The 61,334-nt window shown below is 43.7% G+C and overlaps 2 pseudogenes across 2 annotated transcripts; both read right to left on the reverse strand.

Moving 5' to 3' along the window:
* Positions 1-2,476: 2,476 nt before the first annotated feature.
* LOC307065572 (dipeptidase 2-like) lies at positions 2,477-6,733 on the reverse strand (annotated as a pseudogene). Its single transcript has 9 exons — positions 6,594-6,733; positions 6,311-6,494; positions 5,868-5,994; positions 5,438-5,567; positions 5,073-5,214; positions 4,702-4,771; positions 4,405-4,581; positions 3,829-4,025; positions 2,477-2,495 (listed from the first exon to the last, which is right to left on the reverse strand). The product of its transcript is annotated as a dipeptidase 2-like (transcript).
* An 18,505-nt stretch (positions 6,734-25,238) lies between these two features.
* Positions 25,239-60,621, reverse strand: LOC307067344 (U3 small nucleolar RNA-associated protein 25 homolog; annotated as a pseudogene). Its single transcript has 12 exons — positions 60,367-60,621; positions 59,210-59,249; positions 58,274-58,505; positions 56,105-56,275; positions 53,643-53,731; positions 51,529-51,939; positions 49,355-49,574; positions 41,804-42,006; positions 40,440-40,622; positions 40,191-40,303; positions 32,615-32,860; positions 25,239-26,421 (listed from the first exon to the last, which is right to left on the reverse strand). The product of its transcript is annotated as a U3 small nucleolar RNA-associated protein 25 homolog (transcript).
* Positions 60,622-61,334: the final 713 nt, after the last annotated feature.

Here is a 61,334-nt window from a genome sequence, read left to right on the forward strand (position 1 = left end):
TTGTTTATTCTCTGCATTGCAACCTAAGTTTCACTCAACGGCTTAGAGCTCTTTGATAGCTTCTCTTTAATTTTGGTGAAAAGGCTTCAAGCACTGTGCTCTTGCCTACTAGTCCACCCTCATCTGCTTTCTCTATCCTTACTTAGCATCTCCTTCTTCCATAAATTTTCAGCAATACTCAGTAGACTTCAGGGTTAGACTTCTCTTAATGCTGAACTTTCTCCAGGTAATGTCATCAATTTGTATCATACTTTACTCATTCAATCCTCGGTTAATGCACTCTCATCATATGTTTCAAAATAAACATTGAATCTCTGGCTTTTCATGACTTCCATTAGAGATTAAATTCCCTTTCTACGTGTTCTTATAAAACTTGGCTGTCCAGTTACCTATGAGAGGTATAGTTCTATTTTATAGTTCATTGCCCCTACTACATTGTAAACTGCATGTGAACAATGTCCTTATTTACCAGTGTTGTAGGTACTCAATGAATATTTATTCTGTTAAAAGATTTATTCTGTTAAAAGTTGAGACTGTTTATGTTCCATAAATAAGAGAAAATGTAGCTCAGAACCAAGTAGTGGCAAGAGGCTTGAATAAAAGTAGACAATATTGAGGGATAGTAGGAATTTAGGTTAGAGAGTACTTGGTTACTGAATTAATTATGAAGGTGAGGGATGATTATACAGAGTCCAGAGTTTTATTATTCCTTTAAATTAATTTTTATTAGAGTATAGTTGCTTTACAATGTTGTGGTAGTTTCTGCTGTACAGCAAAGTGAATCAGTTATACCTATACATATATTCCCTCTTTTTAATATTTCTAACCATTTAGGTCACCAGAGAGCATTGAGTAGCGTTCCCTGTGCTGTACCATAGTTTATCATTATTATGTATTTTATACATACTGGTGTATATATATCAATCCAAATCTCCAAATTGATCCGGCCCTTCCCCCTGCCTTGGTATCCATGTGCTTCTTCTCTACATCTGGGTCTCTATTTCTGCTTTGCGAATAAGTTCATCCGTACCATATTTCTAGGTTCCACATGTAAGTGATATTATACGGTATTTGTGTTTTTTTTGATATTGATCTGCTTGAGTTGCTTATATAGTTTACAAATTTATTTATGTTTATATTTTTTGGAGATGAATCCCTTGTCAGTTGCTTCGTTTGCAAATATTTTCTCCCATTCTGAGGGTTGTCAGAGTCCAGAGTCTTCAGTGTTCCCCCAGTATCCAACTTGGACAAGTGTACAAATAGTGGTGGTATAAATGACGTAGAGAGATGAATAGTGGAAGTAAGTATTGAAGGTAAAATTAATCGTTCAGTAACATCACATAATTAATTTTAAGTGTCCATGTTATATTTGGGCAGAGTTGTTCAGTTGGCAATTAGTTAAGTTTGTAAGAGACTCAGGAGAGAGATATGTAAGTTTTAGGTCAAGATCTGTGATATATATGGTGGCTGGAATCACAAGAGTAGATGAGACCATCTATCAAGGGCAGAAGAGAGCTTCTGAGAAATACACATCTCTTGGCAGAGGGCAAAGTGAGAGTGCCCAATGAAAGAGATAAGGATGTCCAGAGGCAGGAGGAAGAAGTAGCAGGCTAAGATGCTACTGTTGTTAAGGTGAAAGATTTTTCTGAGATGACAAGTTTGATCAACAAAATCAAATATTGCTGAAAGGTGACAGAATGACCAAACAACATTCACTCAATTTAATCACAAATTAAATGTTGGTGAATGCAATTCCAGTGCAGATAAGTAAGAAGAAAAGAGCAAAATTGTGTGAGTCACGAGGTACATAAAGATAAGAAAATACAGACAATGAGAATAAATACAATTTTTGATAAACTGCACTGTGAAATTAGGAAGAGAGAAAAGGTAACTAGAGAATTACTTGGCATCAAGCAAGAGTAATTTTTAATGGGAGGGAGCCAAAATAAAATCGCTAAAGAGGAAAACCTTAACAATCCCAATGAGGTGGGAAAATGAATGGAAGGTACTGAGGAAGTGAGAATAGGTATTTATAAACTATGTCGAAAAGCTATTCTTGGACGTAAAGAGAAAAAGTTAGTTCGGGGTGTTTTTGCTTTATAGTCTGTGTTTTCTCTGTGAAATAAAAGTTTGATGGGAGGTGATGTCACCTTGAGATAGCGCTCATCAAATATCCTATGTGCTTATCTACATTTTTCATCCTCCTTTGTAGTTCAACTGTTTTCCTTTGATTCGTTGTGGCCAGTGGCAAAGAAGCAGAATCAAGTGTATCACTTCTGAGCTGAGGTCATTAGGAGCCAGTGTCCCTCTTGTCTGGTCCTCTGCTATTGTGACATTGGAGGTCAAATAGTCCAGATGACGTGGCTGCAAGATGGATCAGGACCATGTGACCTGTAAGGGCTTTACTCAGTAGAGAAATAACGTACTCGTATTTTCCACTGAGATTCCTGTGTTCAATAGATCTGCCTGTGAGAGCTCAGAGAGCATAGCGAAGGCTGAAATGACAAAGACAGAGGGAGAGATGCTGGTAACAGATGGAAGGCGCCTGGCAGATAATATATTAAATGGTAAACAAAGCTGCTGGAGTAAGAGACAGAGTATATAAGAGATGAGAAGAAGGCCAACTGTCTGTAGTATCTAACGCTAAGGAGTGAGGAGAGAAACAACTGAAAAATAAACATAAAAAGAATGATGAGAAAGAAGCTAGGTGGTATGCCAACAGAAATCATAAAATTGCTATAAAACATAAAGGAAGGTAGTTTTCAAAGAAGCACCATTTAATGGAGTCAGTTGTTTCCCAAAGGCAAAATGCTGTGGGAACTGAAAATAAACCATCTGATTGGATGACTAAACTTTTATGAACAAAAGTGGAACCATTTCAGGAAAGTCATGGGAGAAGACGCTGTGTTACAGTGGGGAGAGTAATCAATACATTGTGAGGAAATGTGCCTTCATTTGCAAGAGATGCCAATTAAGAAGTGAAGACAGCATTTAAAGGGAAGGGATAATGTAAGAAAATTTTTTAAAAATTTAATTAAGGAAACTTGAATAATTCGAAGACAAAGAGGAAGGTATTAGTGAAAGACTGAAAATCAGAGAAAGCTATCTTAAGTTGTTGTTATGGACTGAATTGTGTCCCCCCAAAAATTATATGTTGAGGCCCCTCCTCATTTGACTGTAGAAGATAGGAGATAGGTCCTTTAGGGAGGTAACTGAAGTTAACTGAAGTCATAAGGGTGGGGTAATAATCTGACAGGGACTGATGGTGTCCTTATAAGAAGGGGAATAGATTCCAGAGATCTCTCTCCCTCTGCTCGTAGAGGAAAGGCCGTGTGAGGACACTGCAAGAAGACAGCCATCAGCAAGCCAGGAAGATTGTTCTCACCAGAAACCAATTCTTATGGTATTCAATACCTTAATCTTGGACTTCCACCGTCCAGCACTGTGAGAAAATAAATTTCTGCTGTTTAAGTCATTCAGTCTATAGTATTTCACTATAACAGCCCAACCAGACTAATACAGACCTTCATGTACACTGCAATATACAGAAGCTAAACAATGATTGTGAGCCAGAGAGTACATCTTGAACAGAAGTGTAATGACGCTTGTGGTACTCACAACTTCACGAATTTTGTCAGAAAGATGTGAAAAAAAGTCAGTCAGACAACGGTTCTGTTAGTGGATATTTTCTTTATGTGTTTGACATAAAGCAGTGTCTGACAGCCTCCCTGATACCCATCCGTATCGCAGTTTTGATTCTGTGGCCCCAGTTCCACATGGCACCAAGGTGCTGTGTACTGTCCATTCTTGGGTTTTTGGGTGCTGTACCTATTGCCAATAGGTGAGTCAAACCACTGGGGCTCTTCTGAAGTCCTCCCTAAATTTGGACCCAGCTTCAGCTCCAAATCCGAGTTTTCAGAGAGCCCAGAGTGAGGCTCGCCTGCCACAGTAGACACGTTGGCTAACGGGTTGCACTGCAGCACCCGCTCGGACAAGGGCACCATCACGATGCCACCGTTCTTCTTCTGCAGGGGCGGACCCGTGGACAGTCAGCTTGGCCCCCAGCACAGCCAGCTGCCTGTTCACTCTCTCGGCCCCTGTGAGGAAGGTGTTCAGCCCTGGCTTTGAGGTCAGAGTCGTCTCCTCTCTGGGTTTGTGTGAATGGAGGAGCCGCAGCCGTGGTCTGGGTGGTGTGTTGGCCCTGGGTTTCCGGGTTTGGAGGAGCATCTTACCACCTAGACCCCCACCTAGGGCTGAAGAGTTCAGGGGCTGTGGACCGTGGGTTTTGGGGGCAGAAGATATTTAACCTGGCGTTTGAGGAAATGGAGGGAGAAGAGGCTCAGGTTCAAGGGCTCCTGGTTTGAATCTCTTGCTTTAGGTTTGAGGGCCAGGGCAGTCTCTCACCAGAAGCTGCAGGATATCATCAGGAACATTGCGAGTGTTCTTGCACATACCCCGGGCAGCTGAGTGGGTGAAGATGACCGGTGCCTGTGACAGTTGTAGGGCTCGCCGTGCCACAGCATCCGAGACATGGGCCAAGTCCACCATCATGCCCAGGCGGTTCATTTCTGCCACCACCTTCTGCAGGGACAGGATGGGGAGAGGGCATGAGGGCTGCATTTATCTTGTGTGTATTTATCTGTAGGGAACAGGTGGGGCTGTACATTCACGTGGGGCAGGGTATGGAAGCCAGGTCCTTACCTCGCCAATGCCGGTGAGGCGACTGACATTGCTGTAGAAGGGGTGGATACCCTTTGCTGAGCTCTGTGCCCTGCTGGATGGCCAGGAGGCAGTCTGACTGGTGGCCATGACTTGGCTACAAGAGCGTAGAAAGAGGTTCTGTCGAACCGTCTACACCTGCAACTCCCTGATGCAAGAGGAGGGACCCAAACTGGGCTGTGCCTGGCAGTAGGAGGGCCCTTCTGGGGATTCAGTCTTGTTCTGCAAACCTCCATTCCCCTCCCGACCCCAGGTTCAGGGCTGGATCCCAGGGGTAAACTTGCTTTGGGCCCCAGCGTGATCTTGGGCAGATCCCTGCCTCACTGGGCACTTTCCATCTGCACCGTGCTCACCAGGGCGTGTTGCAGGTGTGGGTGAGTGTCACGTAGCGCACACCCAGCGCATAGAAGTTACGCAAGATGGAGAGGCTCCTGTCCAGTGAGTGGCCGCCCTCCACCCCAATGAGGCTAGCCAACTTCTGGGTATTGTTGAGAGCTGGGGGCAGGTAGGTCAGATGATCATTTTCAGAGGCAGGGGTAGCTAACTGAAGTCCCTAACACCTACCACCACCAGTCTGTTTACCATTTTTTCTTGTTTTTTTGGCCGTGCCGCGCAGCATGAGGGCTCTTAGTTCCCCCACCGGGGATCAAACCCGAGGCCCCTGCAGTGGAAGCGTGGAGTCTTCACCTCTAGACTACTAGGGAAGTCCCCCGTCTACCTTTAACTGAGGTCACAAGCTCCAGCTCAGAATAGGAGGCACACATGAGGCAGATGAGGTGAACTTGCTCCAGGGTGAGGCGCACAGCATCGCGTTCGTGGGTCCGGCATGGGACGTAGGCTCACCAGAACTGAGGGAAGGCAAGGGCTTAGTTTGGGCTTTGGAGCTCCTTGGGCTTCTCATAGCCTCCTCAGCTGGCACAACACTCACTGAGCCCAGAAGTCACATGTAATGCGTTGCTTTTTCTGTGGTTGGATGCCCGTCAGGTTGGCTCACTGTGACCCCTGTTCCCCCAGCATCCATGGCATGGCACTTTCTAGGTCACTATGGTAACTTAGTTCCAATGTGACGAACCTGTGGTCTCTGAGGCCCCCAAACTGCCCCACATTCCCCAGCAGCCATGGTGGCACCTTGTGTGTCCCTTTGGTACCTGGGCACCCACGAGATCATTTTTCAGCCTGTCCACGCTGGTCTGGCCATGGCTGAAATTGCGCAGATTAACATCCTGTAGCCCGTGGTGGTAAAACTGCCTCAGGGCCAGGGGCGTGTCGTTGTGGCTGGAGGGAGGTCAAGGCAAATAGGTGGGCTCCTTAGGCCTTGGGATCAGGCAGGACACATTGCCTGGCCTGGGCCAGCCTGTGGGTCCCCCACCTCCCACTGTCACACAGACTGTACTAGGAGCAGCTGGGGCCTGGGCTGAGGGGTGCCCACCAGGGAGGGGATGACAGAGAAGGGGAAGGGCATCCATAGATGATGGAGAGGACGCCCAGGGGTGGCGTGAGGGAGCCTCCCCACTAGCTCTGCATGCTCCGGACCTCCTGCCCTGCCCGGGGCCAGGCTAGGCACCCAGCGGCCCGCACACACTGCAGCCACCCGTCCACAAGCGGAAAGTCCCGCATCAGGGCCCGTGTGCGCTCCCGCGGACTTGGGGTACTGGAGGTGCCCCTCGTGGTCTTCACAGGTAACCAGCCGCAGCAGCAGACCCAGCAGGAGGAGCAGACACAGCAGAGGCCACTGGCTGAGTGCGCGGAGACCATCGAGGCGGGCAGAGGCGGGTCTGAGAGGGGCGGGCAATGGGGTTCTGCGTGTCGACACAGGGCACCCAGCGGCGCGGCCTCGCGAGGGGGGCGGTTTGAGGGAGGGGATACAGAGTCACAGGACCCTGCGACCCGTGCGCAGAGAGCCGCGATCCGGGAAGCCCAGCAGCCACAGGGCGGCAGTGCCCTCCCACCCCCTGCTCACAGGCAGCTCCTGCGGGCTAAGCTGGCCTCTGCGGAGAGCCCACTGGCCTCCCATCGCGGGTTCCCTCCACCCCTGCCCCTCTTCCCACTCCCACTGCTCCGAGGGGGCGCCCTAGGTTGCTCTCCCCGGCCTGTAACCTTCCTGTCCAAGCTGGGGTGCTTCTCTCAGAGGGCCACCTTCAGCCCGAGGCCTCCCGGGAGCACACCTTGTCCCCATCTGCCTGCAGCCGGCCCCGCCCACCCTGAGGGCTGCGTGCCAGTGTCTCTGTGGCCACAAGTGCTCTGGGCTCCCGGTTTCCCGGGACTGGGCCATGAGGGCTTGTGTGGGGGAAGAGATAGTTTCTGGAAATGCGGGGTGGGCGGGTAACCATGTGAGCTCTGGATTCAGGAAGGGGTCCTCTGCCCCCGACCTTCTCTCTCCACCTACTTGACTCCCCAACCTGCATGACCATTCTCTGGGGACTTCAACCAGCGCCTGGGAACTATCAGGAACCTCCCCCACTTCTGTCAGCCAGCCTCAGGGAAGAGCGCCCTCAGGAGTCTCTACACCTCCCCAGGGCCTGAATAGAAGGACTTTGAGGATGTGAACTGAACGACCTTCTGGGGAGAGTCAGCGACCCTTTTACTCAACAGAGCAGGAACCCAGTCAGCAGGCTATTTGAGTGGAAGGAAATGAAGTGATTTCCATGGCAGCAGAGCCCCCACCGCAGCAACCTTCCTCCCAGAGCTGCTGGCTGACCTTCTGGCCAGGATCCCTCCTACCTCAGCGTGGAAGGCCCGGTCTCGTGGAGAAGTATAGGTTCTGAGGAAAGACCTGGCACCTGGGTTCTGCTGCTACACTTGCCTTATCTCGTGGCCCTTGTGGCTCTAGCTTTCCCAGAAACCTCAAGGGCTTAAGTGCCTGTGCTTACTCAGAGGCCGCACGCCATTCCCCATTTCCAGCCTCAGGCCCTCCCCCTAGCTGCCTCCTCTAGAGACCCCCTCTCCTCAGCACACACACACACACACACACACACACACACACACACACACACTCTCTCTCTCTCTCTCTCTCTCTCTCTCTCTCTCTCTGGGGATGTGCCTTCTCACAGAAGCTCGACCACAGAGATGCTTTAGGGACTGTGCCCAAACTCCTTCATCCCCAGCCTCTCAAGTTTTTGCTCTGATCCCTGGCACCCCCTGGAGCTGTTCCACCTTTGGAACCTTTCCCAGGTGGCAGGAGTGCCTAGCACAGGGGTAGTGACCTAAGTCTGAGCACTGGCGACCCTAGAAATCTGTTACACACAAACATTTTATTGAGCAGTAAGGGACCCCACTGGGGACAGAAAGGGCTGGCAGTAAAGGAGCATGTGAACCTCGGGGCAGGGTGCATGCTGCTTGACTCTCCATCCTGTTCTTGCTTCAGGGAGCAGGTCCACCGTGCTCCAATCGCCGGTTTTTGGGTCTGGAGCAGCCCAGCTCTTCGTGCGAACTTTCTGAAGAGTGCTTTCGTTTGGGAGCACGTCTGGGGACTGGCTTCACTGCTTCCACCTTTGCTGGTGGGGCCAAAGGAACATCCCCGTAGGCCCGGTAGCCACCAACCAGGCAGTATGTCTCCCCATGCCAGCCCAACTGCGTTTCTCCACGCCCTCGGTAGAGGACATGGTAGTGCCCGGGTGTGGGAGGAGAAACGGGAGCCACTGCTGCTGCAAAGAGAATCAGAACCGATCAATCACTTGTGCTGTGCACAGTCTCCTGCCACAATTTCCCCCTCTCATGTCTCTCCCAGTTTCTGGCTGAAGACCTTTCATCTACTTGACATCCAAAACACAGCCTTGGCCCATCACCTCTATGAGTCCCTAGAGAAGGGACACTGGCTGCAAAAGCAATCCCTAGAGCCTACGGCTGCAGCAGATGAGGAAGTCTCTTCACCGTTTTCCAGGGAAAACAGTAGAACCCGAAAGAAATTGCACTCATGATCCTCTCCATCTCTCCCTTCCACAACAGAGAAAACATTTCTTGCAGTCTGTCACTTCTGAGGCTTTAAGGGAAATGTCTTTCAAGTTTTGGAAAGAAATAATCTAATACAAATCTGTTAAGAAACCCTCTCACCTTGGCAACCCCTCTTGGGCCCCAGTTATACTGCCTGTTTCAACCACACTGAATTCTAGCCCTCTGGTACTTTTATGTAGATTAGAACAAGGCTAAATACTGAGGCAGAGCGATCAGGAGACTCAGAACCGGGGTCTGGGTACCAAGTCTAGGCTCACATCAACGCAGCCTCCTGGGACACCATCTCCTCAGCCCTCCAGTCTCATTAGCACTTCATCACCCCCCCCCTTCATTCTTCCGGTCTTCCCATCAATATGGCACCACCCTGTCCCCGAGTACTCAGCAACTCAGTACGGGATGTGTCTGAGAGGACCGATAGAGATGTCTGCATGACAGCACAGAGGTGCCTGGGTTTGAGGGTGTGCTTCTAATTGTGGCCCTCTTCCTCAAACTGCTCCATTTACCGTTTGCCAACAAAAATACACTTGTCTTTTGCTAAGAGGCCATTCAGGAAAGGGTCTGAATGGAAGCATCCTGTAGCCCAAAGGGGAAGGCTACATTATAAAGCTTAGAACCATCCTGCACACTTGTCCAGGGATGACCTTTCACTTGTCCTCAGCAGTGAGCCCTGTGGGTCCCTGAAGGTGTCCCAGGTCACTGGTATTACTTACATGTGGGAGTGTGCTCAGTTGTACATAGTTGGCAGGCCCCACAGAAACATGTGCCAGCCAGGTGAGGTGGATTGTATCCCATACCTCCTGTGGAGGTGGCCGGTCTGGGTGTACCTGCTGCACTGCCCACCCAGGGAACAGAGCACAGGGTTGAGTATATATAGCCTATGAAGTCAGACATTGTCTCTGACAGTCAGAGAAACTTCCCTACCAGTTCTCCACCAGGTACGAATCTGTTTTGTTGTCAGTTACCATGGAATCTGTTACCATGGAATCTGTGAGAAGGCCTGTGAGGGCATCACTAGCCAGTGAGGTCATATATGGAACCTGTGACTTGAGGGGCAGGCTTCAGGAGGAGGGGCAGTTTTTTGGAGGAGAACAGGGTAGAGGCAGAGGTACTCTGCCTGGCCCCTCACACCTGGGCCTCCCCACCAATGCCGTACTCTAGTAGACACCCTAGGTGAGGCGTGCTGGTGGTCTGGCACAGCCCCAGGGGCCACAGGAGGGCAAGAGAGACCCACATTCTGTGATTGGCTTGAGAGGCAAGATGAACGTAAGAGAAAGCTAGGTTGTATGGCACTTACCCTAAGAGGCAGAGATTTGTGTGGACTGGGGGATCAGGGAAGGCTCCTTTGCAGTGGGCCTGAAGGACAAGTGAGATTTGGACCCATGGGGAAGAGAGGGAAGACATTCCAGTTTGGAAGAATAAAAGCAAAGACACACTCTTCTCGACCTTGTCCTGCCCCCAATATAAATTCCTAGCACCCTGAAATTTTTACAACTGAGGACTTAAAAAAACCAAGAGGTTAAGGGGCCTTCGCAGTGGTACACAGGTAGTGGAGAGGTGTTCTGCTCAGTGGTTAGGTTCATGTCGGGGCTCCAGGTTTACAGCTGATAGGAATGTGAGGACAAGCTCCTGCCATTTCAAACATTTCCAAGTGATACTGAGAGAGATGTTAAAGGTGCAAAATGCGGGTGCTGAATGACCTCACAAAGTGGGAATGGTGGGCCCATTTGAACATGAAATGGAAAACAAATTCATGACAAAAGGACATAATACAAAATGACAACATAATCACTACAGTCCCCTCTCCCCTAGAAGTAAAAGTCATTAGAATCCTCTCTCTCTCCACCATGAAAGGATGAGATAAAGACTCAGCAGCAGCCCCCGTGAGAAACATGGTCAACCGTGTGAAGAGGTGTTACTAAGACGATTCGGTCCGCCTCAGAGAAGGAAAGAGACAACTCTGCCCTTAGCCTGATCAGGCCCACGGGAAGCAAGCACATTTGGGGCAGCCTCTGATAGTGTGGCAATGAGAGAGAACCTTCTTTAGGAGGGGACTCCCTGCTGCCGACCCTGAAAAAGCAAAGATGGGACATTGGTTTAATGGGGCTGTTGCAGAGGCGTTGTTCCCAGGAGGTAGAGACTGCTTCGACTACCATTTTAGAGGTTGGGCCACCGTGGTTGAGAAGCACAGCACCTTCTCTTCCTAAACTGCTTGAATCAGCGGGTACACGTTAGGACAGACGAAGTCAGGCCTCATTGGAGCGGACTGCCTTTGGGAGTGGTAGAATGTAAACTGTGAAGGGGAATGCTCTGGAGGAGGTTTGTCATGGCAGCTGGGCCAGCATGAGACCATTCAGATTCTCCACGGCTCCAGAGATTACTTGACTGGGAGCATCCCTGTGATGTGGCGGGGGGACTCCTACCTTAACAGGACCTGGCTGGGCATCTGGGGAAGGCGGAATAAATGGTTTTATTAACTTACGAGAGCGAGAGACTCACAAAAGCACTGAAAAAGACTTGTACCTGGATTCTTGAGCCAACCCTAAGAAAACTTATCCAGATCTGGAGTAGGGCTCGGGAGGCTGCACTTTTAAGCTTCCTGGGCAGTCCCACCACAGTGGTCCATGGATAGAGGGACCAAATTATTGTGTGTTCTCAGTTGCTTTGGGGAGTCAAAGTGGGCAATATTAAAAACTGCAGCAGGCATACGTATAAACGGAATATTCAAGGCAAACAGAGGTGTATAGTTACTCTATCCATGAATGAGGTTTGGGAAAAGCCAGCCTGGTGGTTAAATAACACAACCCTTATGACAGACAGACCAGATTCTGTCCTACTTACATGTGTGATTTTGACCCAGTTCTTTTATCCTTCTGACTGTTTCTTCATATGGAAAAGAGCTATGGCTGTACATTTAGCACAATATTCTCTTTTGGCAAAAGTTGCTCTGGGTCCATTTGTGTTCTCTGCAACTGAATCCTTTCCAGTGTGCAAGCATTTTTAAGTTGTTTGGTGAAGTATTACATTTGACTTTCAACTGTTCATTACTTTGGGCAAAGCTTATGTAGTGCTGCAGAGACTAGAACCTATGCAGAGATAGTGAGAGGATGTTATAAGCTTATTCTGCCGGTTGATACAAAAGTTTAACCTTTTCTCCTCTTCCTCCACCTGCCGCCAAGTCATGAGAAAGAAGGCAGAGCCTGGAAATGCACACCAGGCAATACTTCTGTGTCAGTTTGCCTTTTATTCCTCTGCCAGTACTTCCCAGAGAGATTTCACCAAAAGTGCCTAAGCTTGCCATGGCCATTGTTGTGAAGAAAGTTTCTCTCTATTGCTAGTCACATCCCCTTTCCCTTCTCCTGGGGGCTTAATGGATGTTTGGGGGCAGGAACTAAAATTTAGAAGGTAAAAAACAAAAAAACAAAAAACAAAACAAAAGAAAAAACAAGTGTTCTTTTTTTTTAAACATCTTTATTGGAGTATAATGGCTTTACAATGGTGTGTTAGTTTCTGCTTTATACCAAAGTGAATCAGTTATACATAAGTTCCCATATCTCTTCCCTCTTGCGTCTCCCTCCCTCCTACCCTCCCTATCCCACCCCTCTAGGTGGTCACAAAGCACCGAGCTGATCTCTCTGTGCTATGCGGCTGCTTCCCACTAGCTATCTATTTTACGTTTGGTAGTGTATATATGTCCATGCCACTCTCTCACTTTGTCATGGCGTACCCTTCGCCCTCCCCATATCCTCAAGTCCATTCTCTAGTAGGTCTGTGTCTTTATTCCTGTCTTACCCCTAGGTTCTTCATGACATTTTTTTTCTTAAATTCCATATATATATATATATATATATATATATATATATATATATATATGTGTGTGTGTGTGTGTGTGTGTTAGCATACGGTATTTGTCTTTCTCTTTCTGACTTCCTTTACTCTGTATGACAGACTCTAGGTCCATCCACCTCATTACAAATAGCTCAATTTCGTTTCTTTTTATGGCTGAGTAATATTCCACTGTATATGTGTGCCACATCTTCTTTATCCATTCATCCGACGATGGACACTGAGGTTGTTTCCATCTCCTGGCTATTGTAAATAGAGCTGCAATGAACATTTTGGTACATGACTCCTTTTGAATTATGGTTTTCTCAGGGTATAGGCCCAGTAGTGGGATTGCTGGGTCATATGGTAGTTCTATTTGTAGTTTTTTTAAGGAACCTCCATACTGCTCTCCCTAGTGGCTGTACCAATTTACACTCCCACCAACAGTGTAGGAGGGTTCCGTTTTCTCCACATCCTCTCCAGCATTTATTGTTTGTAGATTTTTTGATGATGGCCATTCTGACCGGTGTGAGGTGATACCTCCTTGTAGTGTTGATTTGCATTTCTCTCATAATTCGTGATGTGGAGCATCTTTTCATGTGTTTGTTGGCCATCTTTGGAGAAGTGTCTATTTAGGTCTTCCGTCCATTGTTTCATTGGGTTGTTTTTTTTGATATTGATCTGCATGAGTTGCTTATATAGTTTACAAATTTATTTATGTTTATATTTTTTGGAGATGAATCCCTTGTCAGTTGCTTCGTTTGCAACTATTTTCTCCCATTCTGAGGGTTGTCAGAGTCCAGAGTCTTCAGTGTTCCCCCAGTATCCAACTTGGACAAGTGTACAAATAGTGGTGGTATAAATGATGTAGAGAGATGAATAGTGGAAGTAAGTATTGAAGGTAAAATTAATCGTTCAGTAACATCACATAATTAATTTTAAGTGTCCGTGTTATATTTGGGCAGAGTTGTTCAGTTGGCAATTAGTTAAGTTTGTAAGAGACTCAGGAGAGAGATATGTAAGTTTTAGGTCAAGATCTGTGATATATATGGTGGCTGGAATCACAAGAGTAGATGAGACCATCTATCAAGGGCAGAAGAGAGCTTCTGAGAAATACACATCTCTTGGCAGAGGGCAAAGTGAGAGTGCCCAATGAAAGAGATAAGGATGTCCAGAGGCAGGAGGAAGAAGTAGCAGGTTAAGATGCTACTGTTGTTAAGGTGAAAGATTTTTCTGAGATGACAAGTTTGATCAACAAAATCAAATATTGCTGAAAGGTGACAGAATGACCAAACAACATTCACTCAATTTAATCACAAATTAAATGTTGGTGAATGCAATTCCAGTGCAGATAAGTAAGAAGAAAAGAGCAAAATTGTGTGAGTCACGAGGTACATAAAGATAAGAAAATACAGACAATGAGAATAAATACAATTTTTGATAAACTGCACTGTGAAATTAGGAGGAGAGAAAAGGTAACTAGAGAATTACTTGGCATCAAGCAAGAGTAATTTTTAATGGGAGGGGGCCAAAATAAAATCGCTAAAGAGGAAAACCTTAACAATCCCAATGAGGTGGGAAAATGAATGGAAGGTACTGAGGAAGTGAGAATAGGTATTTATAAACTATGTCGAAAAGCTATTCTTGGACGTAAAGAGAAAAAGTTAGTTCGGGGTGTTTTTGCTTTATAGTCTGTGTTTTCTCTGTGAAATAAAAGTTTGATGGGAGGTGATGTCACCTCGAGATAGCGCTCATCAAATATCCTATGTGCTTATCTACATTTTTCATCCTCCTTTGTAGTTCAACTGTTTTCCTTTGATTCGTTGTGGCCAGTGGCAAAGAAGCAGAATCAAGTGTATCACTTCTGAGCTGAGGTCATTAGGAGCCAGTGTCCCTCTTGTCTGGTCCTCTGCTATTGTGACATGGGAGGTCAAATAGTCCAGATGACGTGGCTGCAAGATGGATCAGGACCATGTGATCTGTAAGGGCTTTACTCAGTAGAGAAACAACGTACTTGTATTTTCCACTGAGATCCCTGTGTTCAGTAGATCTACCTGTGAGAGCTCAGAGAGCATAGCGAAGGCTGAAATGACAAAGGCAGAGGGAGAGATGCTGGTAACAGATGGAAGGCGCCTGGCAGATAATATATTAAATGGTAAACAAAGCTGCTGGAGTAAGAGAGAGAGTATATAAGAGATGAGAAGAAGGCCAACTGTATGTAGTATCTAACGGTAAGGAGTGAGGAGAGAAACAACTGAAAAATAAACATAAAAAGAATGATCAGAAAGAAGCTAGGTGGTATGCCAACAGAAATCCTAAGATTGCTATAAAACATAAAGGAAGGTAGTTTTCAAAGAAGCACCATTTAATGGAGTCAGTTGTTTCCCAAAGGCAAAATGCTGTGGGAACTGAAAATAAACCATCTGATTGGATGACTAAACTTTTATGAACAAAAGTGGAACCATTTCAGGAAAGTCATGGGAGAAGACGCTGTGTTACAGTGGGGAGAGTAATCAATATATTGTGAGGAAAGGTGCCTTCATTTGCAAGAGATGCCCATTAAGAAGTGAAGACAGCATTTAAAGGGAAGGGATAATTTAAGAAAATTAAAAAAAAAATTTAAGGAAACTTGAATAATTCATAGACAAAGAGGGAGGTATTAGTGAAAGACTGAAAATCAGAGAAAGCTATCTTAAGTTGTTGTTATGGACTGAATTGTGTCCCCCCAAAAATTATATGTTGAGGCCCCTCCTCATTTGACTGTAGAAGATAGGAGATAGGTCCTTTAGGGAGGTAACTGAAGTTAACTGAAGTCATAAGGGTGGGGTAATAATCTGACAGGGACTGATGGTGTCCTTATAAGAAGGGGAATAGATTCCAGAGATCTCTCTCCCTCTGCTCGTAGAGGAAAGGCCGTGTGAGGACACTGCAAGAAGACAGCCATCAGCAAGCCAGGAAGATTGTTCTCACCAGAAACCAATTCTTATGGTATTCAATACCTTAATCTTGGACTTCCACCGTCCAGCACTGTGAGAAAATAAATTTCTGCTGTTTAAGTCATTCAGTCTATAGTATTTCACTATAACAGCCCAACCAGACTAATACAGACCTTCACGTACACTGCAATATACAGAAGCTAAACAATGATTGTGAGCCAGAGAGTACATCTTGAACAGAAGTGTAATGACGCTTGTGGTACTCACAACTTCACGAATTTTGTCAGAAAGATGTGAAAAAAAGTCAGTCAGACAACGGTTCTGATAGTGGATATTTTCTTTATGTGTTTGACATAAAGCAGTGTCTGACAGCCTCCCTGATACCCATCCGTATCGCAGTTTTGATTCTGTGGCCCCAGTTCCACATGGCACCAAGGTGCTGTGTACTGTCCATTCTTGGGTTTTTGGGTGCTGTACCTGTTGCCAATAGGTGGGTCAAACCACTGGGGCTCTTCTGAAGTCCTCCCTAAATTTGGACCCAGCTTCAGCTCCAAATCCGAGTTTTCAGAGAGCCCAGGGTGAGGCTCGCCTGCCACAGTAGACACGTTGGCTAACGGGTTGCACTGCAGCACCCGCTCGGACAAGGGCACCATCACGATGCCACCGTTCTTCTTCTGCAGGGGCGGACCCGTGGACAGTCAGCTTGGCCCCCAGCACAGCCAGCTGCCTGTTCACTCTCTCGGCCCCTGTGAGGAAGGTGTTCAGCCCTGGCTTTGAGGTCAGAGTCGTCTCCTCTCTGGGTTTGTGTGAATGGAGGAGCCGCAGCCGTGGTCTGGGTGGTGTGTTGGCCCTGGGTTTCCGGGTTTGGAGGAGCATCTTACCACCTAGACCCCCACCTAGGGCTGAAGAGTTCAGGGGCTGTGGACCGTGGGTTTTGGGGGCAGAAGATATTTAACCTGGCGTTTGAGGAAATGGAGGGAGAAGAGGCTCAGGTTCAAGGGCTCCTGGTTTGAATCTCTTGCTTTAGGTTTGAGGGCCAGGGCAGTCTCTCACCAGAAGCTGCAGGATATCATCAGGAACATTGCGAGTGTTCTTGCACATACCCCGGGCAGCTGAGTGGGAGAAGATGACAGGTGCCTGTGACACTTGTAGGGCTCGCCGTGCCACAGCATCCGAGACATGGGCCAAGTCCACCATCATGCCCGGGCGGTTCATTTCTGCCACCACCTTCTGCAGGGACAGGATGGGGAGAGGGCATGAGGGCTGCATTTATCTTGTGTGTATTTATCTGTAGGGAACAGGCGGGGCTGTACATTCATGTGGGACAGGGTATGGAAGCCGGGTCCTTAACTCGCCAAGGCCGGAGAGCCGACTGACATTGCTGTAGAAGGGTTGGATACCTTTACTGAGCTCTGTGCCCTGCAGGATAGCCAGGATGCAGTCTGACTCGTGGCCATGACTTGGCTACAAGAGCCTAGAAAGTGGTTCTGTCGAACCGTCTACACCTGCAACCGTCTACACCTACCTCCCGCCCTGGTGGCCCGCAGGCCCGGGGAAGAGGCCCCGTCCCGCGCTCCCACTCCCGCCCCCGGCCATGGCGAAACGGCGGAGGGGGGCCTTTATCCGGAGGGAGCTGTGGAGAGCCACACCGGCGGACAGGTGGCGGCGCCGGGGCAGGGCGCCGGAGGGGGCGGCCAGGTGCAGGTCGAGGGGCTCGCGGGCCGCACGGACGGCACCCGGGCCCGCGGCGGAGTCTGAGTCCGGGCCAGCCACCCCGGGAGCGTCTGGGGTGCGGCCGCCTTTCAGGGCCGCCTTCTGGCCGCATAGAGCGCCCCCTCTGGCGCGCTGTGGTGGGAGGGGCCGGAGGAGGTGGGGCCTGCAGCGGTGCCCGTCGGGGGGGCGGAGCTGGCGGCCACCGCCAAGGGCGACTAAAGGAGAAGGCGGAGCCGCAGCGGGAGGCAAAATGCCTATGGCACCCGGTATTCCCAGGCGGTCTCCCATCCAAGTACTAACCGGGCCCGACCCTGCTTAGCTTCCGAGATCAGACGAGATCGGGCGCGTTCAGGGTGGTATGGCCGTAGACGGGGGCAGGGGATCATTTGAAGGGGGTCTTGAAAGGTAAGAGTTCCACAGTGGCGACAGGGCATTCTGTGCAGAGGAAACAAGATAGCCAAAGATCTCTATCCATTGACCTTGCTCTATTTTCTTCCAGCATTTAGCACCATCTGAAATTATATTTTTATCTAGCTTCTCGTTGTTTATTTTCTGTCTCCCCCATGCACTCTAATTCTCCAAGTGCAGGAAGCAGGTCTATCCTATGTGCCCAAAAGAATTCCTGGCACATGGTGGGTGCACAGTACATATTTGTAGCATGGATGAATCAGTAGGCAGTCCAAGCAAAAGGGAGAGAACGGGATTTGATGAGATCTATAAGTACTTATGTGGTTTCATTTCAACCTCACAATTCTCCTTCCTAAGAAAGATGTCATTATCTCCGTCTTACAAATAAGGAAACTGAGGTAAGACAAAGGCAAGCAACTTGACAAAGGTCACACACCCAGTAAAAGGTAAAGCTGGCATTGAAGCCTAAGCTAGCAGGTTCCAAAGTCTGGACTGTACCACAGGAAGAGGCTAACAAAGGCCTGAACTAAGTAAAGCCGTGGCAAGGGAGTCAGAGAGAAGAGTTCATGCTTAAGAGTTGCTGGGTTTAATAAAATGGAGCAGACGTGGCCACAGACTGAAAGAATCCCCTGCAGATTCATCGCCATCTGAGCCGCTAGTCCTGACCTCCTTCTCAATCTCATGGGGATGACAGAAAAAACATGCAGCATTGGCCACTAACTAGCTGTTTAACTTTGGAAGCCTTAGATATCTAATTTCTCCAAGCATGTTTCCCCCACATGAAAAAAAATGGTGACAGATACTAGGTTTGCGGTTGTTATATGAGATGATGCAGATGAAGCACCCAGGACAGTTCCTGGCCCATAGTAGGTGTTCAATAAATATTAACTTACTTCTCTTTCCCCATGGCCTCCTGCTATCTTTAGGTCTGGGAAATACTATTCCCAAGAGGAGGACCAAAGAGGGAGGAAGTGTTAGGAGGGCATCTGCTCTGGGGCAGGTATGGAAATGGATAGTCTCAAGAAGGTAGTGAGTGACAAGCCAGGCCTGGAAGAGGTGGGTGGATAAGAGGCTAGGAAAGTACCCAGCAGTTTTCTCTATGAGGAAAACTCTGACCCCCCCCTATAATGAAGGTTCAGACAAGCAACCAGAATTCCAAGTCATGTGCCCAGTCTTTTCTCTGCACAAAAGGTGTAGCCAGAGCTTGGTGAAGGGGAAGCAGGGGACCATTTGACTTGGGCCTCATACGTACAAATTTGGTTGGATTCCCAAAGGAAGTTATTCATCAAGTTATTATAATTTGGGGTGTTTAAAATGTTAATTTTTAACAGTTATCTGTGAGTTTAATTATGGATTGCACCTGGTAGTGATTTTCCATTTCTTAAAACATAATGTACACTGCTCTATACAAACTGTGTCCTGAAATAAACATGTTATTTGTGGACTCATTTTTAAAAGGGGTTAACTTATAAACAATTAAATTATACCACAAGTTTTTGTAACTGTCTTTGAATTTTCACATTTCCTATGTGTTGGAATTGTTTCAAAAAGAAGAAGAAGAAAAAAAAGAGGCTTGGGTTTCTGGGTCTCTTCAGCTCAAGAGGGCGCAGGGCAGTGGCAGGCCAGAGGCAGCTAGAGGGGAGGTGAAGAGCCTGTTACTGAACTTGTTTACAGCACCACCTGGTGTTTATAACTCATTAAAATGTCACACTTCCTTGTCCTTAAGCCCTGGAATTTGCTGAGTAAAATCCCCACAGCTATTTTCTGAAGCCCTCTCTCTCAAAATTTCTTTTTCACTCACTTAAAAAGAATAAGGCTTATAGACAAGAATCACCCAAAACAGAAGTTGATGCCCCACGACTTTCCTTTGTTTTCTTTTAGCTTTGTGCTGTGGGACGGAAGGTCTGTATGTAATACTAGTTCAGACTGACTGAGCAGTGACTATGTGCCAAGCAGTTCTAAGTACCCTGCATGGATTAAGTAACTTAATTATTATAACAACTCTAGAGACAGGTATTACTATTACCATAAGCCCATTTTACAGATGTGGCTACTGAGACACAGAGAGTTTAAGGAATTTCATAAAAATCACTAGAAAGTAGCAAAGCAAAGATCTGAACCCAGGCCTGAAGCCTTGCTTCAGTGTCCATGATTTTAAACACTGTTATGCTGCTTTTCCGTGTAGGTGCATGTTTCAAGAAAAGGTATCTTCTTAATTTTTATTTGGCCTGATATTAAGAATTTAATTTCCCTGGGTAAAGCTCGATGGACCAAGGATAAACAGAGCAGCAAACAAGTTAAAAATATGCCTTCAATAATCATCTGCTATATGAGGCATTAAGCTTCTCAGAAGCCTAGACCGCCCTTTAGAATGTCATACAATCCAGAAGCATGGCATACAAAACAACTTAGTGTTTGTTTATAACAACGCTACCACCACCAAGAAAGCATTATAATCCTCTGTCTTTTTAAGAGTTCAACAATTTCAGATCTCTCCTTTTAAAGGGGTAGTAATAATAATAGCTACAATCTATTGACTGCTTTTTTGTTTTTGTTTTAGAGAAGCATCAACTAGTGAAAAACAATGTGGGTTTGGGGGAATCATACTACCTGGGTTCAGATCCTGTTATTTTTTTTAATGAATTTTTATTGGCATATAGTTGCTTTACAATGTTGTGTTAGTATCTGCTGTAGAGCAAAGTGAATCGGCTATACATGTACATATATCTCCTTTTTTGGATTTTCTTCCCATTTAGGTCACCACACAGCAATGAGTAGAGTTCCTTGTGCTATACAGTATGTTCTCATTAGTTATCTATTTTATACATAGTATTAATAGTGTATATATGTCCAATGGAATATTACTCAGCCATAAAAAGAAACGAAATTGAGTTATTTGTAGTGAGGTGGATGGACCTAGAGACTGTCATACAGAGTGAAGTAAGTCAGAAAGAGAAAAACAAATACCGTATGCTAACACATATATATGGAATCTAGAAAAAAAAATTTTTTTTAATGGTTCTGAAGAACCTAGGGGCAGGACAGGAATAAAGACACAGGCATAGAGAATGGACTTGAGGACATGGTGGGGGGGAAGGGTAAGCTGGGATGAAGTGAGAGAAGAGTGGCATGGACATATATGCACTACCAAGTGTAAAACAGATAGCTAGTGGGAAGCAGCCGCATAGCACAGGGACATCAGCTCGGTGCTTCGAGACCACCTAGAGGGGTGGGATAGGGAGGGTGGGAGGGAGACGCAAGAGGGAGGAGCTATGGGGATATATGTATACGTACAGCTGATTCACTTTGTTATACAGCAGAAACTAACACACCATTGTAAAGCAATTATACTCCAATAAAGATGTTAAAAAAAGTATTTAAAAAATAGTGTATATATGTCAATCCCAATCTCCCAATTCATCCCACCACCACCCCTTCTCCCTTGGAACCATACATTTGTTCTCTACATCTGTGTCTCTATTTCTGCTTTGCACATAAGATCATCTATACCATTTTTCTAGATTCCACATATGTTAATATGTATTTGTTTTTCTCTTTTTGACTTACTTCACTCTGTATGATAGTCCTGTTTTTATTTTTAACATCTTTATTGGAGTACAATTGCTTTACAATGTTGTGTTTCTGCTGTATGACAAAGTGAATTAGCTATACATATACATATATCCCCATATCCCCTCCCTCTTGCTTCTCCCTCCCACCCCTCTAGGTGGTCACGACGCACTGAGCTGATCTCCCTCTCAGAGACAACCTATAGGCGACTCAGGGGTCAAGCAGCAGATTGGACCACAAGACCTCTAAGTTGCTACCAAACTGGGGATCTGGACCCATTTCCTAGTTTTGCTTTGAAATACACCTGAAGAAATGAAAAACAGGTGGTCGCCAACTTTCAGAGAATTGAAGTCTGTTTTCTTGCCAGTTATTTTTCTGCCACCATCAGTTTCCATAAACCCTATGAGGAGACATATGTCCTCCCTCATTCTTATAGATCCAGTTGGATTGGAGATGACGGAAGTGATGGCACAAAGCCAGACACGTCTTAGCGCTCACTCCGCACTGTCACCAAATGGCCAGGCGTCAACCTTGAAGCACAATCTCTATGCTGGTTCCTGCAGAGACAAGAAGAAAGAATAGGCAGAGCCTTTGGACTTCAGGACTTGTGATCCCATTTTTGTCCTCTGTAGCCGTTAGGACTTGGCAGTACAGCCTGAGGCCAACAATACTGCCTGGCTACACTCTGCAGCCTGAAGATCTGTCCACACAGCCAAGGGAAGGCTGGGCAGGAGGCAGCCAGCAGGCTCTCACACCACCTGCCTCCCCTCCTTCCTCAGTGGCTCCCACGAGGGCACAATCAGGGCTGGGAGGCTTCATGAGCCCCCCTTGGCCCGAGTCAGCAGGGATTCATACCCATCCTGCCGGGACCATCTGCACTCAATTATAAGCCCTTTGGAAGCCAGCAGAGGGCTGTTAAGCTGCCGCTGGTTCTCTATGATTAGCTAGTTCTTGTCTTTTGAATACTGCATATGGTGCAGCCAGCTGCAGAAAGCATTCATGACTCAAAGCTTTTTTCCCCTCAAAGAGAAAAGTGCTAAGTTGTTATTACTATGGGAAGAAAAAAAAAGTTTAAAACTCTTACTTTCTGGTTAAGTTCCTCTTCCTACCTTAAAATTCTACCTCTTCCCAGGATTGGGACCATTCCTTTGTCTGTTTTCTACCAGCACTATATAGGTACTTGCTTGCTGAAGATGAGCCTTGCTAAGAAATATCAAGACTGTGTATAATTCCAGCTCAGGTGTTATTATCCGTGGTCCAGTAGACCCTCTTCTCTCCCTTATTTTGTGTGAGAGACCTGACGTTAAGGCATGCTTTTGATGAAACCACTCCAAAAAGTCAACTCTTTGCAATCAACTCAGGAGCCGGCGCCACTGCTGAAGCTTACCTTCTTTCCCAGGTGCTGAGCCAGGAACAGAAGCAATACGGCTTGGTTCGCACTTGAAACCCTCAGTGTTCTCTGTAGGCGAGAAGCAGTTAGCTGGCTACAAGCTAGCATTAAAATCAGTAGGGATGCTTAAAAAAAACATGTATTTCTGGGGCTATACATAGACTTGAAATCCAGGCTCACATGTGAGTGGAGGTCCAGAGAAGATGGAGATTTGAGAGTCTTGTGAATAGTGATAATGAAAGCCATGAATTAGCTACAGTTCACAGGGAAAAGAATATGGAAATAGAAGATGGGGGTAATCAGAGTCCCTTCTTCCTCATATCTCTGAACTAGGCAAATAACTCATTTCTTTTCTCATAATACACAGGCTCTATGGTAAACACAGCACAAATATGCCAATAACCACAGGGCACTCTATGGATAAGACAATTCTTTGTAGAGTGGATACATGTATAACTGATTTGCTTTGCTGTACACCTGAAACTAATGCAACATTGTAAATCAACTATACTCCATTTTAAAAATATATATTTAAGAAAATGTTCTTTGTACCATGAGTTTGGCTGGCTTAAGCCTATAAATTTGCAAAACTTTAGGAACCCATCTATATATGGAATGAATAGTTCTACTCTCCATGTTGAGAGACAAATAAAAATGCCTATTTAAATATCTAGCAGGAAAAGTACCCCAAAAGTGATTTCACTTTTTTTTTTTTTAACATATTCTTTTTTTTTTTTTTTTAACCCCACATTTGTTTATTTATTTATTTTTGGCTGTGTTGGGCCTTCGTTTCTGTGCGAGGGCTTTCTCTAGTTGTGGCAAGTGAGGGCCACTCTTCATCGCGGTGCGCAGGCCTCTCACTGTCGCGACCTCTCTTGTTGCGGAGCACAGGCTCCAGACGCGCAGGCTCAGTAGTTGTGGCTCACGGGCCTAGTTGCTCCACGGCATGTGGGATCTTCCCAGACCAGGGCTCGAACCCATGTCCCCTGCATTAGCAGGCAGATTCTCAACCACTGCGCCACCAGGGAAGCCCTTTTTTTTTTTTTTTTTTTGATGAGCAATTTTAAGCATGTCCAAGAGGAAGAAAATCTGTACCAATATGGGTTGTTCCACTGAGCCTAATGGGAGCCACATGTCTATCTGACAAGGGAGTTACAAGTTTGGAAAGGGAGAAAACAAAAGGAACCCTGTGTTGTTAGTCTGAAATTGGAGGTAAGGTGTAAATTCATGGTTTTCAATATATGGATACAGAAATAAATTTAGATGTCATGGGCACATAGGTATGTGTATACATACACACACATGCAGATATTCCCAAACTCTGACCACTGAGATGGCCTGGGACCAGTGGCTCCACAACAGTACTGGGTACACTTAGCACTCAAATCTTTGCTTTAAGATAATTTTCCACTAAAGAAAGCAGGGCTGGAATAGGGAAAGTACAAGACAAACTTGGAATGTCTTATAGTGTCAGAAAATAAAGAAATGCCCAAGTTAAAGGGGGATGTGTCAAGAAGACACAGGAGCCAGCTTGAAGGTGTTCCTGCTGGCCATATCTGAGACCATTTAAGCATCTAAAGGAATAACGATAATAACCAATTACAACCCACTGAATAAAAACTGAAGAATCCATACTTGTAATATTAATATAAATTAATAAAGGGGGAATGAGTGATTCTATAGTGGAAAAGTCTGGCAAGCACCACCTTAAACAAGTGGTCAGTTAGTGTCATAATGATGGGACAGGTGGAAATCATGCACCGCTTGAAGAGATGCAGCGAGGAAGACGCAGCATTGCTTCTATGCTGCTCCTGCCAAAGATGCATAAACTAAACCTAACCTAACCTAATCTGACAGGAAACACCATCCAAAGTAACTGGCCTGTAATCTTCTAAAGTGTCAACGTCCATTACTCAGCCATAAAAAGAAATGAAATTGAATTATTTGTAGTGAGGTGGATGGACATAGAGACTGTCATACAGAGTGAAGTAAGTCAGAAAGAGAAAAATACCATATGCTAATGCATATATATGGAATCTGAAAAAAAAAAAGGTTCTGAAGAACCTAGGGGCAGGCTAGGTAGACGGAGACGTAGAGAATGGACTTGAGGACACGGGGAGGGGGAAGGATAAGCTGGGACGAAGTGAGAGAGTACCATGGATTTATAATACACTACCAAGTGTAAAATAGATAGCTAGTGGGAAGCAGCTGCATAGCACAGGGAGATCAGCTCGGTGCTTTGTGACCACCTAGAGGGGTGGGATAGGGAAGGTGGGAGGGAGACGTAAGAGGGAGGAGATATGGGGATATATGTATAGCTGATTCACTTTGTTATAAAGCAGAAACACCATTGTAAAGCCATTATACTCCAATAAAGATGTTAAAAAAAATTTTTTTAATTTAAAAATTAAAAAAATAAAGTGTCTAGGTCAAGAAAAAGCTGGGGTACCATTCAGAATAAAGGCCACTACAGAGACATGACAACTCAAAGCAGTATGTAACTCTGAACTGCATCCTTTTGCTATAAAGGTTATTATTGGGACATTTGGCAAAATCTGAATGGGGCCCAAGGATTAGTGGCAATTTCCTGATTTGACAGTTGTTTTGAGGTTACATAGAAAAATGTCCTTGTTTACATGAAATACATACTAAATTCAGGAGTGATTTTTAGGAGTGACAGGCCCAGCAACTTGGCAATTTATTTTCAGATGATTCAGGTTCTGAATTGGTAATTTTTCTGTCCGAGAATAGTTCAATTTTTTTTTTTTTTTTTTTTTTTTTTTTTGCCACGCTGTGCAGCTTGCAGGATCTTTGTTCCCTGACCAGGAACTGAAACTGGGCCTCGGCAGTGAAAGCGCCGAGCCCAAACCACTGGACCGCCAGGGAACTCCCTAAAAATGTTTTTAAAAGTGTAACTTCTTTTCCTTTTTATGTTATATGACTTAAAAAATGACTATAGCAATGAAGACAGTGATGTTGACGATGAATTTGCGACATCAAGAATTTCATAAAATTATTTCTTGAAATAAGGTAGAAATTAATGTTATTTTATATAATGTGATTTTTAAGTATATATTTTCATTAAAACATTTAGGAGTTAAAAAAAGATCAGTGAACGAATGTGCTCTTCTAGGTTGAATTAAAATAGAATATTTAAGGTTTAAAAAAGTTTGGCTGGGGAAAAATAACAGTTTTGCAAAACCTTTGCGATCCAAAACTAAGATGATATTCAACAGCAAGAAGTATTCCAATTTCTCATAACCAGTTCTCACAAGCAAAGAAATGCATGCCTCACTTTAAGAAGGTGTCAAATAGAAACAGGCAAATCTGAAAGAATTTACCCAGTGTAATAAATTAGAGGTGAAATCACAACAAAAGAATTTATGGCGTACAAAAAAATTCACAAGTAGAAGATTCCTTCTATCAACTTCTCAGAGTTCCATGAGCTCTCCCCTGACCTCTGAAAGATGGGTTTTACCAAAATCTGGTTTACACGGAACTTTTCAGGTATATATGGTCTGAAAAGAAAGAAGTATCTGCTAAGAACCTGCCTGGTGCTCCTTCCTTGTTGCAGCCCTTCTTTGTGTAAGTGATCAGAATCAGGTCCAGGAGACACAGAATCAAGCATGACATATCACACCAAACACCATTTCCTGTCCAACCAATTCTCATCTCTCTCCAGTAATGAAGAGGTGGACGTTCTTCTTGGACTGCAGCATCTGTGCAGCCCGCTCCACCCCGACCACAGCAGACAGCCTCTGGGCATCGTACTTGGAGTAGGGGACAGTGCAGGTCCAGGCAGCTTCCTCTCCTCTGGTGGTGGCTTGCAGCATGTTACAGACTTCACTGTAGAAGTGGGGATATGTTGGCAGTTCATAGAAAATTAGGTTCCTGATGCCTTTTATTGTGTATCTGTTAGAAGGAGAAAGAGAGGCTATGTCTACATGAGAAATTCTATGGAAAAGCCACCGAAGAGTTTTACAGGGACATAGTCACTCTCGCTGTTTCATGCAAGGAGAAAGACCATGGCACAAATAACACACAGACCAAAAGTTACTCTAATTTGAGCTGGAGGGGCTCATTTTTTGTGACAGTGTATTTGAATTCCTAATGTTTGGCTTAAGATAATGATAAAATGAATTTGCACTTCTTGAGCCTAATCTGAGCAGACTGAGGTAGGGTGGGGAAGAATAGTAGACAAGGATTAGAAATCTGTCATAGAAAATTTGAAAAGCAGGCATTTCCAATTTAACATTATCCTAATTATAATCAGGCAAAACAGTGTTCTGTAATGGAGATGAGGTCAGACCAGACCCAGTACATAAAATAAACAGCATAAACTGTAAATGCGCTCCCACTAGTCTTTTCTTGTCATTCTGTAGACATGTTAACTCCATGGCAGATGTCCCAAGTTCACCCATTTACAAAATCCTGCCCGAGGACCCATTAGGCATTATGGGAAGGCAATTAATTTCAACAGCTTCCTCGCTTCTTTCCCTGCTGCACAGGGCTGCATGGTGTGTGTGTGGGGGGGGGTGCAGACCCTAGGGACGCGCCTTACGGTTCGGGTTGAGATCAATCATTCCCTCTTGGGCTCCATGACCAAAGATTTTATACGTTGACAAGTTTCTGATTTTTCCTGTTAAGACTCTCATACAGGGCTGATGTCAGACTCCCTCGGGAATTTTATTTTATTCATGGACGGTAAGTTTTCCTTGTCTTTTTATCCTTGGCTCATCCTGATCTCTCTGGAGACCCTCCTCTCCCAAAATATAACTGCAGTCCATTACTTGGATCAGCTTTCCACATCCTCTTTCCATAAAGGAACTTTAATGGCTAATGATGTTGAAAAAACACAGTTCTGCCTCAGTAGTTATCAAAACAAACACAGAGTTCCATTTCTGCTTAGTATGTAGAAAACTCAAGAGAATACTGCTCCCATGCTAACAAGAAAAAGATAATCTACAACAGTGTTCCTTTTCCTGAGCCTAGACAGCTGATGTCACAGGGCAACCAAGTGAACTGATTCAACGGTGCCCTGGTGTGTGTTTAACAACTGATTCTCAGTGGGGGAGGATAGGTGCTGATTTGAAGCATTTTCCAATTTCTGTGGTGTAAATACTCCATTTCAAGCTACCAGTGTCATGTTGCTGAACTTGGAACTGGGAAGAGATGTGCAACCATACCTTAAGAGCTGGTATGAGCCAGCTTCAGCCCATCACTGACTGAATTCCAAAGAGTGACAAGATGGTCTGAAGAAAGACAGGACATATGAACCACTTCACCTTTGGCAGAGCACAGTGGGGAAGAGGGCAGCTGCTAAGAAAGTGGGTAGGAAGAAAAAAGCTACACTTTTAACAAGTTCTTAAAGGGCAATTATGGGCTTGCATGACAGTTCAGAATCCCTGGGATTCCCGGACACTCCTTTACTTCACAGTCATGAGGGCTTTTCCAAAGGTCTCCACTGGGAGCCCTGGAAAGACTGGACGCAAGGCAGAAGACCTGAGAGACCCCGATGGTGGTGCAGACATGAAAACTCACTCTCTTCTCAGAGCCATGTTGTATATGAAGCTAAAGCCTGAAGCCAGTGAGAGGGGCAAAGGTCAACTGCCAGGGGGGAGTCAGAAGCAGCAAAACTGTGTGCCCTAAGGGAGGAGCATTAACCCCTCACCCCATCCCTCCCCACCACAGGACTTACATCCAGTAAAAAGAGCAGTCTGGGCAAAGGGGAAAGGGCATGAAGCCTGTTCAGCCCAAGATCCTGCACTGATGTAAGCAGATGTTTGCCACCACTGCAGAGAAGCAGGGAACTCTTTCCCACCAAGACCCCTCGTAGAACAAGGCAGAGGCTGGCCACCATGGAGGGTGGTGCAGGAGCCCTGAGAAAGCGCCAGCTCCAAAGCCCAGGACGGACAGAACCTGCCTGCATCTGAGCTGGACCAGGAGGAGGACAACTGCCCCACATCAAGCCTTAGGGGAGGAGCGAGCAGGAGCAGCCTGCTGCTGGGGGAGGGGCCGGAGCGTGGGAGAGGCTCTCCCTCGGCACAGGGGTGCAGGGCACGGTGAAAGCTGAGAGGGGAGCAGGACACTGAGACAAGGCCCTCCAGCACTGGGCCCCACAGTGGGCCACTGTCTGCTGGAGGAACTGGCAGTTTGTGGTAAATAGAAGGCAACGACGGTAACAACCAAATCCTCACTAGATTCACAACTGCCACGCTAGTGGCCTGACAGAAGAGGCGTCCAGGCCAACTACTTACTCAGGCACTACATTCAACTGACAATTACAAAAAACACAGAAAAGCAAGAAAAAGACATTAAAACCATGAGGTATCATTTTGACTATCAAGTCACTGGAGAAAAGGAGAATTTACAGAAATATTTACAGAATTTACAGAAACAGGCTAATGGAGTATAAATTATTGTGTGTGTATTTCACCGGGGAGGGGAGAAGATGGGAGTGGCAACACACAGCAAATTTTAAACTGGGTACAGCTTTTGAACAAATAAGTTTTCCTTTCCAAATTTATCCTAAGGAAATGCCTAGGCAACTATGCTATCAACTATGCATATGGATGCTCTTGGCATTATTGTATATAATAACAGAAAACAACAAATCAATATGCCCATTAAAAGGAAACTGGGTTAATTATATACCCATACAATGTAACACTATGCAACCATTAAAAAGGATGCTATACACACCTTAAAGGTTACTTATAATTACACAGAAAAGGTATTTTTACAATGTAAAGATTTAGCAGACCTACACCTTGACCAAGTGATTACATTTAGTATCACCAAAAATGGGACAAACTGACACCCTGGGCCTCTTGAGGAGATGCAGGGGGAAGTACACAATATCCTCTATGTAGAATTCTTACTAAAATAATGTTTAAATCTTTGGTCCCCGAACTCTGATGCTCACTCAATCACCTATTTGTTTTTTAAAAATACCTGTAATTGGTCCCCATCCCCAAACACCATGATTTAATTGATACTGGGGTATGATCAGGGCATTCAGATTTTTAAAAGCTCCCCAAGGGGATTCTAATATGTAGCAAAGTTTGGGAACACTGATCTAAATAATAAGAAAACAGCCAAATCCAGATGTGGGACATTCTACAGGAAACTGGACTGGACTCTTCAAAAAATATCAGTATCACAGCAAGAAACAAAGGAAGAGAATTATTCTAGATCAGCGTTTCTTAACCCTGGCACTACTGCCATTTTAAGCCAGGTAATTCTTTGTTGTAAGGGCTGTCCTGTGCACTGTAGGACGTCTAGCAGCACCCAGGCCTTGACCCGCTTGAACCACTAGACCACTAGAATAACCCTCCAACTGTACCAACCAAAAATGTCTCCAGATATTTCCAAATGTCCCTTGGGGAGCAAAACTGCTCCTGCTTGAGAACTGCTAAAATAGACTAAAGAAACATGTCACGCAAGTGCAATGTAGGATTCTTAACTAAATCCTGGATTGGGGTGGGGGGGTGGTGAGAAACAGCTGTAATAGTCATTTTGGGAACAACTAGGAAAATTTGCATACAGACTAAATATTAGATGGTATTACTGCAGTAATGTCAAGTGGTATGTTAATGGTGTTGTGGTTAGATAAAAGAATGTTGTTTTTAAGCTCTACAGGCTGAAAGATTTAGGAGTTAAGTGTCATGAAGCCTCCCATAATCTACTCTCAAATGGTTCAAGAAGAAAAAATAAGAGATGTGAGTGGAAAGAGAGAAGGAGAGACAGAGAATGTGGGTGCATGAGAATGTGGCAAAATGCTAACAGCTGGTGAAGCCTAAGTGGAAGGAGTTAGAGATGTTCACTGGGATAGTCTTACAATGTCTTTTGAAATGAAATCTTCCCAAATAAAAAGTTGGAGCGGGGGCAGGATATAGTAGAACTATATATATATATTAACTTAAAAATACATCCATAACATACAAGTATATACCAAAATGCTAACTTATTTAAGCTTTTTTTCAATAAGCACATGAAACATTCAAGATAAAAGAAAAAAAATCCAAATGCGTACACTGTGATCCCAATGTTGGTGTCCTTTTTAAAATGCCTGTGTCTGTGTGTGTGTGCACGTGCACATGTTTTTTACATCAAAGAGACAGGAAAGAAATACACCAAAATGGGTATTTATATCAGTAAGATGATAGGTGATCCCATTTTTTTAACCTAGATTTTCTAGGTTCTCTACAATAATTGTGTAATACTCTTATAATGAGAGTATTTTTAAAGCAAAATAAAACAACAAAACCAATTCCAATAGGTATTATATTTAAAACCCAAGAAAATCTCTCTTAGTACCAATTAGTGCACAGTAGAGACTAGGCATCTCCTGGAAATAAGAGCACGTGACCAGAACCTCTTCAGAGGGGCAGTTAGTAACAATTCCCATGACCTTCTGCACCTCTTCCCCTGCCTTCCTCCTCTCCTGTATGTGCTTTGGGTCTTCGGTGACCCCTACAAATATGGCGTAACACTGTGACAGGACCTAAAACTAAGGACATTCCCGATGTCTATGTTACCTGACAACTGTTAAAGATAAATGAGGCAACCACAACTGACTTGCAAGGCTGGCTCCTGCATACAGTCTATAAAGACGAGGTCTGTTACTTCTATAACTGGGGTTCTCCCTGAGGCAGGGAGCACTCAGAAACACCCCACTAGCGTTTCCCACCTCCAGAAATCCTACCTCCAGAGTTTCTGATTGCCCCCTGCTTAAGAATCCTTCCTGTGCTAACCCACTGATAATGCTCAGAGAAAGAACTGTGAACTGTCCTCCCCTCAGGAGGGCCATCATGACCAAATGCCCATCCCATCCTAAGATTCTACTGGTTTCATCTCCCCAAAGAAAACAAATCCTCAGGATGAAAGTTTTTTGCTAGCTCACAAATGAACTGCAATATGTCTAACACGGCCTACTTCCATAGAGAATATAAATACAGAATTTTAAAGCTGGATACTAAAGTGTAAAATACATGTACTTTTCCCAAGGTCAAATGAAAAAATCAAATCACAAAGACACTGCAGATCAAAATACCCATCATCACCTTGGTGACCTCTCAAGCAAAAAAAATCTATAGCTGGGAACCTTGAGATAATTGGCAGTTGCAGATTATCTCCATTCAACTTAAACACCCACTAACCTGGTCCAGGGTACAAAGCTAATGGCACGTGTTCGGTTTGTCTTTATAGTGACTTTGGGGACAAAACAGTTTGGTCAATAAATGAACAGTGTAAGACAGAAGACTGTCCTGCCTACTTAAGAGAAAGGGCTCCTTTGACATCATGCCCTCTCCTTGAAAAGCTGCTACTTGAGAGCAGTCTTCATCCCAGCTTAGTTCACAGACAATCACGCTGGGAAGTTTTCCAATCCATCCACTTCATTTAAAGGACTTGCTTTGATGTATCAAGCTTTTGGAAAACTAAGGGCTCTTTAGACCTGCTGAGTGCAAACTCCCCCAAAATACCATTTCCAACATGAATGAAAACAACAACTCACTGGAACAAAGCAAATGATGATGCCAGCAAGAAGCAAACCCTGAAGCCCTTAAATACTCACCTCTAAGCCCCTCACCTTTTGCTTCTCCTAAACTTCAAGGAGCCCCTTAGTCCTGGTTCTCCTTGGTGCAGAAGTGTGTGTGCACTGCCTCAGGACAAATGAGAGCTTTCTGAACACTGACCCTGTACTCAACTTCCATCTCCACAGACCACACAGTCCCCAGTGTTTCATCTGTGCTTCTACGACAGGTTCCTCCCTTTCCTGTATTCAGTTGAGAGCTGCTCAACTCTGTAATATCCTTCTTGAGGGGTATACCCACAGCTACAGGAGGTACCCTAAGTATGGACCCACTCCAGATCTATATACAGGTTATGCTGTAGTCACTCATTCGTTTCTACCACCTTTTCCAACAATGCCCATTTTGAAAGAAATCCAACCAACCAATCAAGAAAAGTCTGTCCAGCCCCCCAAACTCTGGCTTGTCTGCAGGAGGTGAAGCAAGGGAGGACCTTATAACACAGCAAAGCCCACCATGCACTTGGAAGCAGACCCTCCAGAGAGGACACTTGAAACCTGGCCCTACTTTACCTTTTGTAGAAATGGAAGTGCTCTGTGAGGAGCAGGAACTGCTTCTCTCCTTGAAGGAAGAAGTGTCTGGCCCTGGAGACACCAGACTTCTGGGTGTACTCGCAGATATGAGTGAAGTTCAGTTCCTCCTTCTTGAAGTAATTTCGGAGACGCACAAAGTCAAAGTAGGAGGGGACATAGATAAGCGTGTGAGACATGACTGCATCACGATACTGAGGCAAAATCTTGTTGACGAAAAAGTTAAACCTGATTTGGAAAGGCAAAGGGCAGAGTCAGTGGTCTAGAGGTGAGCCATAGTGTCACTGCCAACTGCATGACCCTGGGCAAGTCACAATCTCCTTCTACCTCCCCTAAGAGGCCAATTTGGCCTACCTCATTGCAAAGAGATTATATAGGGATAAAACTTGTTAAGCACATCAAAAAGTAAGTGCCAACACTATTCATCATAAAGAATAGATGTGGAGACTTCCGGGTAAGATGGCGGAAGAGTAAGACGCGGAGATCACCTTCCTCCTCACGGATACACCAGAAATACAGCTACACGTGGAACAACTCCTACAGAACACCTACTGAACGCTGGCAGAAGACCCCAGACCTCCCAAAAGGCAAGAAACTCCCCACATACCTGGGTAGGGCAAAGCGGAGAGATTCCCGCACAGAGGATCGGTGCCGAGCGGCACTCACCAGCCCGAGAGGCTTGTCTGCTCGCCCGCCGGGGCGGGCGGCGCTGGAAGCTGAGGCTCGGGCTTCGGTCAGAGCGCAGGGAGAGGACTGGGGCTGGCGGCGAGAACTCAGCCTGAAGGGGGCTAATGTGCCACAGCTAGCCGGGAGGGAGTCCGGGAAAACTCTGGAGCTGCCGAAGAGGCAAGAGACTTGTTCTTCCCTCTTGGTTTCCTGCTGCGCGAGGAGAGGGGATTAAGAGCGCTGCTTAAAGGGGCTCCACAGACGGGCGCGAGTCGCGACTGAAAGCGCGGAGCCCAGTGACGGGCGTGGGACGCTGGGGCTGCTGCTGCCGCCGCCAAGAAGCCCGTGTGCGAGCGCAGGTCACTGTCCACACCGCCCTTCCGGGAGCCTGAGCAGCCCGCCACTGCCGGGGTCCCGGGATCCAGGGGCGGCTTCCCTGGGAGAACGCACGGCGCGCCTCGGGCTGGTGCAACGTCACGCCGACCTCTGCCGCTGCAGGCTCGCCCCGCACTCCGTGCCCCTCCCTCCCGCCCGGCCTGAGTGAGCCAGAGTTCCCGAAGAGGCTGCTCCTTTAACCCTTTCCTGTCTGAGCGAAGAACAGACGCCCTCCGGCGACCTACACGCAGAGGCGGGGCCAAATCCAAAGCTGAGACCCGGGAGCTGTGAGAACAAAGAAGAGAAAGGGAAACCTCTCCCAGCAGCCTCAGAAGCAGCGGATTAAAGCTCCACAATCAACTTGATGTACCCTGCATCTGTGGAATACATGAATAGACAACAAATCATCCCAAATTGAGGAGCCAGGAGTCAGTACTGTGCCTCTGAGGTGGGAGAGCCAACTTCAGGACACTGGTCCACAAGAGACCTCCCAGCTCCACATAATATCAAACGGCGAAAATCTTCCAGAGATCTCCATCTCAACACCAGCACCCAGCTTCACTCAACGACCAGCAAGCTACAGTGCTGGACACCCTATGCCAAACAACTAGCAAGACAGGAACACAACGCCACCCATTAGCAGAGAGGTGGCCTAAAATCATAAAAAGTCTGCAGACACCCCAAAACACACCACCAGACGTGGACCTGCCCACCAGAAAGACAAGATCCAGCCTCATCCACCAGAACACAGGCACTAGTCCCCTCGACCAGGAAACCTACACAACCCACTAAACCAACCTTAGCCACTGGGGACAGACACCAAAAACAACAGGAACTACGAACCTGCAGCCGGCAAAAAGGAGACCCCAAACACAGTAACATAAGCAAAATGAGAAGACAGAAAAACACACAGCAGGAGAAGGAGCAAGATAAAAACCCACCAGACCTAACAAATGAAGAGGTAATAGGCAGTCTATCTGAAAAAGAATTCAGAATAATGATAGTAAAGATGATCCAAAATCTTGGAAATAGAATAGACAAAATGCAAGAAACAGTTAACAAGGACCTAGTAGAACTAAAGATGAATCAAGCATCGATTAAAAACACAATAAATGAAATGAAAAATACTCTAGATGGGATCAATAGCAGAATAACTGAGGCAGAAGAACGGATAAGTGAGGTGGAAGATAAAATAGTGGAAATAACTAATGCAGAGCAAAATAAAGAGAAAAGAATGAAAAGAACAGAGGACAATATCAGAGACCTCTGGGACAACATTAAACGCACCAACATTCGAATTATAGGGGTTCCAGAAGAAGAAGAGAAAAAGAAAGGGACTGAGAAAATATTTGAAGAGATTATAGTTGAAAACTTCCCTAATATGGGAAAGGAAATAGTTAATCAAGTCCAAGAAGCACAGAGAGTCCCATACAGAATAAATCCAAGGAGAAATACGCCAAGACACATATTAATCAAACTGTCAAAAATTAAACACAAAGAAATCATATTAAAAGCAGCAAGGCAAAAACAACAAATAACACACAAGGGAATCCCCATCAGGATAACAGCTGATCTCTCAGCAGAAACTCTACAAGCCAGAAGGGAGTGGCAGGACATAATTAAAGTGATGAAGGAGAGAAACCTGCAACCAAGATTACTCTACCCAGCAAGGATCTCATTCAGATTTGATGGAGAAATTAAAACGTTTACAGACAAGCAAAAGCTGAGAGAGTTCAGCACCACCAAACCAGCTTTACAACAAATGCTAAAGGAACTTCTCTAGGCAAGAAACACAACAGAAGGAAAAGACCTACAATAACGAACCCAAAACAATTAAGAAAATGGGAATAGGAACATACATATCGATAATTACCTTAAATGTAAATGGACTAAACGCTCCCACCAAAAGACACAGATTGGCTGAATGGATACAAAAACAAGACCCATATATATGCTGTCTACAAGAGACCCACTTCAGACCTAGAGACACATACAGACTGAAAGTAAGGGGATGGAAAAAGATATTCCATGCAAATGGAAACCAAAAGAAAGCTGGAGTAGCAATTCTCATATCAGACAAAATAGACTTTAAAATAAAGACTACTAGAAGAGACAAAGAAGGACACTACATAATGATCAAGGGATCGATCCAAGAAGAAGATATAACAATTGTAAATATTTATGCACCCAACATAGGAGCACCTCAATACATAAGGCAAACACTAACAGCCATAAAAGGAGAAATCGACAGTAACACAATCATAGTAGGGGACTTTAACACCCCACTTTCACCAATGGACAGATCATCCAAAATGAAAATAAATAAGGAAACACAAGCTTTAAATGATACATTAAACAAGATGGACTTAATTGATATTTATAGGACATTCCATCCAAAAACAACAGAATACACATTTTTCTCAAGTGCTCATGGAACATTCTCCAGGATAGATCATATCTTGGGTCACAAATCAAGCCTTGGTAAATTTAAGAAAATTGAAATTGTATCAAGTATCTTTTCCGACCACAATGCTATGAGACTAGATATCAATTACAGGAAAAGAGCTATAAAAAATACAAACACATGGAGGCTAAACAATACATTACTTAATAACGAAGTGATCACTGAAGAAATCAAAGAGGAAATAAAAAAATACCTAGAAACAAATGACAGTGGAGACACGACGACCCAAAACCTATGGGATGCAGCAAAAGCAGTTCTAAGAGGGAAGTTTATAGCAATACAATCCCACCTTAAGAAACAGGAAATATCTCGACTAAACAACCTAACCTTGCACCTAAAGCAATTAGAGAAAGAAGAACAAAAACATCCCAAAGTTAGCAGAAGGAAAGAAATCATAAAAATCAGATCAGAAATAAATGAAAAAGAAATGAAGGAAACAATAGCAAAGATCAATAAAACTAAAAGCTGGTTCTTTGAGAAGATAAACAAAATTGATAAACCATTAGCCAGACTCATCAAGAAAAAAAGGGAGAAGACTCAAATCAATAGAATTAGAAATGAAAAAGGAGAAGTAACAACTGACACTGCAGAAATACAAAAGATCGTGAGAGATTACTATAAGCAACTCTATGCCAATAAAATGGACAACCTGGAAGAAATGGACAAATTCTTAGAAATGCACAACCTGCCAAGACTGAATCAGGAAGAAATAGAACATATGAACAGACCAATCACAAGCACTGAAATTGAAACTGTGATAAAAAATCTTCCAACAAACAAAAGCCCAGGACCAGATGGCTTCACAGGCGAATTCTATCAAGCATTTAGAGAAGAGCTAACGCCTATCCTTCTCAAACTCTTCCAAAATATAGCAGAGGGAGGAACACTCCCAAACTCATTCTACGAGGCCACCATCACCTTGATACCAAAACCAGACAAGGATGTCACAAAGAAAGAAAACTACAGGCCAATATCACTGATGAACATAGATGCAAAAATCCTCAACAAAATACTAGCAAACAGAATCCAACAGCACATTAAAAGGATCATACACCATGATCAAGTGGGGTTTATCCCAGGAATGCAAGGATTCTTCAATATACGCAAATCAATCAACGTGATACACCATATTAACAAATTGAAGGAGAAAAACCATATGATCATCTCAATAGATGCAGAGAAAGCTTTCGACAAAATTCAACACCCATTCATGATAAAAACCCTGCAGAAAGTAGGCATAGAGGGAACTTTCCTCAACATAATAAAGGCCATATATGACAAACCCACAGCCAGCATCGTCCTCAATGGTGAAAAACTGAAACCATTTCCACTAAGATCAGGAACAAGACAAGGTTGCCCACTCTCACCACTCTTATTCAACATAGTTTTGGAAGTTTTAGCCACAGCAATCAGAGAAGAAAAGCAAATAAAAGGAATCCAAATTGGAAAAGAAGAAGTAAAGCTGTCACTGTTTGCAGATGACATGATACTATACATAGAGAATCCTAAAGATGCTACCAGAAAACTACTAGAGCTAATCAATGAATTTGGTAAAGTTGCAGGATACAAAATTAATGCACAGAAATCTCTGGCATTCCTATATACTAATGATGAAAAATCTGAAAGTGAAATCAAGGAAACACTCCCATTTACCATTGCAACAAAAAGAATAAAATATCTAGGAATAAACCTACCTAAGGAGACAAAAGACCTGTATGCAGAAAATTATAAGACACTGATGAAAGAAATTAAAGATGATACAAATAGATGGAGAGATGTACCATGTTCTTGGATTGGAAGAATCAACATTGTGAAAATGACTCTACTACCCAAAGCAATCTACAGATTCAATGCAATCCCTATCAAAATACCACTGGCATTTTTCACAGAACTAGAACAAAAAATTTCACAATTTGTATGGAAACACAAAAGACCCCGAATAGCCAAAGCAATCTTGAGAACGAAAAATGGAGCTGGAGGAATCAGGCCCCCTGACTTCAGACTATACTACAAAGCTGCAGTAATCAAGACAGTATGGTACTGGCACAGAAACAGAAAGATAGATCAATGGAACAGGATAGAAAGCCCAGAGATAAACCCACGGACATATGGTCACCTTATCTTTGATAAAGGAGGCAGGAATGTACAGTGGAGAAAGGACAGTCTCTTCAATAAGTGGTGTTGGGAAAACTGGACAGGGACATGTAAAAGTATGAGATTCGATCACTCCCTAACACCATACACAAAAATAAGCTCAAAATGGATTAAAGACCTAAATGTAAGGCCAGACACTATCAAACTCTTAGAGGACAACATAGGCAGAACACTCTATGACATAAATCACAGCAAGATCCTTTTTGACCCACCTCCTAGAGAAATGGAAATAAAGAGAAAAATAAACACATGGGACCTAATGAAACTTAAAAGCTTTTGCACAGCAAAGGAAACCATAAACAAGACCAAAAGACAACCCTCAGAATGGGAGAAAATATTTGCAAATGAAGCAACTGACAAAGGATTAATCTCCAAAATTTATAAGCAGCTCATGCAGCTCAATAACAAAAAGCTAACAACCCAATCCAAAAATGGGCAGAAGACCTAAATAGACATTTCTCCACAGAAGATATACAGACTGCCAACAAACACATGAAAGGATGCTCAACATCTTTACTAATTAGAGAAATGCAAATCAAAACTACAATGAGATATCATCTCACACCAGTCAGAATGGCCATCATCAAAAAATCTAGAAACAATAAATGCTGGAGAGGGTGTGGAAAAAAGGGAACACTCTTGCACTGCTGGTGGGAATGTGAATTGGTACAGCCACTATGGAGAACGGTATGGAGGTTCCTTAAAAAACTACAAATAGAACTACCATATGACCCTGCAATCCCACTACTGGGCATATACCCTGAGAAAACCATAATTCAAAAAGAGACATGTACCAAAATGTTCATAGCAGCCCTATTTACAATAGCCCGGAGATGGAAACAACCTAAGTGTCCATCATCGGATGAATGGGTAAAGAAGATGTGGCACATACATACAATGGAATATTACTCAGCCATAAAAAGAAATGAAATTGAACTATTTGTAATGAGGTGGATGGACCTAGAGTCTGTCATACAGAGTGAAGTAAGTCAGAAAGAGAAAGACAAATACTGTATGCTGACACATATATATGGAATTTAAGAAAAAAAAAGGTCATGAAGAACATAGGGGTAAGACAGGAATAAAGACACAGACCTACTAGAGAATGGACTTGAGGATATGGGGAGGGGGAAGGGTAAGCTGTGAAAAAGTGAAAGAGCGGCATGGACATATATACACTACCAAACGTAAGGTAGATAGCTAGTGGGAAGCAGCCGCATAGCACAGGGAGATCAGCTCGGTGCTTTGTGACCGCCTGGAGGGGTGGGATAGGGAGGGTGGGAGGGAGACGCAAAAGGGAGGGGATATGGGAACATATGTATACATATAACTGATTAAATTTGTGATAAAAAAAAAAAAAAAAAAAAAAAAAAAAAAAAGAATAGATGTGATGCTTGTATATCCCAGAGAATTATTCTAGGAAGTACGTAACTGTATCATTCATTCATTCAGTTGTCAATCAGTCAGTCAACAAATAATTACTGAACACCTACCATGTGTTAAGCACCATTCTGCTACCATGGGTCCCCTGACTAAACACAATGAGAAGACAGGGGGAAATTACAGAGAGAATTAGAAAAACAGTTGTTGCCCTGAAGGGCTTAGAATTAAGTTGTTGACATGAGGCATTAAAAAATTAATGTAATTTTAAAATGCCACAGTCGAGGGGAAAGTACCCTTGATTTACTAACCCTGACACTATTGGAACTAGGACAACACACCATTTCTCTGGCCTTCAGTGTCCTCCTCTGTCAATGGCATGATTGGATTCAATTATCTCATTTCATTTCATAAATGGTAACTAAGAAAGCCAACACGGAATACAATTCTAAATTTGAACGCCCAAGTAAAATCCCTCTCTGTGACCCCCCAGGGATCCAATGGGACAGGGGAGGGTACCTGGCATCAATCACTGAAGCTAGGTTTTCAGGTTCCATCCTCTGGAAGACATGTGGGAGCTGCACCAGGACATGACTGATGCAGCCTGTCATCGGGACATTCCTCACAGCCACCTGCCAGGAGTCAGTGAGAACATTAGGAAGTGAGCTATCCCCATTGTTGACCAAATGCTGTCCTCTCCTTCTGCCTCATGACCCAAACAATACACAATACTTCATGAAAATTCAGAGAAAGAAGGAGAGAACCCACCTGGCCTTGCACATTGACGCAGTACTTGTTGAACACAGAGTTGATCTGGGCATCCTGCAGGACCCCAAACAGCAGCGTCTGACGATAGTACCTGGACCAATTATTGGGGTTCCACATGCGCACTCGAGAAAAGTCCACCCCATGTGAGTCCAAGGGCAGTAGGTTCATGTGGTTCATCAAATGCTTTGAGCAGAAATAATACTCCATTAATACTTATTGAACACTTAACCTGTTGGGCGTTGCTAACCTTTCTATAAGCCCATCATCTTATTTAACCCCATGAAGTAGATACTATCATCTCCCAAATTACAACAAGAAAACAGGCTCAGATGGGTGAGTGACTTGCCCATAGTCAAGCGAACAAGAAGAAAAGCTCAAACTGGCCACCTTGTGGATCTTTCAAAAAGGATCAAGATGCTACCTATACAGAATATTTCTTTTAAAGGAAATTCTGAAATGCCACTCTGGTCACTCTATAAGCCACTCAGTTCCAGACTTGGACAAGAAGGGAAATGACATGGAAAACAGAGCTGCTGTCCTTCCATGACTTGGTTCCCAAAACGTTAGAAAATTCCCTGAGTGACTACATGTGCCTTTTGCTCAAAATAAAGATGACTCAACCATCGACGTGCCTTTCCTATTTTAATCATATTTTTACCTTGTAATGTATATTGAAGGGTCACAAGTACTATAAGTTTATTCCCTACTTTATAAATAAGTACTCCCCTTTATCTGTCCCAAACTTACTCCAAGTCCTGGGGTTGTAGAAAAGGTAAATTCTCACATGCCTTATAAAAATAAACCTATAGTTCTGTGATGAGGATTGTTCCAAAGCACAATCCTAAACCCCAAAACATTGCAGAGTATGTTGAGAGGGAGAAAAAAAATCATAGTACAAATTACAGTAGGGGGACAAAAACATCTTACGTTTCTCTGTAAAACATCACAAATTAAGAAATCATGAGCAATGTTTTCCATCTCCACTGAAGACCAAACAAAAGAGAACGAGCATAAATAGGAGGAACTATTTTAGATAAAAACATTCCTGGTGAGGAGGGATTTCAATCAACCAACCAACCAACCAACCAACCAACCAACCACACTAAACTGGTCTATTACTAGAAGCAACTTTTAAGGGGAAGAAATCTTTTCTGGAGATTTGAAAATGTTGACAAGAATTTTTATCTTTCTGGATACTTTACTGACCAACTTGTGGGTAGAAGAGGGGACAACATTTCCCGTTTTCAAATTGGAAAATGTGGAATATTTCCATTTCCAAGCTGAGTTTTAATCTGGACTTTAATAACCATTTCAGACTCAAACCACTGAGCTTCTTGTCTCTAAATGTTAATGACCAGCATTACCAAGACATGCTCCCAGTTCTGCATCAGGTAAATGTCAGCTTGATCAATGACGAGAAGCTCAATAGAAGACAGAAAGTCAAAATCTCTCTTCTTCTCTCCTTCTCCACCAATGATGGTCCTCAAGCCCAGAGGGGAGGCAGTGAGGATGTCTGACGAATAGAAGGGGGCATAAAGTCGGATGCTTCTCTGCAGTATTGCTACCCCTATACACAAAACAGCCAAGCACACATCAGTTCATGAGTCACCACCAAGCCATTAGCTTCCACCCTCTCAAACTGCAGCCTCCCCTTGTACCTTCCACATCTTCCCCTTTGCATGTAATTGTGCTCAAACTGCTTTAATTATTAAAATCATCATCGTCATCATCATCATCCCTCCTTTGCATCTACGGTCCCTTCTAGCTCCCACCCTCTTCTTTTCCTTCACTGGCAAACCTTCCAAAAAATTATCTCTACTTTAAAATCTCCCACTCACTCCTTAATGTACTGCAATCTCCCTCTGAGTCTCAGGACACCACTGAAATGACTCTTGCCAAGGTCACCAACAGCTCTCAGTTACCAATTCAATGGCACTTTAGTGTTTCTTGTCACGAATGCATAAGCACACCCTCCTTGAAATGTTCTTTTCCTTACTGGTGGTTTCTATCACTTTAACACTTACTTCTATTACTGACCTGGTCCTTATCTATTTTTCCATATTCAAAGAGCTCTTCAACAAATCCCTGGATTCACCCACAAGTTCTCTTTCACTCTACATAAAGCTTTGGATAAATATATTCACTAATTATGGCTTTAACATTATCATCACAAAAATTTATATTTCCTGCCCACATCTCTTTCCTAAGCAACAAGTAGCAGTCTGTAAAGAGCCCAGATCATATGTGAAGGAGATTCACTTGCTAATCTTAAAGCATCTACCAGAGGGGCAGAAGTTGGCTGGGACTCTCTCTGGGGACAGAATGCTGGCAGATGCCATTTTTACAAATTCCCTCTACCTTGATGGCACTGGTGGGTGCCACTTTTTTGCACTCTCACTCTAAGTTGCTAACAGTGGTGGTGGGTGAGTACCCCCTACCCCACGGCCCTGCACTGCCTGTGTGCAGCACTGACAAACATGGACAACGAGCAGCCACGCCTACCCCATCTCATGCCACTCGCGGGACACGACCTGAGGCAACAATCGCATGTAGCCCACACAGGGGACACTCCTTGAGCACCAGGCTCAGGCAGATGGGGGTGGGACTGCATTTCTAGACTCCATGGGAGTGAAACAAACAGTTTATAAGACGACCAAGAACTAGGAAAAAGTTAAAAATACAGTTCATCTCCCACACAGGGCCACTCCTTCAAGACGGGGCAGTAACTGTTTTGCATAATACACAGAAACAAACACGGAGAGTCAAGCAAAATGAGGAAGCAGAGGAACATGTTCCAAATGAAGGAAGAAGATAAAACCCCAGAAAAAATATTTAATGAAACAGATGTAAGTGATTTATCTGATAAAGAATTCAAAGTCATAGTCCTAAAGATGCTCACCAAACTTGGGAGATGAATGAACGAACACAGTGAGAAACTCAAGAAAGAGACAGAATATAAGAAAGTTCTAAACAGAACTCACACAGCTGAAGATTATAATAATTGAACTGAAAAATACACTAGAGGGAATCAACAGCAGACTAGATGGTAGAAAAGAACAGATCAGTGACCTGGCAGACAAGGCAGTAGAAATCACCCCAACAGAACAGCAAAGAGAAAAAATATTTTTAAAATATGAGGACAGTTTAAGGGAACTGTGGGACAACATCAAGTGTACTATCATCGGTGTTAAGGGGTCGCAGAAGAAGAGAGAGAAAGGGGCACTAACATCCACATTATAGGGGTCCCAGAAGGAGGACAGAGAAAGAAAGGGGCAGAAAACTTATCTGAAGAAATAATGGCTAAAAATGTCCCTAACCTGGTGAAGGAAACAGACATTCAGGTCCAGCAAGAACCAAGAGTCCCAAACAAAATGAACCCAAGGAGATTCATACCAAGACACATTATAATTAATATGTTAAAAGTCAAAGGTAAAGAGGGAATCTTAAGCAGCAAGAGAAAAACAACTAATTACAGACAAGGGAATCCCCATAAGAATATCAGCTGATTTTTCATCAGAAACTTTGTGGTCCAGAAGGAGATGGCATGATATGTTCAAATATGCTGAAAGGAAAAAACTTCCAACAAAGAAGGAAGGAAATAATAGAAGTCAGATGAGAAATACTGAATAAATGAAATGGAGACAAAAAAAAAAGATCAATGAAACTAAGAGCTGGTTCTGTGAAAAGATAAACAAAATTAACAAACCTTTAGTCAGACTCAAGAAAAAAAGAGAAGGGGCCCAAATAAAATCAGAAATGAAAGAGAAGCTATAACTGACACTATAGAAATACAAAGTATCATAAGAGACTACTACAAACAATTATACACCAACAAGTCAGATAACCTAGAAGAAATACATAAATTCCTAGAAACACACAATCTTCTAAAACTGAATCATGAAGAAACAGAAAATGTGAATAGATCAATTACTAGTAATGTGATTGAATCAGTAATCAAAAAGCTCCCCCAAAACAAAAGACCAGGACCAGAGAGCTTCATGATAAATTCTACGAAATACTTAAAGAAGATTTAATACCTATCCTTCTCAAACATATTTCAAAAAACTGAAGAGGCGGAAACACTTCCAAACTCATTTTATGAGGCCAGCATAACCCTGATACTGAAACACCACAAAAAAAGAAATGTACAGGCTACTATGCCTGATAAACACAGATGCAAAAATCCTTGACAAATTATTAGCAAACTGAATCCAACAATACATTAAAAGGACCATACACTATAATCAAGTAGAATTTATTCCAGGGATGCAAGGATGGGTTGACAAAGTGGGTATAGAGGGAACGTATCTCAACATAACAAAGGCATATACGATAAACCCACAGCTAACATCATATTCAGTGGTGAAAAGCTGAAAGCATTTCCTCTAAAATCAGGAACAAGACAAGGATGCACACTTCTGCCACTTTTATTCAACATAGTATTGGAAATCCTAGCCACAGCAACTAGGCAAGAAAAAGAAATAAAAGATAACCAAATTGGAAAGGAGGAAGTAAAACTGACTATTTGCAGATGACATGATACTTTATGGAGAAAACCCTAAAGACTCCACCGAAAAACTGTCAGAACTAATAAATAAATTTAGTAATGTTGCAGGATACAAAGTTAACAAAAATCTGTTGTGTTTATATACATTAATAATGAACTATTAGAAAGAGAAATTAAGAAAACAATCCATTTACAATAGCATCAAAAAGAATAAACTACCTAGAAAAAAATCTAACCAAGAAGGTAAAAAACTTGTACTTGGAAAACTACAAGGTATTGATGAAAGAAATTAAAGATGACAGAAGCATGAAAAAATACACCATGCTCATAGATTGGAAGACTTAGTACTGTTAAAATGTCCATACTGGACACCAAGGGGGGAAAGTGGGGGTGGGGGTGGGGGTGTGATGAATTGGGAGATTGGGACTGACATGTATATACTAATATGTATTAAATGGATAACTAATAAGAACCTGCTGTATAAAGAAAGAAAGAAAATTCAAAAACAAAGTCCATACTACCCAAAGAAATCTACAGATTTAATGCAATCCTTATCAAAATACCCATGACATTTTTCATAAAACTAGAATAATCCTAAAATTTGTACAGAGTTGCAAAGGATCCTGAATAGCCAAACTGATTATGAGAAAGAAGAACAAAGCTGAAGGTATAACACTCCCTGATTTTAAACTACACTACAAGTCTACAGTAATCAAAATTGTACGGTAATAGCACAAAAACAGACACAGATCAACAGAACAGAGAGCCCAGAAAGAAATCCATATTTATATGGTCAATTAATCTATGACAAAGGAGACAAGAATATACAATGCAGAAAAGACAGTCTCATCAACAAATGGTGATGGGAAAACTAGACAGCTACATGCAAAAGAATGAAACTGGACCACTAGCTTACACCATCTACAAAAATCAACTCAAAATGGATTAAAGACTTGAACATAAGACCTGAAAACCACAGAACTCCCAGAAGAAAACATAGGCAGTAACTTCCCTGACAACAGTCTTAGCAATATTTTTTTGGATCTGACTCCACAGGCAAGGGCAATGAAACCAAAAATAAACAAATGGGACTACATCAAACTAAAAAGCTTGTGCACAGCGATGGAAACCATCAATGAAACAAAAAGGCAATCTACTGAATGGGAGAGGATATTTGCAAATCTAGTAAGGGGTTAAGATCCAAAATATATAAAGAACTCATGTAACTCATTATCAAAAAACCCCAAACAGGGCTTCCCTGGTGGCGCAGTGGTTAAGAGTCCGCCTGCCGATGCAGGGGATATGGGTTCGTGCCCTGGTCCGGAAAGATCCCACGTGCCGTGGAGCGGCTAGGCCCGTGAGCCATGGCCGCTGAGCCTGCGCGTCCGGAGCCTGCGCTCCGCAATGGGAGAGGCCACAACAGTGACAGGCCCACGTACAGCAAAAAAAAAAAAAAAAAAAAAAAGAGGACCTGAATAGACATTTTTCCAAAGAAGTCGTACTGATAGCCAACAGTCAAATGTAGAGATGCTCAACATCACTCATCATCAGGAAAATGCAAATCAAAATCACAATGAGAAATCAAAACTACAATGAGGTACCATCTCACACTGGTCAGAATGGCCATCATTAAAAAGTCTACAAATAACAAATGCTGGAGAGGGTGTGGAGAGAAGGGAACCCTCCTACACTGTTGGTGGGAATGTAAGTTGGTGCAGTCACTATGGAAAGCAGTATGGAGTTTCCTTGGAAAACTAAAAATATAATTACCATATGATCCAGCAATCCCACTCCTGGGCATATATCTGGACAAAACTATAATTCAAAAAGATACATGCACCCCTATGTTCATAGCAGCACTATTCACAATAGCCAAGACGTGGAAACAACCTAAATGTCCATTGACAGATGAATGGATAAAGATGTGATACATATATACAATGGAATACTACTCAGTCATAAACATGAACAAAATAATGCCATTTGGCAGCAACATGGATGCAACTACAGATTATCATACTAAGAGGAGTCTGTCAGAAAGAGAAAGACAAATACCATATGATATCACGTATATATGAAATCTAAAATATGGCACAAATGAACCTATCTACAAAACAGAAACAGACTCACAGACCTGTGGTTGCCAAGGTCAGGGGTGGGGAAAGGGATGGATTGAGAGTCTGGGGTTAGTTGATGCAAACTATTACCTTTAGAATGGGTAAACAACAAGGTCCTACTGTATAGCACAGGGAACTATATCCAATCTCCTGGGATATGCCATAATGCAAAAGAATATAAAAAAGGATGTATATATGTGTATAACTGAGTCACTGCCGTACAGCAGAAATGAGCACAACATTGTAAATCAACTATACCTACTCCAATTAAAAAAAAAAAAAAGAAGAATGTATCAGGTGGCTAGTAAGTGCTGTGATCAAAATGAAATAATATAAAATGATAGGCTGTGATTTTGGAGTTATAAATTCTTACAGCCACCATGTATTATAAGTTGCTATTAACCAAAGCACAGAGAGAAAAAAAACCACAATGAGATATCACCTCAAACCTGTCAGAATAGGTCTTATCCAAAAGACAAGAAATAACAAATGCTGGCAAAGATGTGGAGAAAAGGGAACCCGTGTGCATTGTTAGTGGAAATGTAAATTGGTGCGGCCACTATGGAAAACAGTATGGATGTTCTTCAAAAATTAAAAATAGAATCACCATACAATTGAGCAATTCAACTTCTGGGTGTTTATCCAAAGAAAAAAACCCACTAATTCAAAAAGATATATGCACTCCTACGTTCAATGCAACATTTATAATAGCCAAAATATGGAATATGGAAGCAGCCTAAGTGTCCACAGATGATGAATGGATAAAGATGTGGTGTGTACACACACACACACACACACACACACACACACACACACACAATGGAATATTACTGAGCCATAAATGAATGAAATCTTGCCACCTGCGACAACAAGGATAGACCTTGAGGGTATCACAGTAAGTGAAATAAGTCAGACAAAGACAAATATCAACAGCATGTGATTTCACTTATATGTGGAATCTAAAAAACAAAAAACCAGACGGATACAGAGAACAGACTGGTGGTTGCCAGCAGGGAGGGCAGGGTTGGAGGGTGGGCAAAATGGATGGGGGAGATCAGGAGGTATAAAACTTCCAGTTATAAAGTGAACAGGTCACAGGGATCCAATGTATGCCATGGGGAATACAGTCAATAATACTGCATTAACTTTGTATGGTGACAAACGGTAACTTTACTTATTGTTGTGATAAGTTTGTAAGGTATATAGACATTGAATCACTATGTTGTACACCTGAAACTAATATGTCAATTATATATCAATTAAACAAAAGACTGATTTATCAGCTCCTTGTTGGCCGCCTGCATATGTTTAAAACTAACCATAAGCTCTAATCCCCTTGCACTGCACACTCCAGCCATGCTAAAGCCTCTGAATCCTAAGTCATGCCGGTTTATTCACCCTGATGCCTCCACACTTGCCGTTTCCTGTCTGAAACTTTTTCTTCCACTCTCATCGCTCCACTTTGTACCTGGCTAAATCTGACTCAGGTTTCAACTTAGTATGGATGGTACCTCCAACAGAAGGCCTTCCCTAACAGTCCTGAGCCCATTTTGAGTAAGGATATTTGCTTTAAATACTTTAACTAGAACACCCACTATCCTCTAACCGTAACACATCTCATCCCATACTGTCTGATTTGTCTTAAGGCTGGACTTGCTTAACAGTAACTTTTAATTCCATATCTCCAGCTTAACAGTGCCTGGCACATAGTAGATGCTTAATAAGTGGTAAATGGGCATACGTGACTAATAAATATTTTCCAGGAACTTTTTCAATGAACAAGCAACCAAGTACATGGGAGCTGAATGACAAACAAGCAAAAATGTGCAAAGCTGGGGGGGAGTCAGTAAGTCCAGAGTGGAGATAATTCAGGTGTGGGCACTCCACATGGCAGGCAGGAGGGAAGTCCATTACGTACAGATGCTCTAGTTTATTCATCTTCCCCAGGCTGACCCACCCAGCCCCATCACCTCCAACTCCCCGAAGAAGCCCTGTAGCATTGACTGTGAGCTACCAGCTATAGGCATGCTGAGACATTTGTTATAAACATGCAGGTGCCTTTCATACATGCCTTCACAGACACTCCATCCCATTAGCCAAGTATGTACCCCATTAGCCAAGGCAAGACTCTCCCCTGGCAGACGAGTGGTCTCAAATGCGTCCTGGTTCTGCTAGGAGGCTGAGACAGTGACCCTCTGAAAGAATGCCTAATTCCAGGCTTCTAGCTTCCAGCTATGTGCACCTCACACCTCAGGTCCCTCAGGGTCTCAGTTTTGACAAGGAGGAATTACCAGTCCTGAAGTGGTCATCGATGTTGCCGACAAATACAGCTTCATAATCCTCAGGCCTCTTCAGGTTGGGTGGTCTCTCCTTGGGATCTGAGCCATACTCTCCATTAAACCTCTTTTTGTTGCTTACAGTTATTTTCTTCTTGCTGTCGCCCTCAAGAAGACTGATGAAGAGCTGTACCACCCGCAAAGCAGCTTCCCGGAATGGCACCACTATCAGCACCTGTGGAGGGAGTGATGGGCAGCCTTGGAGGGGCACGGGGAAGGAAGGACAGCTCGAGGTGAGCCTGCTGGGGACCTAAGGAGCCCTCCGTTCCACAGCCCCTGGCCAAGGACCACATCCGTGTCACCCCCTTTACACAGGACCTGACTCAGTACTGAAGGCTGAGCATCTTTCCGACCCACAGCACCATGTCCTATGGACTTCAATCTCATGGCTCCTTGGGGTGGGGGGCGCAATTCTTAAGCAGAATGTAGAAATTTTTTTTGCGGTACGTGGGCCTCTCACTGTTGTGGCCTCTCCCACTGCGGAGCACAGGCTCCGGACGCGCAGGCTCAGCGGCCATGGCTCACGGTCCCAGCCGCTCCGCGGCATGTGGGATCTTCCCGGACCGGGGCACGAACCCGTGTCCCCTGCATCGGCAGGCGGACTCTCAACCACTGCGCCACCAGGGAAGCCCAGAAATACTTTTTGAGGTAAGTCAATGCCGTTAACAGAGGTGTCCATTAGCAAAAACCCAAGGGCATAAACACACAAAGCTCTTTGAGGACAAGAAATTTTACTCATTTCTGTCTCCCACAGAACTTAGTTCAGTATTTTGATCCGTAAGACCCAAGGAATATGCTGAACAAATGAATTAGATGTATTAAGTAGAGAATAAAGTTAGTAAGGAAAGGACTAAAGCATCATTACTTTTCTAGTACATTTCCTAGTACATTTTTCAGAAATGATGATAAAGGATTTCTGAAATAAGATGATATTTCAATGGGAAATATAGGATTCAGTTTTCCAAACATTTCCAAAAGTGCTTAATTTTAACTGTTGAGGAAAAAAAACAGAAGATGCTTAACAAATGATTACCTTCTAACTACTCTTGTGTAAACAATACAATCAATGGATATAACCCCAGTCAGATCAGGCAATTCACCAAATTCTGAATGTGATTCATGGGTAATCTACCTCATATTCTATTTTGCAATTCTAAATGGAAACAGATAATCTTATTATCCTGATGTTCAAGATTCTGAGATAGTTTCTCAGAAAGGCAACCAGCACAGCCAGAGGGGTGTAGTGATTCAGTTTGGTACAGTGCAGGGATGATGGATCAGTTTTGAAGAGGACCAAGTTACTGTCCCGGCTGTCACACTAAGTGTCTAGGCTTTGGTTTCCCCAACTATCAAACAAGAGGGTTGGACTAAGAAATCTCTAAGAGCCATATCAGTATCAAAATCCTAAAATCCTATTAAGCCCAATGAGAAGAATCTAAGAAGATGAGGCTTCTTCAATATAGACACAGAGGCTAAGGGGTAAGGGGGTATGGGTGGCACAGTATCTAGCTCCAGCACATCATGAAAAATGTAGACAGAATTAAACGATGTAAGCTCCCAATCCACTGGAGCTTAGGCTTATGAGCCACATAAATGTAATCATCACTTTAAGCAGTAATAAGGATACAATGCAAAAACAGGGATTTTGTTTTCCAAGGTTTACATATTTATGTGGCTTAGTGAAGAGAATCCTTGGTTCTAGTCCTGTCTCTGCTACTTTTTCCCTGGTTCTCTTTAGCAAGGTCCTCTACGAATCTGGGTCTCTGTCCACAGGTGTAATATGTAGGGATTGAATAAAAGGCTCCTTAAGGTCCCATCCAGCTCTGACAATCACAAAGAAGAGATTTATAGTGGAGTGTTACTTATGTAGGATCAGGGTTTAGCTTTAAGGAGAGAATTATCATGGAGGTACCTCCTACTCCAGTTTCCAGTTAGATCTGCTATTAGAGACAGTCCACTGAGCTGTCTGCAGCACTGCTGTGACATTACCTGGCCCATCTAATATGCTCATTCTTGGACTCATTCATTATTCCAATCATTAAAACATCTGAGAACCTGCTAAGTGCCAGGACCCATATGTTAGAGCCTTACAGCCTCCTTGAGGGCAAAGTTCTGCTGCTGCCACTCACCTTGGGCCTCGTTAGCCCTTGGTCCCTGAAGTCATCATCATCACCCAACCCAAGTTTCTGGCTTCGGCATCTGCTGTTGTTGGCAAGCACCTGGGCATTGGCTTTGAGAACGTGATTTATCACATGCAGGCAGTACACGTGGCGAATCTCTTCCCCTTTCTTCAGGGCAGTCCTTTCTGGGTAGAACAGGTCCCGGTAAGAATTCATAATTAAGAAGAGCTCTTTCTGGAGGGGTGTGAAGGGGCTACTTGAATTTGGGGGACCAGAGAGGAACTGGCTGTTGGTCTTGATCCAGGTGGATTCCAGAGGCTTCTGGAGATGAAGTGACTTTAAGTCAATGTCCTTTGGGGGTTTAAAGGTTTCCAACTGTTAAAACCTGGATGAAAAGACAAGCTGGCCCAGGATGGGCCACTGTGGGAGAAATGATCAAGAACTAAGTTAGAAATGAATTATAGTACCTTACATTCATATAGTGCTTTATAATTTACCAAGGCCTTTCACAACTTACAGATCCTCTCACTTTATCCTCACAACAACCTTACAAGCTAAACACTATAATGCTCTTCTTGCAGTTTAGGAAATGCTGAGGTTCAGAGCTTATAGGATTCAGACAAACAGAGGCGAACAGAGCTAAGGGTTAGAGCCCAAGGTTTCTGACTTTAGAAACCTTGTGAGCTCTTCACTAGATCAGTGGGTCACAAACTGTCCTGTGGACCACACTGTAGGAAGTCAAAATTTACTCTAGACAAAAGAAAAGGGGGCCCAACGGTCAAATAACTTCGGTAACCACCACAAAACCTAATCCCCCTCAGGGAGAGTCACATGCAGATCGGACACTAAAGGTTCTGCTGAGTCCTGTAACAAGGACTCCGTTCCACTTCGTTTGACCCAGAGTTTTCCAAATTTACTTGGACGTGGAACAAGGTTTTTGTTGTTGTTTTGGATTTTTTTTTTTTTTTGGAGACATATATTAGAATCAAAAAGAATAGTATTTTGTGGAATACCAGTTTGGGAATTTTTGCACTGTAACAAACTGCTGATCTTAGCAATAAAGAAAGGATGACCTCTGCAATAAAAAAGAATTAACTATTGATATATGCCAACAACTGGGATGAATCTCCAAGGAATTATGCTGCGTGAAAAAAGCCAACCTGTATGATTTTATTTATATAACGCTTTTGAAATAACAAAATTATAGAAATGGAGAACAGATTAGTGGTTACCAAGGGTTAGGAATGGGGGAAGGGAGGTGGGTGTGGTTATAAAATGGCACCAGGGAAGAGGAGGGATCTTTATGGTGCTGGAAATGCTCTGTATGTTGACTGTGGTGGTGGCCAGGGCAACCTACACGTGATAAAACAGTAGGGAACTAAATAACACAAAGGAGCAGGAGCAAAAGTGAGGAAATCTGAATAAGACAGGTAGGTTGTATCAGTGGAAATTTCCTACTTGTGATATTGTACTACAGTTGTGTAAGATGCTACCACTGGGGGAAACCGGGCAAAAGGCACATGGGATACCTTTGTATTATTTCTTACAACTGCATCTATAATTATTATCTCAATAAAAATTTCAATGAAACAAGGATGACCAATTCTTATGAATAGCATCAGTGGTGAAAAAAAAAATCACCGAAAAAAGAAGCAAAAACTGCTCCATACTGAATAATTTAGGTGTGAACTTATCTCAGATATTTCAAACAAATGAACAGCAGTAGCTACTGTCTGACTGAACACTTCGTACATGTCTTCCAGTAAACTAAATTACTTTATTTTGATGCAGGCATTACTGTCCCCCTCTAACAGATGAGAACAGTGAAGATTAAAAAGGTAGATTAACTTGCCTTAGGTCATGAGATAGCCCCTTGCAGACGTTGGTCTAAACCCTGGTGTACCTGTCTCCAAAGCATTCTTATCTTATTGGTCCCCACCTTCCAGCTTCCCAGTGCCTTTTCTAGCTATGCCTGTGCCTTACTGGGCTCTTCCAGTCTTCCTCTATCTTGCTCCCTATCAAGCCATCTGCCACGGGTGTGTATCATACATTCAGGGAGACCACTAAAACCCAAGACCACTGCTTTTCTCCATTTGTAACTGTGATGATGGAACAATGCTTACTTTTAGCTGGTGGGTAGTTTTGGGATTTGTGGCAACAGCCTGGATTTCTTTTTCTTTCAGTTCTTTGTTTACATGTTGTGCAAATGGATCTAATTCAGAAATAAAGAATATTAGAACACTTAGGGCAAATGACAGGGATTTTCCAGTCTTCCCCTGTGAATGACATCCTGTTTTCATGATGTTAACTCATCTTTTTCCCCATCAACTTTCCCCATCATTTATCCCAGTCCAGAGCTTAAAAGTTTCTGACAGGTTCATCTCCCTAAAGCATTTCTTTAATCACATTATTCCCCACCTCAAAAACCTTTGAAGAAACTTCTTGGACTGAAATTCAACATACACCTCTAACCTACCTCTCTAATGTAATTTTTGAATTACGTGGCTCTCAAATTCTTCTGCCACTGTGGCTTTCCTTCCTTTAACTGAAAATTCTATCCTCTTGTTCACCGCATTTCTATATATCCAAATAGTATCCGTTGAATGTTACCCCCTGACTCACAGTAAGTAACTATTTCCCAAGAGCCTACTGTGTCAGGCACAGTTCTGGCTCCAAAGAAGCCATCTCTGGTCCCCTATAGACAGTCATCACTTTCTCTCAAGCGCCCCACCCTGCCCTCAGTTATCCACACCAACACATATATGTGCATGTCCTACCTCACCTAACTAGACTGCAAGATCCCTGAGGGCAGGTTCCATGTCTGATTTAACCTGCACTGGAAGACAAATATAAATGCTCAACACTCAACTGAGGTGAACAAATGATCAAAATGGCAGGGTCAGTGCTCTGCACTGGCCACCCAACCTTCTCTTCCAGCCCCACTCATGTAAGAAGCAAAGTTAAATGACCCATTCAGGGACCCAGGTAGTAAAACTTCAAATGCAGTGCACCTTATATTAAGACCTAAGATAAAGGTGAACAATAGGAAATAAGAATTCTAGGTGATAATATATCAGTACAGACCAAACAACCAGAGAAACTTTAGGATAGTCAAGCCTCCTAATGTTTCCTCCAGGGTTTTTTTTTTTTAACGTTTTTTGAGTTCAGAACGTGGTTTTTGCCCAAATTCTACCTGCTACTTCTTCCTCTTGTCTAGAATAGCTAACAGAACCAAATGAGGATTAAAATTTCAACTTCAGTGGCACAGCTGGTTGAAGAATGGCACTGGGACCAAAAAAGGCAGTCAGGACACAGAATGAGACCAACCTGACTTGCCCACCCAGGCACAGGCTAAGACACAGGACCTGAGAGACAGCAGAGCCCTGCCTCAGCCTACCACAGGCTTGTCTAAGTAACAGTCATGGGGACAGAGGCATGGCCCAGTGTTCTGTATCTTGACTTTGGCGATGACAATATAAATATACACATTTGTCAAAACTTATCGAATTATATACTTAAAATGGGTACACCTTGTTGAATGTAATTCATACCTCAATAAAGTTGATTTTAAAGTTAAATTAAAAAGTCGCCTGTGGGGACTTTCCCAGTGGCACAGTGGTTAAGAATCCGCCTGCCGGGCTTCCCTGGTGGCGCAGTGGTTGAGAGTCCGCCTGCCGATGCAGGGGACACGGGTTCGTGCCCTGGTCCGGGAAGATCCCACATGCCGTGGAGCGACTGGGCCTGTGAGCCATGGCCACTGAGCCTGCGTGTCCAGAGCCTGTGCTCCGCAACGGAAGAGGCCACAACAGTGGGAGGCCCGCGTACCGCAAAAAAAAAAAAAAAAAAAAAAAAAAAAGAATCCACCTGCCAATGCCGCGGAGCAACTAAGCCCATGCGCCACAACTACAGAGCCTGAGCTCTAGAGCCAGCGAGCCACAACTACTGAGCCCATGTGTCACAACTGCTGAGCCTGCGTGTCACAACTGCTGAAGCCCGTGTGCCTAGAGCCTGCGCTCCACAACAAGAGAAGCCACCACCGTGAGAAGACCACGCACTGCCACAAAGACCCAATGCAGCCAAAAATAAAGAGAGAGACTGGGGAGACAGGGTGGAGCTTTCTGGCTTCTGAGGTGCTTCCTAGTAATAAGGACCAATCAGATTAGCCACTGCCGGGTCTCACAAATCTGTAAAATTACTGCTCCAGTAAGGAAGAGCAAGTGAAGGATAGAGAGAAAAATGCAAAGTACTTTTCTCCTCTTTCTCTCCCTTCCCTGCTTGGGGAAAAAAATCAGAAGTCTTCCCCTGACCCCAGCTGTGGATCGTGAGCTTTGAGGAACTGGCCTTCCCTGCTATCATTGTTCAACTGTTTGTCCTCATGAACAGCCGCGCCCACTCGCAACACTGCCTAACCCTGAAAAACACAAAAGATCTCGGAGAAGCATTTCTTTCCAGCTCTACATCTAGCTGCTAAACTATCTGTTTCTATTACTGCTCATTCCAATAACAAGAGATTTAACAGGTATTAGACCACAACCACCCATACTAAGCACCAGCTGAATTCAAACAACATGAGCTGTGCTCTGACCTTGTGATGCTTTCAGAGAACAGTTGCCTCCTCTTTCCTCTTCGAGAAAGTTGGTTCCTAGGCTGAAGAGTGACTCATGTTTTGCATCTGTAAACTCCTCTGGGGATTCCTCTGCTGTGCCAGGTGGCCCGTGCCCATCTTTTCCCTTAGGGTCAGCAGGTAAGGCCGCATCTGCAGTTTTGATAAAACATTTTGTGAAATTATTTACTACTCATAAATATAATTACACTTCTGTTGACAAATGAAATCTAATTCCTTAGGCTATCATTTACTTTTAAGCAAATTCAGGTAGAAGACATAAGTCTCAAAACTGAGCTTGACTGCTGACCTAGTACCTGTAAAGATGTTCAAATCAGCGTTGATATAACAAATAACTAGAAAAAATGATTTCGTCATTTCTATCGAAGGGGTACTAATTAAATTACCACATATTATTTACAATGGAATACTATGTGATTAAGCTAATGTGAACCCAGTTACACACGTTATATCATTAAAGAAAAAAGTAACTTACAGAAATATATGAGGCCATTATGCACATACACACAAATATATATTCACTCATATATCCATAAAAAAGTAGTCTGGAAGGTTCTATAAAATGTTAAAGGTGTTCATCCCAGGGTGGAGGAGATATATGTTAACTATATCACCCTCTTAAATTTTTACAGGAAATATATATTACTTTTATAATTTAAAAAACCAAACTTTTCATTTTTAAAAACCTAAAACATGAAAGAAAACTGGAAAACCAACAAAATCAAAAAAGTCCCTAAGTCTGAGGCAACGATTTTTTTATCCGAGTACAAGTGATGAATGAAAACACTAAGAATGGTGTGTGACACCTTAAAGTATAGAAAAAAACACAGTAAGGCAAATAGGCATTAAGATAATAGAATATAAAAAGTTACCCAGATATATTCAGACAATGGACTACTATTCCAGTAATAAAAAGAAATGAATTACTCATATGAACTACACGGATGAGTCACAACAACATGAGGAGCCAAAGAAGCCACATGCAAAAGGGTACTTATTGTGTGCTTCCATTCATATGAATTTCTAGAATAGGAAACACTAATACATAGTGAAAGAAAGCATGTCAGTGGTTGCCTGATGCCAGGCCTGGGAAACTGACTGTAAAAGGACAAGAAGGAACTTTTTGCAGGTATTGGAAGTGTTCTGTATCTTGACTTTGGCGATGATAATATAGACAGACACATTTGTCAAAACTTATCAAATTACATACTTAAAATGGGTACACCTTGTTGAATGTAATTCATACTGCAATCAAGTTGATTTTAAAGTTAAATTAAAAAGTCACCTATGGGGACTTCCCTGGTGGCACAGTGGTTAAGAACTCGCCTGCTAATGCAGGGGACGTGGTTTCAAGCCCTAGTCTGGGAAGATCCCACATGCCGCAGAGCAACTAAGCCCGTGCGCCACAACTACAGAGCCTGTGCTCTAGAGCCCGTGAGCCACAACTACTGAGCCCATGTGCCACAACTACTGAAGCCCACGTGCCTAGAGCCCATGCTCCACAACAAGAGAAGCCACCACAGTGAGAAGCCGGCGCACCGCAACAAAGACACAATGCAGCCAGAAATAAATTAATTAATAATAATTTTTAAAAAACTAGTCACCTAGATGTCCGAGTGAGACAGAGTTCCTTTAAGCTTTCAATCCCAGCTCTTCTCTGAAGCCTCCCCTCATGCACCCTGGCAGCATGTGACCACTTTGCACCTCTTTAACACCTTATATTTATCGGTTCCATTCAGATTTGATGCTTGAAAAGTTTTGTATATTTTATGTCTATCTTCCACTAAACTTGGTTCCTCTAAGGCAGGAACAATAATCTCTTTCATAAATTGAGACCATTACAAAAACAGAATTATGTTCCCTTTCCTCTCAATCAGGGGAATTTGAAGTAGGATTGATGAAATCCTGGAAATCATAAGCAAAAATGTCATTTCTGCATTTTTATGGCCAGAGGGTCCTTCCTGTGTTTTCATCAGATTCTTGAAGATATCACAGAGCCCAACAATGTTAAGAATCTCTGCTTTGAATCCATGTGCTTTCACCCAGCTCTATGGTACAAGGCACCCTGCCCCTGGGGCAATCTGTCTGTGGTCCCTGCAAAGATGATAAACCCACATCAAAGACACTTACTCTTCTGCATGTCAGTAGACTCTACTGCCGTCTCTTCCTCCACAACGATGTCACTATCGCCGTCTTCAAGATTCATTTCTGCCTCATCTATAACACTGTCTTCTTCCTCTTCCTCCTCCTCATCTTCCTTGGAAACATCCTTTAACGTGGCAAGTAGTCTGTTGTAACCAGAAACTTGTTCTGGTTCACTCTATGCTTCACTTTCAGAACTTGAAGTATCTAAACCCTCTGACTAAAAGGAAAATGGGGATTTTAAAAACAAAAATTATATTGTTCTTGTTGCTACCCCACGACTATCATCAGGCCCACAGTGGAACCAAGTTCAGACTTTTCTAAATAAAAACTAGCTTTTCTGCAAATATGCAATCTCATCTATTCAACCAAATCTAGCACCAAATTTGTTTAAAACAGCTAATCTAGCTATGATTCTAGAAGCTCTTCCTCTTCTTTGAACTGCTAATGTACCACATGGGAAGACAGCAAACTAAACACATGGAGCTTTAGGTTATAAGGCGATCTAACCTATGTGTCAGACACTTGGCACCTTTAAAGGAGCAACAGGAAAACTTACAACAAAAAAGTGTACTTTATTTCTGAGTCTGGGGTAATGAAATAAGACCTTTGATGATTTTGCACTCTATTTTATGTTAAGTAAACATGACATTCCCTCTTAGGATTCACCAAGAGCCCTCTGGTAAGCCTCCTTAACAGGTTCTAACAGGCTAATCTCTCAGGACAGTTTCATACTTTATACTATATTAGTTATCACAATGGCATTTTAACAGACACCTGCACTTAAAACTAAGCAATATTACTAAAATATAGCTTACATCTAAAATCAAAAAGAGTGGAAATGTAGCCAAACTTTATTACCATATATAATCTTAAAAGTAACAGTCCAGAATCTACTATCATAAAGAAGGTATAAAGCATTACCAGTTGACAAGTCTGTGGTTTTGCTTCCTTTCTGGAAACCCTGAGAAGAAACAGGCAATGTTAAACTTTAACTACTAGTATGTAGCAATTAGGAAAAGTCTAATGATACAACTTTAAATGAACATGGCAGACTATACCGTTATAAATACATTATATCTATTGTCAAGTAAAAACTCCATATGCATTTGGACAGGTTTTGTAAGGATATGCCAAATAGATAATAATAGACGAATGAAAAAGTCTAACAAGACCACATGACAAATACTACAGTCACACAGTAACAGGCTCTCATCCAAAAGATGGGAAATTTTGGCAAATAAAAGCCGTCGGGGTTCACCTTTTCTAGCAAATTTCTTAAGTAGGCTATCCCGCTAACTGTTGATAAAGCAGCCCAAAGGGGTGGGATGAGCACTAAGATCATAACTGAGAGTCTGGACACTTATAGAGGAACCCACAACTACCCAAACATTCGTTTCCTCATGGTCACTGAATACATAGGTGATGTCGAGGGTCCCAAGCAATTCTTTTCTTATTTTTTTTTAACTTATTTATTTATTTTTGCCTGCTATGGGTCTTCGTTGCTGCGCCCGGGCTTTCTCTAGTTGCGGCGAGCGGTGGCTTCTCTTGTTGCGGAGCAGGGGCTCTAGGCTCGCGGGCATCAGTAGTTGCACCACCCTGGCTCAGCTGTTGTGGCTCGCGGGCTCTAGACTGCAGGCTCAATAGTTGTGGCGCACGGGCTTACTTGCACCGCGGCATGTGGGATCTTCCCGGACCAGGGCTCGAACCCCTGTCCCCTCCGTTGCCAGGCGGATTCTTAACCACTGCGCCACCAGGGAAGCCCCCAAGCAATTCTTTAAAAACATACAGAACGAAAACAAGCTTATAAAATCTCTGCCCAGTCGCCACACAGGAGGCGTGCCGTCTAGCATAAAACTACAGGCTCAACAAAGGGTAGGAAGACCGGTGAAGAACCCCATCTCAGGCGGGAAGCCGCCAGGATCCCCGGGCGAGCTAGGCCGGCGCCGGGGCAGCGTGGGACGCGGCGGGAGCTGCCCTGTCACTACCCCCGGGGCACCGGCGGACCAAACGCGGGGACACGCGGGCTCCCACCGGGAAAGGACGCCGGCAGCGCCGGTCCCAGCCTTGCCTCTCCATACGTGTCATAGAAGGGATGCTCCTCGCCGAAATCCCTTAGATGCTGCTTCTGCTTTTTAGTTAGGGAGCTGAGCAGCTGGCTCTGGCTCCGGCTCCGGCTCCGGCTCCGGCTCCGGCTCCGGCTCCCGCGTTTGCCCATGGGGAAGACAGCAAGTCAGCCAAACCTCCAAGAATCGCGTTTTGCCCCCGGAAGTAGTCTCGTCAACCCACTCACGCGGGCTTGCCAACGGCGCTTTACGGCGGAAGCAGGGTGCCATAAAGCAGACCCGCTTTACGTCGCGCTTGTACGACAGGCGTTAGAACTTCCTGTTTCCCATTCTGCCCCCTAGCGAGGCTCTTTGGAAGCACGTGCACGCATGCGCAGCTTTTCTCTGAGCCCCATAAGGAAGGAAGGCAGGCAGGCAGGGAGGCTTCGGGCTTCCCCAGGTGGGTAAATGGGTGGGTGTACTTTGTGCGTCTGTTTTGGCTGTGAGAATCAGCCTGCATAAACGTGTAGTGACTGAGATGGTTGAATGCAGTGCCTTTATATTATGCCATAATACAAATACCAACTAACATTTAAGGCTGCCGGTGCATCTCAATTCATCCTCACAACAACAGTAAACAAATAGGCCTTGTTAATAAGCCTGATATTGGAGATGAGAAAGCTGATGCTTACAAAAGGTTACATACACACTAACAAGAGAGGAGATGGAAACCTAATTCTCTCTGATGCGACCACAGGCTTTTCCCACTAGGATCTGCCCCATGCGTGTGCCATGTGAAGAATGGGGACGCAAGGCTGAGATGCCCGCCCTTACCCTACCCCCTCATTTTCTGAAAGGATTGCAAGGGCCCTTGGTAACAAATCTGTTCTGGCATTTTTCATGTTATAAAAGCAAAAACACATCCAGAGAGGTAAAGTGACTTTCCTAAATCACCCGGAGAGTCGATGTTAGAGAAAGCAGTAAAACTCAATCAAGTGTCTCAA

Source organism: Hyperoodon ampullatus (genome assembly GCF_949752795.1).
Source record: "Hyperoodon ampullatus genome assembly, chromosome: 2".
Classification (NCBI taxonomy): domain Eukaryota; kingdom Metazoa; phylum Chordata; class Mammalia; order Artiodactyla; family Ziphiidae; genus Hyperoodon; species Hyperoodon ampullatus.